Source organism: Dama dama, chromosome 15 (genome assembly GCF_033118175.1).
Source record: "Dama dama isolate Ldn47 chromosome 15, ASM3311817v1, whole genome shotgun sequence".
Classification (NCBI taxonomy): domain Eukaryota; kingdom Metazoa; phylum Chordata; class Mammalia; order Artiodactyla; family Cervidae; genus Dama; species Dama dama.
This window is the reverse complement of record NC_083695.1, coordinates 57892392-57964480: the sequence shown is the minus strand read 5'-3', so window position 1 is coordinate 57964480 and position 72089 is coordinate 57892392. Positions and strand designations below refer to the sequence as shown.

Here is a 72089-nt window from a genome sequence, read left to right as displayed (position 1 = left end):
TTTCTTGAGAAAGTCGTGATTTTAAGGTAAAATTAAAATTTAAATTGGTTTGTCTATAATTTATCAGGTGGTGCATGGTCTGTGTTCACCAAACAATACATGCTTGGTCATACTTGACATAATGTTTCATATAATTAATATTACTTAAAATTTCTTCTGTTGATCATAATAAAATTCTACCCAAAATTGATGATTGGCTCAATCCAATGGAAAAATCACCTGTTAAAACTGTGTTCTCTACTGGAGGCTCAACAAGGGGAAAATCTGCTTCCAAGCTCACTTGGCATGGTGGCAGAATTAATTTCCTTTCTGTTGTAGGACAGAGAGCTTTAGCTTTTTGCTGTCACTTTAGCTTTTGGGGGCTGTCCTCAGATGCCATAGATTGTCTATGGTTCCCTGCCACATGGCCCTCCCCGTGGCAGCATGTAACATGGCAGCTTCCTTTTTTAAGGCCCGTGAAAGAGCAAGAGCGATTCAGCTAGCAAGAGTGAGGCTTCTTAAAAAAACAAAAAGACTATTAGATATAACATGTATTTTAAAAAATATTTATTGATTTCTTTATGACTCTGCTGGGTCTTCGTTGCTGCATGGACTTTTGTCTAGTTGTGGCGAGTGGGGGCTACTCTTTATCTGCATTGTAGTGATCTTTGTTGCAGAACATGGGCTCTATGGCTCAAGGGCTTCAATAGTTGTGGCTCATGGGCTTAGTTGTTCTGTGGCATGTGGAATCTTCCCAGACCATTGACTGAACCTGCATCTTCTGCATTGGCAGGCGGATTCTTTACTACTGAGCCATCAGGAAAGCCCAAGTCTGAGTCTCACTCAGCATGAACTAATCACCCCTGTCCCATCACATGTGCCATGTTCTGGTGAGAAGGGAATCATAGGTCCTGCCGAAATGCAAGGCAAGGGATTACACAAAGAACAGAGCAGCAGGAGCTGAGACCATCGGGATGCCTTAGAAGCTCCCCAAGGAGATGTGTGTGTGTCTTGCTCGCCGCCGAATCTTTGGTGTCCAGAATAATGCCTAACATATATTAGGTACTCCATAAGTGTCACTAGTTGAATTAATGAATTAATGTTGCAGATACTATTTCTTTGAATCATGCATTGCTAATTTCCTCCCCCACCCAAGTCTATGGTTTACCTTTTAATTGTATTTATTACATGTTTTGATGTATATAAATGTTAAATTTTAATTTAGACAAATCAACAAAAGTTTCCCTTAATTTGCTGATATCACTTTACATCTCAGGGAGTCCTTTTCCCACCCAAAGATCAGATAAATGTTTGCCTGTATTTTCACCTAGATTTTAAATTACTTTTTTTCCCATGTAATTCTGATCTATCTAGAAAGTCAAAAATTAAATGGAGAGTTATAACAGGATGTAGCAAATAATCCTTTTTTTCCATCCATCCCTCTTTGCTACCTTATTTAGTTTTATTGAATTATTATGAACTAGTTTCTGGGCTTTCTATTCTGTTTCATTATTTTTCATTCTCGTTTCAGTTTTTTCCATCTAAGAATTATAGCATTCTTGGTCAGAAATGCCAAAGCAGTTACTGTCAGAATCATTCAGTATAATAATTAAGACATAGCTTAAGCTGTTGAAAGACTCCAGCATAGAGAGCCGGCATGGTAACCCACTCAGTATTCTCGCCTGGAGAATCCCGTGGACAGAGGAAGCTGGCGGGCTACAGTCCATGGGGTAGCAGAGAGTCAACACAACGGAAGCCACTTAGGACAGCACAGCACAAATCCAGCTGAGGCATATTTACCTTTGGCATAATAGTGAGTAGGTGAAACCCAGAGCTGGAGAGGCACCTCTTCCCCACAGAGTCGTTTGAGAACCCAGGCTCATCCTGTCCCGAAGCTCTGCCAGCCCCCAGGGCAATGTCCAGACATGTATGGTTGGAGCTGTCTCATCTCCTCATCCATGTTCAAGTCTGTAGGAAAGAAGTGGTGCGTGTCTTGAGACATCCTTTACCTTTGAGTTGAGCAACCAGAAGTGGCATGTATTATTTTGCTCACATCCCTTTAGTCTAACTAAACCATGTTGCCACATCTACCTTCAAGGTATGGAAAATAGTTTAAAGAGCTATCCTAGATTTGACTTGAAAGTTGAGAGGATCTGTTATTAAAAAGAAGATGAGGGATGGGTTCCAAGAACAACTAATGGTCTTTGCTGCAGTCCAGTTTTCATAGTCACAAATACTCATATTTAAGAGGAAGGTAATAATCATTTTCAGCAAGTGAAAAACTATCTTTGGATATGGCAATGAAATGCAGATATGTCCTGATTTTTTATTTTAGATGGCCAGTAACCCATGTGCCAGGTAGCACTCTATGCCAATCTTGAATGCCAACAGGAAGTCACTGGACGGCAAACCTTTCCAAGATCATAACTGGGCTGTTGGAGTAACTTGGAAAAGAAGAAAAAGGAATTGAAAGCATGGCAAAAGTCAATAGAGCTCGGTCTACCTCCCCTCCTGATGGAGGCTGGGGCTGGATGATCGTGGCTGGCTGTTTCCTCGTTACCATCTGCACCCGAGCAGTAACCAGGTAGGTGGGACTTTCTTCTTGATTTATTATTATGATCTGGCTTGTCTTTTTTCCTAACTCAGCTTCATTCTATCTCTGAACCTGTCATTGTGAAAATAAATGTGTATATGTGTGTTATGTGTGTGTATGTTTCCTTTGACTGCTCAGATATCTTCTTCTTTGCAAAGAATGTCATTTTCTGACACTTAGAAGTCCTGGATAGTGATCTCTTTTTATAATATCTGACCTATAAACCTGGGGTTTTAGGACATTTTTGACTAAATATCATGGCTATTGCCAGACATTTATTTTCATAAGCAGTTCATCCCACAAAGGATAAATATATAAGCTCAAAATAGCCACGAGAACCTCTTAGCTCACCAGAATACCAAGCCATGGGAAGCTTAAAGCCTAAAATTGAAATTCTTTTTCTTTTTGCACTTGGCTGTGGTAGTGGAGGCTGAACTCTAGGTTGAAAGAGAGAAACAGCACAAATGCAGGGATTCTCTCATCTCTTTTGGTCATGGGTCCTCTTTTTCTTTTACTCAAGGACATAGTGTTGAATATACTTGCATTAAATGCCCATACATTGAGATGCATTAATCTCATTTACATTTGGAATAAATATACACTTGAAATCTGCATGTGCCAGCTCTTTCCTCTAGAGGTGCCTTTGCTCAGACTGAACTCTCTTCTCTGGCAACTCTCCCTAGGCTGCTCTACATGACTTTATTTGATGGCATCATCCATAAAAGCATCGATGTGTTCCCCATAGCAAACAGATAATGCAGGAAAGAAGCAGTGTTTGTTTTTGCTACAATAAGGTTTTGTTATGTGTCATCATAAACTTTAAATTTATTTAAAATAATGTGATGGTTGAGTCTGATTTTTCTCCCATCTATTTTATGGATCCTGTGTTCTGGGAGTGAGGAGGTCATAGAGTTAAAAGGAATCTTTCATCTTGGTTCTTCCATGTGGAAGCTTTCACCATTCATTTAAGCATTTCGTCAATAGTTTATCTATTTTATATATAATTTGATGAGAGGAAAGTTCTGGAAGTGAGCTTGGTGCTTTATAAGAAGGGCGGCAGGAAATTAAAAAAGAGGCTTGTGGCTGGCAGCAAAGACTTGTCTTCAGAGGTTCCTGGGAGAGGCTGAGAGTAGGGTCCTTGAGCAGAATAAGCTTGGAGGAGAAAAGTATGATGCACCAGGAAGCAGCCAAGAGAGCTGCAGACAGAGGCAAGGAGAACAGCCTACACGGGGGTTTGTCAGTTCAGAGGATCAGTGCCTATTGGGCAGTTAATTCATTTTTCTACCTTTTTCATGTTTTATTAAGAAATAATCAACCATAGTCACGATATAAGTTCAAGGCATACATATTGATGATTTTTTACTGAAGTATGTTTCATTTACAGTGTTGTGTTAGTTTCTGGCGTACAGCAAAGTGAAAGTGTTAGTCACTCAGTTGTGTTCGATTTTGTGACCCCATGAACTGTAGCCCGCCAGTCTCCTCTGTCCATGGGATTCTCCCTGCAAGAATACTGGAGTGGGTTGCCATTTCCTTCTCCAGGGGATCTTCCCCACCCAGGGATCGAACCTGTGTTGCAGGCAGACTCTTTACCAACTGAGCCACCAGGGAAGCCTATTCTTTTCCATTTTGGTTTATTACAAGATATTGAATGTAGTTCCCTGTGCTATACAGTTGGACCTTATTGTTTATCTATTTTATATATAATAGTTTATAAACATGATGATTTGATTTACATATATTATAGGTTCAGCTAACATCCATCTTCTCATATAACTACACTGAAAAGGAAAGAAAGAAGAAAAGAGAAAAAACATTTTTCCTCCTGAAGAGAACACTTAGAATGTATTCTTTTAACATCTTTCCTGTATATCATACCATAGTGTCAGCTGTAGTCATCATATTGTACATGACATCCCTACTACTTATTTATCTCATAACTGGAAGTTTGTATTTTTGACCACCTTCCACCAGTCCCCTTTCCCCCACCCTCTGTCTCTGGTAACCACAAGTCTGATCTCTTTTTATATGAGTTTGGTTATTGTTTTAGATTCCATATATGAGTAAGATCATACAGTATTTGTCTTTCTCTGTTTAACGTATTTCACTTAGCAGAATACCGTCAAAGCCCTTTCATATTGTTGCGAAGTGGTAGGATTTCCTTGTGTTTTTTTCCTGGCTGAATAATGTTCCATTGTGTATACACACCACACCCTCTTTATCCATTTACCCATCTGTGTCTTGGCGATTATAAATCACGCTGCTGTGAGCATGCGGACACAGATATCTTTTCTCGTTAGGGCTCTCATTTTCTTTGATCTATTCCCAGCAGTGGGATTGTTGGATCCCATACTGTTTTCTATGGTGGCTGTACCAATTTACAGTCCCCTCAACAATGCACAAGGGTTACCTCACTGAAAAATAGGTACTTAAGATTTCATATACATGAATCCATAATGTATTTAAAGTGTTTTTATTGATGAACATTTATATTGTCTCCTGGCTTTTGCTTTACAAATAATGCTACCATTATAATCTACCATTTAAAAATCATATTTCACTCTTGCCTTGTAACTGGTGATGCTTTTTTACATATAAAATTTATAAAAAGCTTAAGGTTGTGCAGGCTTTCTTGTTATTTGCTCCCTGTGGTTGTTAATGTGCATTGATTACCTGTTTTTGCTTCAAGATGTCTTATTACCAAACACATTATCTATGCTAATAAATTCATTTCATTGTGGAATTACGTGACATTCTATTAGTAACTTGAAAGATTGAATTGGAGTTGATACTTGAAAAGCAATGTTTGTTTAATGGAAACCCCTAGCTCTGAGACCTATTTTTCTCAAATTCTTCTGGGGCTAAATTAACTTAATTGCAATAGATGTCTAGAGTCCTGTGAAACTGTGAAGTTCTTATAGCAACAGCTCAATTCCTGTAAATAATTGCTCATGTTACCTGAGCACTTACTCTGTGTTTGTTGGCATTATTCCAAACAAATTTTCATTGATTAAGTCATTTAATCCTTATAATAACACACAGAGGTTGAATAATGTGTCCAAATCACATGGTGAGTGAGTGACAGTGAGTCCAGTGACACTGGACTGCACTGCCCAGTAGATTACTTACTGTGCTGACTTAGTGGATAACTTCATCAATCAGGAATAAAAAGTCTTTACCAAATATCGGATGTTGTCAGCTTCCAGTTCTCCAGGAGCCAGAGAAGAATTTTATAGCACAGTGACAAGATAGAGGCAGCAAGTATGTTGACCCTTTGAGAGAAAGTATCTTTGAGAATGATACAGCAAACACCGCTTGGATGCTATCCTGAACAAAACCTACTAAACCCTGGAGGCTGTTCAGGGTTGTTAGCTATGACAGCACAATCTAATCCAGTCCGACTGATACAGTCTTGCTTCTCCAAATGCTTAATTTATAGATGAGGAAATCAAGACCCTGAGAGATTTAGAAGCTTTATTGGAACTCTCAGTTATTCAGCATGGGAATCAGAGATCAGAAACCAGTTCTGCTGACATCTGTTAGATGCCCAAATATTCCAAGGGACAGCAAAAATAATTTGGGGTGAGAAGCACCTGTGCTGCCAATAAAATTTGTTTTCTTTAAGGTCATGCCTGTGTTTGCTTGTGTGTGTGCTCAGTCCTATCTGACTCTTTGTGACCTCACGGGCTGTAGCCCTCCAGGCTCCTCTGTCCATGGGATTTTCTGGGCAAGAATACTGGAGTGGGTTGCCATTTTCGCCTCCAGGGGATCTTCCCCACCCAGGGATTGAACCTGCGTCTCCTGAGTCTTCTGCATTGGCAGGCAGATTCTTTACCTTTGAGCCAGGGAAGCCCCTTTCATGGAGACTTCCTGATTCTCAAGTCACCACTCCCAGAGGAGCAAAAATGAGATTAATTCCTCAACTGAATATCCATTGAGCTTTAGGTTTATTTATATATTTTATATTTCTGCAATATGTGCTTTCATCATTGTGCATCACCCCTCTTGGTGGCCTCTCAATTCTTAAGAGGCAGACACCTCTGGCACCAAAACTTGGGTGAAGCCTGTCAAAAGCCAATATGCATGCCTATGATTCTCAGCTTCTGGAAAAATCTGAGCCTAAGTACCTTTCTTCTTGTCTGCTATTCTTCCTCATTCAAAAAATATTTATAGAGAGAATTCCCTGGTGCTCTAGTGGTTAGGACTCCTAGTTTTCACTGTTTGTGTTTAGAAGGCATAAATCATAAAACTTTACCATCTAAAAAGTTCCATGGTCCATTCCTTTTGGAGAACAAAGGAAAGGACAACAATAATCCCTCTCATATTTCATAAAAGTCACAGTCATTCAGAAGCCTGTGTATGTAGTTATTAAATTTTACCTCTGACAAGCCTACTCACATGTTTAGACAAGAATCTCAAGTGTTACTTTTGAATTTTGCATGCCAACAGTTTGATAGGACTAATTATATCAGTTGGAAAAAAAGCATCAAACAGAAAACAAAATGACAGTAGAACAAGATTTAAAAAAGTCACAAGAGACAAACATAGCCCCACAGATACTAAATTTCCCAAAACTATTTAGTGGAGAGAAGACACTTCCACAAGTGCTGATCCTAATTTATCCTCTGCACATCAAACTCTACCCCAGCACCTTTGGGACTTAGAATTTAGCATGCTATCCCATCCCTTTTCTCTTTCCTATCACCAGGACTGGCAACATAATTGCAGGACCTGGTGCTAGAGGAAAATGCAAGACCTCTTGTCCAAAAGGGAGGAAAGAAAGGCTGGTAAATCTACTAAAAGGGCTTCCCAGGTGGCTCAGTGGTAAAGAATCTGCCTGCCAATGCAAGAGACTTGGGTTTTTGTTCCCTGGGTTGGGAGATCCCCTGGAGTAGGAAGTGGCAACCCACTCCAGTATTCTTGCCTGGGAAATCTCTTGGACGAGGAGCCTGGTGAGTTTGAGTCCATGGGGTTGCAAGGAGTCAGACATGACTTAGCGACTGAGCACAGACTTATGCATACAAAAATGTACTAAAATAGGAAGCTTTTCATTTTTCAGTGGTCCATCTTGATTTTTTCATGATGTTTTAATGATGTTTCATGAGTTTTCTCTTTAGTGTTGTTCTGAGTAAAGAAAAGTGGAAACTAGCACAGATCTACTGATCATCTTAATATTTCCAGTAGCCCTATCTTTTTCTTTCCTTCTGTGTCATCATTTTCGGCATACAGGATCAAATAACACAGAGAAGCAACATGAGTAACAAAGGATCTGATAGGAATCCTTGACCCTTTGTGTTTCTTACAGCATCACTGCCTTCTGCATTTGAAGCAAGTTTTGGTTTGAAAGGAAAGCCTGGTCTCTCTTCCTCCCCTATGTCCATGATCACTCAGTTGTAGGGGTAACACACTTACTTTGTACTCAGTCTGAGCCTTACTGGACTCCCACACAAGAGTCTACTGGAGTTTTGTGCCCTGGAGCATCTCTAAGAACTGCAGACTGAACAATCTGTGGCTCTTCTCTGCTCACATGTATGCTTCGTTGTCCCAATGGACTTCACTTACAAAACGCAACTTCAAAGATAAAACTATAAGGAATTTTAAGACAGTGACAGCTGAGTTAAACCAAGTTTTATGCCTCTACGTGTCAGATTCTGTGCAATTGTATAGGTTGTACACCGTAAAGCCAGACCTGCCTAACGCCGCTGTCCTCATGCTTCCTCATTCTCTTCCCTCCTCTTTAATTTTCCCATCTACTCACCTTCACTCCCAACAGCAACTGAAGAGTCAGGGAGAATAAATAACAGGTTACTAGGGGCTGTTGAAGCATAAGGAGCTGGAATGTAAGGCCTGTCCCAGGAGACAGATACCCTCCTATCTCATCCCCAGCTGCAAGGCCTGATTTCTTTCCCTGCTATCATGGAGCTCTAAAAGCTTCCTGGCCTGCATTAGGACACCCTGCTAATCTGTGTGAGGTTCCTTCTGAGTTGTACAATGGTACAGACTGTTGCTTCTGACTCACTTATGTCTTGTTTTTCCTAAGTAATTCTCTATTTTTCAACATAAAAAATTCTCTGTCTCTTTGTTTCTGTCTCTGTATATATACTCTCATATATATGTATATGCACACACACAAAAGTTTCTGTATAAGAAATATTCACTGTCAAATAATTCAAAGTGCAGAACAAAATAAAAAACATTTACATCACCATGCATGTGTAATGGCTGGATACATTTCGATTTATATGCTTTGAGGCTCTTTTTGTTTACATGAACTGTGTTTTTATAACAATAAGCCCTTTCTACATGAACTGTTTTGTAACTTACTTTGTTTCCTAACATTATATTGTGAATTTATTTCCAAGTCAATAAATACAAATCAAATACCTAATAAATATTTCATTTTATTGATATGCTATAAGTTACTTAAGCAGTCCCTCAGTTCAGTTCAGTTCAGTTCAGTCGCTCAGTCCTGTCTGACTCTTTGCAACCCTATGGACTGCAGCATGCCAGGCTTCCCCATCTATCACCAACTCCTGGAGCTTGCTCAAACTCATGTCCATCGAGTCGGTGATGCCATCCAACCATCTCATCCTCTGTCATCCCCTTCTCCTCCTGCCTTCAATCTTTTCCAGCATCAGGGTCTTTTCCAGTGAGTCAGTTATTCGCATCAGGTGGCTAAAGTATTGGAGCTTCAGCTCCAGCATCAATCCTTCCAATGAATATTCAGGACTGATTTCCTTTAGGATGGACTGGTTTGATCTCCTTGCAGTCCAAGGGACTCTCAAGAGTCTTCTCCAACACCACAGTTCAAAAGCATCAACCCTTCGGTGCTCAGCCTTCTTTATGGTCCAACTCTCAATCCATACATGACTACTGGAAAAACCATACTTTTGACTAGACGGATCTTTCTTGGTAAAGTAATGTCTGCTTTTTAATATGCTATTTAGGTTTGTCATAGCTTTTCTTCCAAGGAGCAAGTATCTTTTAATTTCAGTCCCTTTTCATTTCAGCATGTTTTAATTTTCAACCAGTCCCTACTGGTGGACAAACAGGTTGGTGACAACATTTGGCTATTATAAAAAGTTATCCACAATACATGTGTATCTTTTTTTGTATTATTATTTTGTATTATTATTATCACCATCATCTGTTTATTAACTTTGGTTAAAACCTAGAAGTGAAATTTCTGGGTGATGTATAACAGTTTATTGTCAAATCTTAACTTGTACAGCCGTCTCTTATAGGCTGCAGATGTTAATGAAACACTAAGATGAGTAAGAATCCGTGTGTTTGACCTGCCGTCTTTTCCATAAGAGTGATCTTATGGAAAGATCACCCTATAGCAGTGATCTTCACATCTACTTGGCCTCACAGCCCCTCTAGTGAATGAACGCTTGTTCTTATCCCTTAGAAAGTCCAATGGTTAGCTTCTGATTTCCCACTTATTGTGGAACAGCAATGTATCATTGAAAATCAACCAAAATCAATGAAAACCCTTACAGACTGGAACAGCTGATTGAACCAAAACTTGAAGTTCTAGTTCAAATCTATAGTCATTGTGTTCTTTTTGTATAAAATACTTGCACTTTTTTTCAGATGTATTTCAATTTTTTTTGTGGAGTTCCAGACATACTTCTCTCAGGATTATGCACAGACGGCCTGGATCCATTCCATTGTAGACTGTGTGACCATGCTCTGTGGTAAGTATCTCCTGGGATAGACAATGACTGGCTCCCTTTGAACTGTACATAACAGTGACCTTCCACTGTCTTTGATGGCCTGTTTTTCTGAGTAGAAGGGCTATGGTAAAAATTGGCTAAAACTATGTAAAGAGAAAAATATGATCCTGCCTTTAACCAAACTCAACCAGACATGCTGTTGGAATTAATGTTCTTGGTTGATGCCAGATGGACCAGGTAAGTACAGTCAGTTGGATACTTAACATTTGGTTCTTCCATATAAAGTTAGGGAGCCAGGCATCACAGGACTTGTTCTGATTTTGGATGCAGTTGACTATACACTATACACTGTGTCTTGTTGTCCCCTTATTTTCCAGTCATGTAGACAGCCATTAGAAGGCACTGTGAGTCATTTCAATGCAGTCTCCTTAAATAAGTGCCAATAACATGTGCATCATGCCTCAAGTTTGGTTTTCACTCTCGTTCCTTCCCAGAGGGTTCAAAATTTGGCTCACTGATTCATTTTTCATGCATAAGCCTTCATTCTTAGAGAAGTATTGTGGAAGAATAGAATGTTGCAATCCTAAGATAAGCATATTTACGATGGCTATAATATCCTTCCAGAACCACAAAGGTGCTATATATAATGTGTAGAGTGGTCTCAAGATTCATGGAGTCATCTCATTCCATCCATACAGTAAAGAGAAACTAACCTTGAGATTTTTCTTTTTGAAAATTTCCAACCAATTTTATTAAATGAGTGTCAGAAATTTATGAGATTGGGTCAAATTGAAATGATCTATTTGCAGGCTTGACCGATTTAATCTTTTCATTTATTGACTCTTGAATATTTTTTAAAAACTGTTATCTCTTCAGGTCGTATCTTGGTGGCAGAAGAAAATACTATATGGGTTAGTAACACATAAATAACATCACTATTCCATTCTAGGTACTGATTCATATTTGTACATTCAAAATGTACATAATCAGGAACTGGTTGATTTGTTCTGATGTAGTTCCTTGGTTGGAAGGAATTTGAGTGCAATTCTAGGTTTCACAAGACCACTAAGTTGACGCTACTGATAACACTAGAAGGTCAGAAGGGATCAAAAAATCATAACTTGGGTTTTCTAGCCTATCTTTTTAATTTAAAATGGTAAGATGATCAAACGATTTTCAGGGTCAGATGAGTAGTCATTGTCTTTGTGTGAGCACGCCAGTGCTCATAACAGAGAGAACTGCCATGTTTATCTTTCATGGAGGATGCAGGTGACTCATTTCTCCCACTGTTATCTTTTGGAGAATATTTATAATCCCCCAAAGAAGAATAAATGGCCTTCAGTGGCCACTATGGTCACAATGACCATGTGAACCATTGAGCTAAAGCAGGGTCACGTTAGATGCAGTGTATTTAAATTCTATTCAAGGCCTTGAGTCCTCTTGTACCCAATTACTACATACCCGCTTGCTCATCTGGCGACATTGATTGAGTTCAGAGTATGGACAAGAGGCTGCAGAATCACATCTGGGACATCCCTTGGGGCTGTATCTGCACTATGATGGGCAGAGGAGTGAATATTTTTCATTGAGTTTCATATACATCTTATTACTTTCTAACAGCCATCACAGCATCAGCCTGGAGAATTAGATATATTTTTAGGAGATTTGCTCATTCCTATTATCCAGAGGTTATATATTCATCCAGTTACTATTCTAACCAGATGGGCTATTAGGCTGATGACTGATTCTATCATGTACATTTGAATCAAGCCCCAATTTCAACCTGATCTATATAAAAATTATACTCCTCAGATACCCAGAGAATTGGCTCTTCTGATCTTGTTACCACGAGTACTGGTGTCAGCATGAATTGTTTTTGAGAAAGAAATTCACATGCTTTCTCCACCCATCTCCTCTGCCATCCATCTGAAAGACCCAAGAAGCCAGAATAATAGGGTGAAATAACACTGCACTCAGTGTCAGGTTCCCTGAGCTGTATATTTTTTGGTGATCTTGGGTATGTCATATTCCCCTGAACTTTAGTTTCTTTTTGGCCTCTTCCAGCCTTAATTATTATCCTATAAACCTGGAAGTTGGCATAATTCTGACACGTTGTTAAACCACAAATAGAATGAGGCTAGCTGAAATGTCATCATCGCATTTCCTAGATTTTCTGTGCTTTCATTTCTCATCCACAGGGTTTCCAAAAGCCCAGAAGCAGTGCCAGATTATGAAGTATGTCTATGATCTCCCTCTCTGGCCTTTTCTTGCATAACACTGCTGACCATGCAATGTTGCCCACTTTCTTCTCCACCATTTACCTGTCATGATTATTGTTAATTGTGTATGAGCCATATTATGTGAAACATACAAGGCATATCACTGTGCAACCATTGAGCGAAATCAGGGTCACATTAGGTGCAGTGTATTTAAATTCTATCCAAGGTCTTCGTTTAAAGGAGCTGACTTGCTGTTTAGAAAGCACCCCATTGTCCTGGGATTATGACCATTCTAGAATGGAGAAATGGAATGAGTAGTCAAATGCTAGTCAGGAGACCTGATCCTGATTCTAGCCTTGCCACTTGTTCTCTGTAGGACCATGGACAAGTCATTTCCTCTCGCCTCGGTTTCTAAATCCATAGAATGAGTGGGGTGGGCTCAAGGATTTGAAGATGGAGGGTTATCTGCTCCACTGATGCAGAACCACAGCCTTTACACAGTGCCCTCAAGGCCTCTCTGTTGAACCTATTTATTATTGTTTTTGAAGCTCCACTTGGGAGTGTTGTCAGTAACCATTTTTCCTGTCAAGTGGGAATCATGCTGGGTGGCTTGCTTGCATCTACTGGTCTCATCCTGGGCTCATTTGCCACCAGTCTGAAGCATCTCTACCTCACTCTGGGAGTTCTTACAGGTAAGGGCGCTTTGTACCACCCTTCTCATCCCACCCTATCCGGGGGTTGTTAAGCCTGCCCACAGAGCAGTAATTCATAAAATATTCATATTGTTGGATGCATCATTTAGCTGAATGTCTGCCTACCAAATGATTAAACAAAAGGGCTAGAAATTTAATGGACTGTCATATGTAATGAAACTGTGTCACCACTTTAATTCAGCCACGTGACAACAGCAGTCAGGGACTGCTGACTTTCCTTGGGCAGCCATGTATGGCAGAGAGCCTTCACTCAGAAGCAGAGCAGCATTAGCCAGGGCAACATAAATTCTTAGCAATGATCATTCTCCCAACATCTTTGCCAAGACATTGAAATACTATCTGTGGTTGACCTGAGTTGCCCTTACTTTTTAGTGAGTATCATTGTCCAATAAATAGGGGTTTACAGTTTGACAAAAAAAAGCCTCTTGTGAATGTTCTTTCATCACACATTCTCTTTCAATGTTATGGAAATATACGTTAGAGAATGAAGTCCATAGAAAGAGAAGCAACCGATATGCATTCCATAAATCACACTTACAGGGACTGCGGAGGATCAGGGTTGGTTGGAGGGACTAGCATGATCTGGCCAATAAAAGATACAATCTCAGTGAGGTTACAAATCTTGCTGTGTCAGCTAAAAAGGTGTCTGTCCCCTCTCACCCAAAGGGCCTGACCGCTAGGGTGTCCCATCCTCCCAGTTTACCAGAAACTGTCCTGGGCCTGGTGCTGAAAGCCTCACGTGTGGGAAACCCCTCAGTCCAGGCAAACTGGGATCATTGCTCACCCTGCTCCAAAGATGGAAATAGGAATTACAGGCAGTTCTCCTTTTCCTTCCTTGACATTTAAATTCCAGGTATAAAGCCTTTCTGATTTTCTTGACTTAAAAAGAATAGAACTGGAAAATCTTGAAGAGACTTTCTACTGGGGATATTTTCAGGTTGCTATATGTACATGCTATGTTCATGGATAAAATGAGCACAATGTTTCTTAATATTTGAAATTACTCTGGAACTTTTACAGGATCACATATGCTATTTAAACACAAATTCCAAAGTGGTCCAGATAATCAGGGTTGTGTCTTCATGTTCAGTGAAGAGTTGAAGTAAGTCTCTAGGTAATTTAAGTGTTATTAATAATGTAAGTATTATCAATAATTTAACAATACTTAAATTACCCAGAGATCATTTAATTTACTACAATTAACTCTAATTTATTTAAAAAAGAATAGTTGTGGTGAGTGTACATTTCTCAGGTCAGTGTTATCCTGATTTTCTAGTTAATTCAAATTTAACTTGTATAATAGTTTTTAAAGTCTTCATTTTATTTTGCTTAAATCATAGTCCCTTAAAGCTTTTCGTCCCAAGAAGAAAGTCCTAGATATGCTATACTTTCCAAATTGTGGATGTCTGAGGGGAGATTCATTTTCAGCTTGATGTAGAAAGCAATTTTAAAGGGATTTACTTGAGGTTCAGATTCTTTTAAATCCAAATAGTATGATTCTGAGAGATGTTCTTTCAGTGGCTATTCATGGCATGCCATTAACACTCATAGACTTCTCTTTATCGCCAGGTCTTGGATTTGCACTTTGTTACTCTCCAGCTATTGCCATGGTTGGCAAGTATTTCAGCAGACGGAAAGCCCTTGCTTATGGGATCTCCATGTCAGGAAGTGGCATTGGCATCTTCATCCTGGCTCCTGTGGTCCAGCTCCTTATTGAACAGTTTTCCTGGAGGGGAGCATTACTCATCCTGGGGGGCTTCGTTTTGAACCTCTGTGTCTGTGGTGCCTTGATGCGGCCAATCACTCTTAAAGAGGACCAAACCACTCCAGAGCAGAACCCTGTCTGCAGAACTCAGACACAAGACTTGAAGCAGGCGTCTGCCTGTTCGGCTTGGACTAAAGAATGGGTGCAGACCTGCCTCTGTGGCTCTTTGCAGCAGGAATACAGTTTTTTACTGACATCAGACTTTGCTGTGCTGGCCACCTCTGTTCTGTTCATGGCTTATGGCTGCAGTCCCCTGTTTGTATACTTCGTGCCTTATGCGTTGAGTGTTGGAGTGACTCACCAGCAAGCTGCTTTTCTTATGTCCATTCTTGGGGTGATTGACATTATTGGCAATATCACGTTTGGATGGCTAACTGACAGAAGGTAAAAATCTGTGAAACCGCCACTGGTTCCCCACAAGGAACTTTAAGCTTTGAGTTTCCCTTCATCACCTTGGGCTTCCCTGATGGCTCAGCTGGTAAAGAATCCACCTGCAATGTGGGAGACCTGGGTTCAATTCCTGGGTTGGGAGGATGCCTGGAGAATGGAATGGCTAACCCACTCCAGTATTCTGGCCTGGAGAATTCTAGTCCATGGGGTTGCAAAGAGTCAGACATGACTGAGTGACTTTCACTTCCCTTTCATCACCTTACCCTCTAGAATACCCAGGTCTAAATAATGTTAACAGGTTTTCAATATCTGAAGGCAACTCCCTTGTTGGTTCTTCTAGTCAAGGGTCGGCAAACTTTTTGTAAAGGGACAGACATTAAACAGATAAAGTCTCGTTGACTTTGTGGGTCATATGATCCCAACCATCCAACTCTGCTGTTGAAGTACAAGAGCAGCCGTAGACAATATGACCAAAAGAGAGTGGCCATATTCCAACAAGACTTTATTTAAGGACACTAAAATTTTAGTTTCTCATACAGTTTTTGCATGTCACAACATTTTATTCTTCTTTTGATTTTTTCCAATCGTTCAAAAATGGGAAAACCGTTCTAAGTTCATAGTCCAAAAAACAGGTGGTGGGCCAGATTTGGCCATAGTTTGCTGACACTTGATCTAGATCATTTAGAATGATGGATATGTCTAAATAGCAGAAGCAAAGGATAGTTACAAGTTCTGGAGACAAATTTAATTCCATTCTAAGTCAGGTCAGTCTTCCAGTAAGACAACTTCCAACTGGTCACTGTGGTTTTAGTGTCTTTTGAACCACTCCAGAGACTGGCTGGCAACAGAGAGAGGAATAGACTCCAGTCTAGGCAGGAGGACCAGGTCAGTAATAACACACTATCTGTAGTGCCACATATTTACATTTGACAGTGCAAGTAGCAAATAGTTTCATTATAATTTTAGACTTAGAAAGCAGTGTTTTAAGAAATCTGAGTAGTTTCTTCAGCAAATGCTAATCCAGATTGAAGAGAGCAAACTACTCATATTCTCCTACATGATAGACTCTTCACACTTGAGCTATGACCTGGGAGAGCTATCATCATGTGGCTTCTTACCTGTTATGTCTTTGGGAGGTAATCAGGATTCAACTGCCATTCACCTGTATCAGGAATACAATATTTAGGATTAAATATAAAAGCCACACTTTTAATGGCTAAGGAGTGTGGGGGAGAGCAAAATGTATCTTTCTTTACAATCAAATAACCCAACAAGAAGCACCCTGACATAGATCTGAAAGAGGGATTTCTAGTCTACGATATTTCTAGTCTAAGACCCAAGTTCTTGTCCTGGCTCTGCCCCATATTATCCCTGAGACTTAGAGAAAGTCACCTAACTCTCAGATCCTCAGGGGTATTCATCTGTGAAATGGACCAGGTCAATATTTGCCTAAGGACTTTATAGCATTTTGTGAGGCTCAAATGAGATTACAGGCAGAAAAGCATAAATTGCTTTTATTACATAATTTATAAAGCATAAATTGCTGATGCTGATATAATACAGAGTCTTTGTAATAATTGCTATCATAGATGGGTTTGGATTTACAAAGGGAAAATATTCATGGATGTACTACTGGGGAGATCTTGAAATAAGACTTAGTGCTAATACATGACCATCATAATCTCTGGCAAATCATTTTCATTTCTTCATGTCATGGCTTCCTCTTTGTATAACCCCTTGGGTTATTGAACATATATGAACAGCTGGAGACTAATGAATGACATATCTGAAAGCATCTAATACGGTAGACTTGTAGAAAATATTAGTCTCCTGACACTCTATGTGTTATTTCACAAATTTCCTTGATTAACTCTGAGATAGGCAACCTCTCGTTTTATAGCTGAAGGAATTGAGGTTAGAGTTAGGCAGTTAGTAGATGGGAGAACTGGATTCAAACGTCTGTCTTTCTAATTTTAGTGCATGGGTTGTTTTCTACCATAATGCTTCCTGGGAAGATACATTCTTGCATTGCATATACCAAAAGAAAGATAGGAAGCCACTTCGTCTTGGTTAACATTCTAGCCTTATGTTAGAGTACATTATGTTGACTTTGCATGATTAAACTATTTTTAAAGAGCTGGGAAAAAAGAAAAAAAAAAAAAAAGAAAGATAGGAAGACAACGTAGAAAGCATACAATGGGGAGGCCATTTCTAAGTGCTTACTGCTACATGGCCAGGTTTCTAGAGCTCTTTGATAGAAGCTGTGTATCCTGCACTCATTCTTGGTCTTCAAATCCACAGGTGTCTGAAGAACTACCAGTATGTTTGCTACCTTTTTGCCATTGGACTGGATGGGCTCTGCTATCTCTGCCTCCCAATGCTTCAAAGCCTTCCCCTGCTCGTGCCTTTCGCTTGTACCTTTGGCTACTTCGATGGTGCCTACGTGACTTTGATCCCAGTGGTGACCGCAGAGATTGTGGGGACCACCTTTCTGTCATCAGCTCTCGGCGTGGTGTACTTCTTGCATGCAGTGCCGTACTTGGTGAGCCCACCCATCGCAGGCAAGTTTCCAGAGAAAACCCCCCACCGCAATCACCTCTTCTCTTTGTCATATTGATGTAAAAACAGTGAACTCACACAACATACTATGAGAAGTGGAAGTAAGTTGGGAAGAATGAAAGAGAAAGGAATGGCTGAGCCACCAAAATACCATGGTCTCACCTACATCCTTGCTCTATAATCTTCCAACTAATGGAGGACCTTAGTGTACTTGGGAAAAAAAAAGTCCCAAATTAGGATCTTGATTCCGTTCCACACAAACGATGGGAGCAATGGAATGAAACAGCTGTTCGGACTTAAATATAAGTTGGCACATTCAGAGGGAAGGCTGAGGGGGCATACAGGATTCCAACAGATGTAGAATTGATGAGGCAGGTGGTGAGCTGAAATATTAACGTACAGGTGTCATGATGGAGTGTCTCCAGTGCCTGCTAAAGGAGCTGGGGCCCTATATACTTAAGAGTATATGGGCCTCTAAAGTATTACAGCTTTTGTGCAAAGGAGTAATAAAGAATATGTTTTAGAGAGATGATCTAGTACCTTAGTGGAGAAGCAGTTAGAATTTCATTCTGATAATTCAGGAGCCATCTGATAAAGGCCTGAACTATGGCTCCTGCAGCAGAAATGAGATTGAACTCTGGGGTCAAATGAGAAAATTTGGGGGGGGGAAATCAACTGATTTTAGCATGTGGGGATATGAAGGTAGGGAAAAAGTCCAATATATCATGAGATGATGGAACACTTGAAAGAAATAAGGAAGCTAAAGAGAGTAGCTTTGCCAGAAAATAATAGATGTAATGTTTAGACATACTCAGATATCTGAAATACCCAATAAGGTATTTAAGGATGAAATCCGAGCATTAGAGGGAGGCCAGATTTGGATACACAGATTTGGGACTCAAGATAAATCATCTAGAATGTTTTGTAAACTGTAAAATGATACAGACATTAAAAACATAATTAAATAAGTAATTCCACAAATATTCATTGAGTGCATTAAATAATTCAAGAAATATGTATTGCATGCCTTAAACAAGTAATTCAACAGACATTTATTGCTGTGTACATCGGCACTCTGTCTGGTGCTGTCAGTATAGCAGCAAACAGGTAAGAACCCATTCCTTCTTCTCGGGGTGTGTAGTCTAGACCAGTGTCTCTCAGAATGAGGTCTTGAGATCACTGCAACAGAATCCCCTGGGGCCCTTGTTAGACTGCAGATTCCATGACCCTCCATCTGTGATTTGGATCTTTGGGGGTGAGTTCCAGGAACCTACATTCTCAAGCAGTTTTCTTGTGATGCTCTTGTACACTAAACAATGAGAATAATTGGTCCAGATGATTACCTGCCTAGATTCAAACTGAGAGTGAAGAAGGTCTCTGAAGACAGGCAAAAGAGAAATGAAGTAAACATTTGCCTAGAAGGAAAGAAGGGGATATTTTGAAGAAGGCAGGATTTCTGCTTTAGCAACTGTTGTGAATGGACAACAGTTCAAGTTATTTCCAAACCCAGCAATTGCTAAAGTGTCAAACCAGGGGAAACTGTGACTGCTTGATGGCTACAGATAAAAATTCCTGGTCAGTTTAAGCTCCATGATATAGGATGATATGTTTGGTGCTTCAGTTTTGGAAAATACCCCCATATGATCTCACATCCTCCGTCCATAGCCAGTTTTTGTATTCACCAACCTTTAGGAACACTGTGATTCTGTTAAACAGTCATGGAACATAAATGAGGATTCCTGGATCCTTTTGTCAAACTGTGGCCTTCATTTGGCATCAGTTCAGTTCAGTTCAGTCGCTCAGTCATGTCCAACTCTTTGCGACCCCATGGACTGCAGCACGCCAGGTTTCCCTGTCCATCACCAACTCCTACAGCCTACTCAAACTCATGTCCATTGCGTCAGTGATGCCATCCAACCATCTGGTCCTCTGTTGTCCCCTTCTCCTCCTGCCTTCAATCTTTCCCAGCATCAGGGTCTTTTCCAATGAGTCAGTGCATCAGGTGGCTAAAGTATTGGAGCTTCAGCTTCAGCATCAGTCCTTCCAATGAATATTCAGGACTGATTTCCTTTAGGATTGACTGATTGGATCTTCTTGCAGTCCAAGGGACTCACAAGAGCCTTCTCCAGCATTTGGCATATCAGACATTATACTCATTGCTAGGTATTAGAGGATTAGTGTGTGAGCTCCTGTTGTAATACTTCTCTTACTTAATGACTTTTAAGATGACAGTTCTTTACTCAGTCTCTTGTTTGCTGCTAAAGAAATGCACAAGTAAATCACATAACTAAAATATTTGAGAGTAGTTTGGATTGTAGGCTTCCCTCATAGCTCAGTTGGTAAAGAATCCACCTGCAATGCAGGAGACCCCGGTTCAATTCCTGGGTCAGGAAGGTCCACTGGAGAAGGGATAGGCTACCCACTCCAGTATTCTTGGGCTTCCCTTGTGTCTCAGCTGGTAAAGAATCCGCCTGCAATGTGGGAGACCTGGGTTCAGTCCCTGGGTTGGGAAGATCCCCTGGAGAAGGAAAGGTTACCCACTCCAGTATTCTGGCCTGGAGAATTCCACGAACTATATAGTCCATGGGGTCACAAAGAGTCAGACATGACTGAGCAACCTTCACTTTCACTTTGGATTGTAGGAAACTTTATGGCACTTCTAATAATTTTTGTCTGCCATTTTTGACTAATTATTGAAGTAGATGAGAGCAGAAGGCATATACTTCTGTGGTGGATTTTCTTGGCACATGAGTAAAGTTGGGGGAACTTTAAAAACCTTTTAAATTACAAAATAATTTCCTGCCAATGTCTAATTTTACCCCATTGAGTCCCTGATTATTGGGACTTATATTTTGCATATCATATGCTCTGGTTCTCCTCAAAATTTAGAGTGGGAGTCGATACTGTGGTTAATTTGTTGCAACAACAGATAAATTTTAAAAAGCTGTGATTACAGAATTATGCTTCCTGAAATTTCCATTTGAAACTTTAACGTGGCCCAACGATCTGATTTTCAAACTGGATCGGGTAAAATGTCTGGATCTAATAGGAAATTTGGATTCTGCTTTATCTAGGAGTGTGTCCTGTTACTCAAGATAAACAGTATATGGGTGCTGGGGACATTACTACTAGGGTTCTGTACAATTATATTCTCTTAACACTCTAGATAAAGAGATAATCCTAACCTCTGTAATTTGAATGATGTTTTTTATCTTTTCTACCATATTTCATAGAATTAATAATAACTAATATTCATTATGTATTAAGACTAATATCATTCTTTATATAGAATGTGGTACTTCCAAGCACTTTACATAATAACAACAATCTATTTTAGAAGTTTCTCTAGAAAATAGAATGCATTTTTTAGTTGTTGCAAAATACTTTTAGATCTACTTTTTGTGTCAAAATGATAGTGATGGTGCTAGCAATCTATTGTTATTATCCTCACAAATTATTAGATTTGAGTGAGTAAACAGTCAAATTTCTAACTCAACAGTGTCATCTTGCTGTTGCTTGTTCCAGGATGGCTTGTGGATACGACTGGCAGCTACACTGCGGCATTCCTTCTCTGTGGGTTCTCAATGATATTTAGCTCTTTGTTGCTTGGCTTTGCTAGAGTTGTAAAGAAGATGAAAAAAACCCAGCTGCGGTTCCTTGCCAAAGAATCAGATCCCAAGCTGCAGCTATGGACCAATGGCTCGGTGGCTTATTCTGTAGCAAGAGAATTAGATCAGAAAGATGGGGAATCTGTGACTCTAGCAATGCTTGGTTCCAGCCCCTCATGACCAATGGCCTTGAGCCTAGGAATCTTCAGGACTGAGAGAGGTGGGACACTGGATTGTATATGTTTCTGAAGGACTTTATTTTGGCAAAAGCATTGCCTTCTAAGGAAATTTATTGTTTTATTAATATGTTTGTGGGGGGGGGGGGGGGTGGGAAATAGCAAATAACAAAGCAAACTGGACCGGCTGAGAGTTTCCCCATTTGGGATTTATATTCACAATTGAACTCAAAGAGCATCACACCATGGAGAATGTTAGGACACAACTGATATAATTTCCTGCAAACAGGGGTAATTTCAACATATGACTAAAGCAGATAACACTGGAACAGCTTTGTTTCAAACTCTTTGTCCCTCCACCTTCCTTCTTCAGTTAGAAGGTAAGCTAGAAGCATTGACATGTATGTTTCTTTATGCTGTTTGGAAAAGGGGGCATCCCATTTTATTCCCTTTTGAAGAATCTAACTATTCTTTAAGCATTCAGTTTCACATCCTAATGAGAAGCTCCACTAGGAAGAAGGTTTAGCATCCTCACCTTACACCACCACTGAAAGCTCATTTCCTCCGACCAGGTGCTCGCCTCTGTTGCTATCACATATGATACTTTAAATTGATAGAACACACAAAGTCACGTGGGTGATTCCTATATCTTACCAGAAATGTTAACACTAACATTTCCCTTTTTTTTCTTCAGAAATAAAGCACTTATTTTAACTGTAGACATTCCTGTTAGGAAAAGGAAAATGTTGGCAACATTCCAGCTGGGCAGGAATTGAATTCTTGAATCAGCAGGTCTCTGGTGAGAGTTTTCTTTTTAGATCAGACATTTAACTTCATCATTATCCAAAACAGGGTGAGAGTTTTGCCTGAAAAATATTATTCTAGAGATGTTCTGAAAGTGAGATTCCTTTCTCCCTGTGTCAATTACTGTTCCAGTGTCCACAGCTCTTCATCTCCTTATAAATAATCATTAAAAACTTGGTGGACCTTTTCAGCTGAATGAGAAGGCTTTAGGAGTTAGCCTCAGCACTATGGCCCTCTCTCAAATTGTAGCTTTGATCAGGAGAGAGGAAGGACAAAGTTAAGAAGGCTAGTGGTGTGTTGTTTTATAGTTCATAGAACTCTTTCACACACCTTAAGTCACTGGATTAGAATAGTTATCTCATTTCCAAGTTCCCTAGCTCCCTATGGTTTCGGTCTTCAGATTGAAGAGGGAGGGCATGGGGAGATAAGAGAGAGGTCAGACCCCCAGCCTGTCCCTAACCATTTTAAGTCCTCTGAACTATAATCCTGAATCCCAAATCATGCTGCACTTATAAATAGGGGCAAGTTATACATTTGAAAGGAGATTTTAATTAATTAAAATTTTTAAATCTGGGGACTTCCCTGGAGGTGCAGTTGTTAAGACTCCACACTTCCAATTCAGGGGCCTCAGGTTCAATCCCTGGTTGGGGAACTAAGATCCCACACGTGCTGAGTCCTGTGGCCAAAAAAAAAAAAAAAAAAAATTTTAAGTCTGAACCTCAAGGAAATATTTTTATCCTGAAGGTCATTCAATCCACTGTCCCCAGAGAGGTCTTACAAATGCCTGGACACAGGTACTGAAAGAAAAAACACAGCCATGAAGGGGACCCAGGTTGACTAAGTATATTCAGCATGAGTCTTTGCCTGTAACTGAATTATTTTTAAAATTACATATTAATACAGTGCTTTCAGAATGAAATGCTGGCTTGATTTGATGGCAGAAAGCTAATATCTCATAGGTGTTTTCCAAAGAGAAATTTGAATGTTTCCTGTTATTGTTATACTTAGTTTGAAGATTTTGTTGTGAAACCACTTTCTTTGTCATTTGCCACCTAAAAGCAATGTTTGGAAAATATCTGTAAACGGTCAAAGTTAAAATGAAGTTGTATGTGTTTGAAATAACACTTTATACTAAATGTCATTTCTTAAATCTTCAAACCTAAAGATTGTTTGAATTATGAAGTTATAAATATTCTTATACATGTTTTTTCCTATGATGGTCACAGTAAAATTATGTTTATCTTGTTCTGCAATGTAATTTCTCTAAAGTATTATAAATATTCATGAAAAATGAGCATAGAGATCAGAGCTTTTAAAAATTTGTATAAAATATTTGGGATATTCTGACTTTATACATGCATACATTTGCATTTTATTTTTCTTTTTGGAGAAGCATTTTTAGAAAACCAGTAAGGAAAATGTAGATTTTAGAGGTTACCATTGTCATCTATACAAAATTTTACTGTTATGTTCCATGTGCCTATACTGTTTATTTTAAAATGGAGGGATTCATGAGAATGATGTGTTTGTTTTATGGAATCAAGAACAAAATTGTGGTGGGATGATTTTACATCTTAAATATTTCTTTATATCACTGCAAGTTCTTCTTTGAAATTGAATTTATAAAAGCAAAAGAAATATGTAACTTCTGTAGAAACACTGTACCATTTGACTTTTTTTTTCAGATTGTGACTTCACTAATAGATCAGATATTTATGATAATATTTTCTTATTTCAAAAGCATAATAAAATGAGTTTGTAGTCATGTTTGGAAAACATTTTTCCCCTGCACGAGGGGTTTAAATTGGATTATGAGTGAGTCTGTCTGGGGTCAAGCCAAGATGTCACTGGCATATAAAGATGTGGTAAGTAATCAAATAATTTACAAAGCCAAAACCATTTATTGATTACTTCAATGTGTTAGCTGCTGTGTTAAGCACTTCCTATGCAATGTCTTACTTAATCCCTATAATAATAATAATCCCTTAATAATAATAATAATCCATAATAATCCCTATCTTTTCACCCTTTCATGAACATGGAAACTGAGGCCTCAGGTCCCATGACTTCTGACTCAGTAGTCACTGCACCATTTGGAAATAAGCCCTTCCTTGGGCAGATAAAATCCTTTAGATTATGCTTCAGTCTTCCAGTGAGTATAGATGAGAAGACCCTGGACTGGAAATTTCCAAGACTTCCTAAGAGTCTGGTTCTATTAAGACCACTACTTCCAGTCTTAGTGGTTTAATTTGCTGTCTGTTGATTCAGACTCCTCTTTGGGAGCATTTGCATGTGGGGCACATGGAAAAGGTTGGGGAGCATGCTGTGCGTGACCAAAGTCATGCTTCCTCAGTCAGGAAGTGCGTTCCTTCTGAAATTCCTACACCACTGCCCCGTGATGATGAAGATGGTGATATCTATTTTGCACTCACCTTCCTGGGCCCAATAGATCTAATCCAGAAACTGCTTATTGACGTGAAATAGTGTTAATTCAAGATAGATATCCGAGTTTCTCATCTTATACTTCAAAGTTTTGAGTCTTTTTTAACCCTACCAAACCATGCATTTTTATACCTGTTGCCATAGCAGCTCCCAGTACAAGATAACTGGGGTTTTGTCCCATTAGCACAGAGAAACATTTGGTGGGAGCAGTGAGGAAAATAATAAATAATGACATAAAGAGAAATGTTTAAAACATTTTACTAATAATGAAACTTTCCAAACATAGACAAAACCAGAAAGAAAAGTACAATGTGCTTGAAGTACCCATTGTCCTAGCATCTACAGTTCTTTACTTCTTTGCCTCCACTCCTGATGAAGCCATTTGAGATAGTGTTGACAGGACATGTCTTCCTTCATTTGTCAAGGAATAACTAAATTTGGCAAGAACAATTTGTTCATGCTAGCCGAGGTTACGGGTAGTCAGTGTCATATATTAAAGGGCCACATCATTACCTACAAGGCTGATGGGGACCCGTTTCTTGCTGTGGGCTTCCTTCAGATGTCTGAATTGCAGGCTAAACCTCTTCCTTTCCTAGCCCCCATGTGATCTATCTACCTGAAGCTTGCATGCCTATGTGCAAAGTCGCTTCAGTCCTGTCTGACTCTTTGCGACACTATGGGCTGTAGCCCGCCAGGCTCCTCTGTCCATGGGATCCTCCAGGCAAGAATACTGGAGTGGGTGGCCATGCCCTCCTCCAGGGGATCTTCTTGACCCAGGGACTGAACCTGAATCTCTTACCTCTCCTCAGTTCTTCGCATCAGGTGGCTTCCAAGGTGACGCAGGGGTAAAGAATCTGCCTGCCATTGTAGGAGACACAAGAGACATGGGTTCAATCCCAGGGCCGGAAGATTCCCTGGAGTAGGAAATGGCAACTCACTCCAGTATTCTTGCCTGGAGAATCCCATGGGCAGAGGAGCCTAGTGTTCTACAGTCCATGGAGTCCCAAAAGTGTTGGACATGACTGAGCACACAGGCACACAAATTACTTATCACACTATCACCACCCGCACAACATGTTCTCATAGCACCCTGCTCTTTCTCACCAGAGAACATATTTTAATTATAATTCCATATTGATTTGTGTGTTTAGTTTTAAATGTCATCTAACCACAAGCTTTCTGAGGCTAGAGATCATACTGACTGACTTGCCAGAGTCCAGTGCCTAATCCATAGTCACTCAATAAATACTTGGTGAATGAATGAGTGAAAACAACAAATGAACAAACAAAAAAGAACAAAGGAAACAGCTACTAAAGAGAATTATAATGCAGCAAGTGTGGGGCTAATGAAGGTCAGGTTTGCTTGAAGTTTCGAACTCAGAATGCATAGAATACGATGAAAGTGCAAGTGTTAGTCGCTCAGTGGGGTCCTACTCTTTGCAACCCCATGGACTGTAGCCCACCAGGCTTCTCTGTCTGTGGTATTCTCTGGACAAAAATACTGGAGTGGGTTGCCATTCGCTTCTCCAGGGTATCTTCCTGACCCAGGGATCAGACCCAGATCTCCCACACTGCGGCTAAATTCTTTACCACCTGAGCCACCAGGCGAGCCCAAGGTAGGACACGTTGGGTGTTCCCAATTCAGTGGGTCAAAATAGGACCCCTGATGAGAAGGGTCCTGTATAAGAAGCAGGACCTCCAGGGTATTGAGTATCATGGGGCACATTTGGGAAAGGGAATGAAAGTGGCAAAGAGAAGAGCTGGTAGAAATACACTAAATAAAACTTAGATTGAGGCCTGAATGTAAAAATGATACAACTATGTTGAACTGAGACTAGTTTAATTAGATAACTGTGTTGTGCTCAAATTAAGCCCAGGCCCAGGCCCAGGCATGGGGCACTGCCCATGCAAGGAAACCCTAGAAAGTTGGGAAAACGTGGAGCACATGTGCCTCATGTGTGAAAAGATGGGGTTTCAGTTACAGGGACCAAACCAGCTGCTTTTACTTGACACGAAAACCTTGCACCAGGATTTGGCCAGTAGCAGAAGTCCCCCACTAGAGTCTTAACCTGCTCTAATGGCTGGCTTCTAACTCACCGGTGTGACTGAAAATCAAACGGCATTCTGACAAACTTTTTAAGAGTTGGTGAGAGGAGTTAATCCACCACAACTATTTATTAAGCACCTCCTTGGAATCTGGTACCATGTTATATATAGCGGGGAATTCAAAACACACATACAACCCTGTCCAGTGGTCTCAGGTGTACCGACTAATTGGTAAATTGAAACGAATACAGGTGAAAACAACCACAAGAGGTTTTCAATGCTGACCTGGGGCTAAGGGCACTGCATATGCTGGAGCTTAGGAGAGGAAGAATTCATGAATGGCCAAAGAAATTTGAGGTGATTCTGAGGAACTCCGGTATGGAACTGAGTGGGTTGGAAACAGCCTCTTCTGTTTTCAGGGGAAGAAGCTGGGGAGTAAGGGGAAAGGATGTGGGGAGGCTGCGTTATGCAGCTACAATTCCTAAAAGTGAAAGTAGCTCAGTCGTGTCCTACTCTGTGACCTGGAATTCTCCAGGCCAGAAAGTTGGAGTGGGTAGCCTTTCCTCTCTCCAGGAGATCTTCCCAACCCAGGGCTCAAAAGGGAGGCCAATTCCAGAAGCCAATGCAAAACCATGCATAAGCTGACAGCAATAAATATCTTGATGAGAGGATCCACAGAGGTGTCTGGAACTTTGGGGACCGCTGGGATTTGGGGTTGCATTTTCTGTCTCTAAATTAAAAACTCCCTGGTGACTCAAATAGTAAACAATCTGCCTGCAATGCAGGAGACCCAGGTTCCATCCCTGGGTTCAGGAAGATCCCCTGGAGAAGGGAATGGCTACCTATTCCAGTATTCTTGCCTGGAGAATCCAATGGACAGAGGAGCCTGGCAGGCTACAATCCATGGGCTCACAAAGAGTCTGACAGGACTGAGTGACTAACAGTTTCACGTTCACTTCACAAATTAAAAAGAGATTTTCAGAGCATGGGGCTATACTTTAATAATTACTTCTCAACCCTAAAAAGGGATAATTTGTATGTTTTTTTCTTCTTAAGGGGTCCAGAGGTTCAAGAAGGTTTTTTGGTGGTTTTTATTTTTAAATAACTATAATACCTGTTAGGCAGCACTGCACTGCCATCTGCTGGAATTATTGAGACCACTTCCCTAAAGTTGGTGGTGCCTCCAATTACAGCTTAACTGGACAAGACCAGGCTTAGAACAAACATTAAAATTTGTTATTTCCTTCTCTTCCCTCCCTCATTTCCTACTCGCGACCCACACATTTACCCTCTTCCTCTTTCAAGTATCAAGAGGGATATACAAACATAGGGATAAAGATGCTGTGTTGTATTTTTCTGTATATATTTTTATTTCCTAGATCACTTCTCTATTTAGAATATCAAAGTTAATATAAGTGATGATTTTAATTGGCCTAACGAGGGATTGTTGTTGTTCAGTTGCCCAGTCATGTCCGACTCTTTGCAACCTCATGAACTGCAGCGTGCCATAGGCAAAATTTAATGTGAAAAAGTGTTTTGAGCCCTCTGTGGATTTTTTTGGGAATTCAGATTGCCATCCTGGGTCCCATTTTTGGTCCCCTACTGTTGTGTTAATTGGTTTGATGTAAGTTGATAAAGGATTAAGTTAAAGTATAAGATAAAGTCTCAAACACATACCAGAAGTCGAATTTGAGAAATGGTGAAACCAAATGAATAGAGGGGTGTATTCTGTGTAATTTGGAAGCATAAAGCATCCTTGTTTTAGTGTATAAAAATTATGCTGGATTTAGTGATTGAATTTATTTTTAAATGTGTAATTCCTATGAAACTGTAAGGGGCTGCTATTTATTTATTTATAGCAACAATTGCCTTCAAAGGAGAATGTATCATACAAGCATTAAGGACTTTTTGTTGAACTAAGCAACTTGAATTTGGTTATGCATAAGTGGGTCTGTATATGAGGAAAAGAGAAAACTGAATTGTTCTTTTTAAAGAAATCAGTTCTTATGTCAGAACAGTAGAGATAGGGAAGGAGGTAAGGCCCAGAATCAGGGCAAGAGGCAGAACTATCAAAAAATGGTTGAGAGTGTTTCCTTCTTTTCTTCTTTCTTGTTTCCCTTCAATCCATCTCTCTCTTTTCTTTCTTTCTTTTTTCTCATCTCCGTCTTTCCTTCTATGCTTTCTTCCTTTCTCTTCCTTGAAAAAAGTAATTATCTAATATTAAATTATAAAGTTATAGATTCTCTCCTAAACTTTGTCAATTTTAGAACTATCTAGAAAATATTGTATAGTATATTGTATTCTAGAACCAGACGCCCAGGGTTTGAATCCTTTTCCTACCTCTTATTAGCAACGTGACCTTGGGCTTACTTAATACCTCTTAAATTTCAGTGTCTTCATATGCAAAAGGAAATAACAAAAATGTTTTATCTATAGGGATTTTGTGAACATTGTATAAGTTTAATACATGCAATGCACTTAGAACAGCATATAGTACACATTATATTCTATGTAGCTATGAGTCAGCTATGGCTATTCACATGTCATTAGAGTCTAATATGTGGCTGAACTAGCATTCTCTCCTTCCCAGGGCTTTGCTCCAGTCTGGTGGTGAGTTAGGGACATGTTTGGAGGAAACTGACCTATAGGCTCACTTCTGAACTCTGAAGTCCTCATCTCTCTCTTTACCCTCAGTCCATTTTACCCTTTGACATTGGAAGAAGCTCAGATAGGCACCGCTTTTCCTGAAGGACAGGAAAGGCCAGTGTTCTCACTGTCTTCGGTGTCCAGTCCAAGAGACATCAATCCGTGCTTGTCCTTCAGAGTTTACCCATGAGGCTCTTGTGTGCTCCTGTGAGATATGACTTTCCCAAAACTTACACGTCTCACCTTCATTATTCTGTTGCTTACTTGTTGGCTTAGGCCAGCATGATAGGAGATATTAAGAAGATTCTAGTTAATCACTTATAGAGGACCCCTAAGTTCAGAGCAAATAGAGGAATATATACATGGCACTTCTGTGCATGTTTCTAGTAATTAGATCTGTTTTTTAATTCACTTGAAGTACAACAAAATGCTTTATCAACGCATTTATCTTAGGAAATAAGACACTGCTAGAGAGGGTGGGAGTTGTTTGGGGGTGGGGTAGGTATGTGTGGCTTGATCACAGGACTAGAGGAAACTAAGGCGGAAAAGAAACCACATCTCAATGATCCAGAGAACTTTGGCTAAGAAGACTATTGCAGTGTCTCTTTTTCTGTTTTGCATATAGGGTTATTGTTACCATCTTTTTAAATTCCGTATATATGCGTTAGTATACTGTATTGGTCTTTATCTTTCTGGCTTACTTCACCCTGTATAATGGGCTCCAGTTTCATCCATCTCATTAGAACTGATTCAAATGAATTATTTTTAATGGCTGAGTAATATTCCATTGTGTATATGTACCATAGCTTCCTTATCCATTCATCTCCTGATGGCTATCGAGGTTGCTTCCATGTCCTGGCATGGGATGGGGAGGGAGGCGGGAAGGGGGATCGGGATGGGGAACACATGTAAATCCATGGCTGATTCATGTCAATGTATGGCAAAAACCACTACAATATTGTAAAGTAATTAGCCTCCAACTAATAAAAATAAATGGAAAAAAAAAAAAAAAAAGACAATTGCAGAGGAACAAGAGGTCCTGGGAGAGAAGTGGGAGAGAGGAGTGGAGAGGTAAGATCCCCGCCCCCCCCAGTGTGATTCTGATTGTTACTTAACTTCTGAGGAGTTGCTTGCTCTATTCATTTGCAGTATTGATATAGGTAAATAAGGTAACATATTAAAGTACCTTTTAATGAATGCAAAGCAGTTATTTTTATATGGGCCTCTACCATTACAGACATATATATTTGTACAAGCTGGCCACATGGGTAATCTGTCTTTTGATATCTAAGTCATCCCATACTCACTTTTATCATCTCCCTTTGTCACTTTGAATTTGGACTTGTCTGGTTCAAGGCTTGTAGACCTCATGGCAGTTGTGAATAAGCTGGCGATGACTTCTGCTGGGGATGCTCAGCTCTGTTTTGGTCATTATTTTGGTCATCACAGTCATCTCTGGTATGTCAGGTACATTCACAAGCTGTAATGCCTCTGGTTATTCTACCTATTTCTTGAAGTTGTTTGAATCACAGTTGGTAGCTGTTACTACAATGTGACTATAACTTCTTCCCTTGGTTCACCTTCCACACACCATTGCCCCTTACCAGGCTGCCTTCAATGATGCTGAACACAGATCTGAAGGGATAAAGAGGAATAAGAGGACCAGACTAAAACCCCAACAGAAAAAGTTTACTGGGGCCTTCATTATTGACTACAGTTTGAATGACTGGTCCTTTTTGAAATACTCTACTTGCTACAGAGAAATGTATGGAGTGGGGAAGAAGGCACAACTTCAATCTATGTAGTTTTGGTATTTTTGGCTGTTAGTGTTCCAATCCTGATTTTCTTGATAATCCCACCCCTACCACTTGCAGTCCATATGCTTCCAGGGAAGTCAACTTTCTCTTCATTCCTGGTTTTCTGGGTCAGCTGTGTCTCATGCCTAACTAATGAACGTGGTCTCTTCCTCTTTGGCCAGGATGACTTATTTGAAAATGGTTATGTAACCCAAGATGGCCCTATCAGAGCAAACCTGGCATTCTCAGATGGTTGTGGGAGGAGATGCGCACTTTTCCACTGCATAGAGACAAGAGTGTATGTGGCCCCCATATGAGGATCACAGAGGTATTTTTCTCAGAATGGAGCCAAATTTGATAACTCAGTACTGAGAAGGGAGACTGTGACTTTGTCTTGATCACACTGTTTTGAGATCAAGCCTTATTTGAAAACATGATGTACTGGTTTTTTATTAAAGACAGCTTAACCTGGGTTTTCTATTATCTGTTCTGTTAGTTGCAATGGATAGCATATTATACACAAACATTTCCTCAACAATTTCTTGAAGAGATATGGATCATCTGAATTGAAGTGCTGAATCCTACCAAGTAACGTAAAACATTTTCAAAAGCAAATGCTCAGGGATAGGATATGAAAGGCATGCCTTAAAAAGGCGTGTGTGGAAAAAAACTACACATAAGTAGATAGTAAGTGAATATTATTTTGCCTAAATTAATATACATATAATCCCTAGAAAAGAAAGACAAGGGATCATTCTACCAGAGTCCTAAAGCCTCATTTTAGGTATGAAGTTAAACCCAGGCAAAGAATAAGGACAATTTGGAGAGAATTCAAAATAACCATGAGGAAGAGATTTCAATATGTCTTATGAGTGTGGGTGGAAGAAAACTGCATGTTTAACTTAAAGAAGTTTCAGGGGACATATGGCAATAGTCTTCAATTACTTTAAGATATATGTAGTATACATTTGTTTTTGGCTATTCAGCATTACTTGACTTCCAACAATAGCCATATGTATTTGATTTATTTGTCCCTTCAAATTTATCTGAAATTAGTGCAGTCCCTGGGCTATTAAATTACATCAGCCACTATATTCTCATTTTTGCTTAGGTCATTTTAGCTGAATTTTCTGATTTGCAATCGAGTTTTTTGGTTTTTTTTGTGTTTTTTTTGCAATCAAGAGTTTTAACTAATGCAGAATGTCACCTCTAGGAAGGCTTAGATCTTTGAGGTCCCTATAGACCACAATGTGTAGACTACAGGCTAGATGTCTTCCGTTAAATGGAAGAAACAAATTTCAAAGAATAAGGACTATCTGAAGATGAAATTATCATTTAGGAAGATAATTCAGTATTCAAATTTTGATAGTTAATTAATAAAGGTGAGGTTTGAGGTCTTTTTTTTTTAAATAAGTCTATGAAAGTATCTCTAAATACTTATAAATTTTAAGTAGGCAAGCACAATTATTGACAAAATTTAAAGCTAATTAATTTTAGATTAAGAGTATTTTTCATATGATTTTATACTGATTTTACACTTTCTTAGTATGTTATGCTTCTTATATATTTCAAAATTTTTGTATCTAGTGGATTTTAAAGTCACTTAATAGACCTAAAAGTCTAATGTTTAAATATAGAGGTTTATAGTTGTATCTCTGTTTTGATATCACAACTGTAATTTTATTGACTGTGAAGCCTCTACTTGGGAACACAGCCTTAAGCATAGTATTATTCTCAATGGGAAAACTGACTTACTGCAAAATAAAACATTTGCTACAAAACAGGCCAAATACTTCTATTGATAGGTTAGGACTTCAGTCCTAAATTATTGAAATACATAAAATCATTCCTTGCCTATTCTTCCTTCCTGAATAAACAGATGAAAACAGCAAAATAAACAGGAACAATCGGGACATAAGTAAAACAAACATTAAAAACTTTAATGAGATACACTGAAGTATTTAGGTATGTCTGAATATGCATAGAAAAAATATCTGGAAGGATACATATCAGATTATTAACAGTTTACCTTGGGCATGTGGAATTGGGGTAGGGTGAAGGCAGTGCTCTTACTTTTAAATTCTGTATTTTGTGAAATTTTACAATGAGCATTTATTACTTTTATAATAATGAAAACCATAATAGAAATTTAAAAAATAAACATAGTAAGAAAAAGTAAAAAACACACATATATATACAGTAGTTTTAAGAGCTTCATTGGAGGTACAGAGAATTAAATCATATGGCACATTTTCCCACTAATACTGTGGTGGTAAATATAATTGCATACTTTTAGCAACATCTCGATTTAAAAAGTCCTCTGGGATAAGAGCCCTTAAGCAGTGACTCTTCAAGGTGAAAACTAAAGCTGAAAACAGGGTTTAACTGTTTCTAGAGGATCTACAGGAAAACATGTCAATCTGAAAACTTCAGACAAAAGGAAAAGCTTCACAGAAGTAACTCTGAAACACTAAAACAGCTAACCAAAGGCCAGAAATGGTGTGTATGAGAACTCTACCCAGTTCAGACCCAAAACTAAATCACTGAAACCTTGGTAATCTAGGGAAACAGGTTAGGGGCATCTATTTTACCCATTTATTATTTCTCCCAAATTTTCAATTGGTCTGCTTTTTAATCTCAATGATTTTACCCTAAAAATACTGCAATTTTAATGGGAAGGAATTAAATTAATTCCATCTAATTAGCTTTAGGTTTATTCTTCCAGTTAAAACAACTAGAAAAAACTGAGACTAATGATTTTCCCATCCTTGTTTTTTTCTCATCACTATTTCTAGCTACTTGATGAACACTCTGGGAGTTAATACTTTGGATTTCTCATGAGTCCCTGAAGTTCTGTATTTGGGAAGATCTTTTCTCTCATGTTCTAATTTTTCCTCCTTTTATTGAAGTCATCAGGGATGACAAACTTTTATTATTATAAACTTTTTTCTTTCAACAAAGAGGATTCTTTAGATAACAATTAGGCTCGTGGTTAAATATCCTCATCAAAGTCAGAACATCTGTAACTTGAAGTTTCCATCTTTGCAAGCTACAAGTTAAGTGCTTAACTGATATAATTTTGCACTCCTGAAAGAGTGCTCATGACTTAGGTGTCAAAAGTTTGTGTAGGATTAAACTTAGGCATAAATAATACGGAAAATTTGACAAAACTTAATCAGAAAATTATTATAAATAGCAGAGATAAAGGATATAAAGTCATAATGACCACATGATTTTTAAAAGCTACAACAGCTGAAATTCTGCTGTTTCTCAATGGAAAATTTTTAAAAAAACAACAAAAGATTCATCATAATGCCAGGTACACAGTAACCATTCAATAAAAGTTAGGTCTAAATGAACAATGGATTAAAGCAATATACAAAAATATAAGAACCCAAAAAGGAAAGAAAAGCTTAGAACTAATTTCCTAGAGTGTGTACTTAAATGGAAAGTCGAAGCTCACAGAGAGCAGTAAGAAATTCTTCATTTTCTGGATCTATCTTTTGGGCCCTTTCATAGTACTCAGCTGCTTGCCTCTTTTCTCCCTCTAGCTTGTAAACAAACCCTAGGGCACTTAAACTCTGCAGATCTGAAGCATTGTACCCAAGTCTCTTAGTAGCCAATTTCTTCACAGCACTTGTCAGTTTAGGACGCAGAGATGACCTGTCTTTGACCTTTAAGGCTTCTAAATAATGGTGGATGGCAGTATTTTCTGATTTACGGTGAAATTCCTGAAAGCGGCCATAGTGGTAGTGGATCTGATGTTTGTGATCATCAGTTATGTTCTCCAGACGAAGAGCTTTCTGAAAAATGTCTTCCGCATTGCTATACTGGCCTCCCTCAGCATACATGTTGGCCAGGTCTGTGTAGGCAAATGCAAACATAGAGTCTCGCTCCACAGCTGCTTTGAAATGAGATATAGCCGAGGTAATCAGCTCATCAACTTTCAGTTTATCCTTTCCTTTAGGTCTGTTGCGAGTGGCCTTCTTGATTTGGATCATTTGTGCCCTATAGCAAAGTCCCATTTGGTGATGCAAGAAAGAAGAGGTTGGTGTCACCTCCAAGGCCTTTTTCAAAAGTTCTAGAGCTTTGTCCCAGGAATTTTTTCTCCTATAGAATTTGGCTGCATAACGAAGGACATAAGGTTGGGCTGATATCTGGTCCAGGATTTCTTCAATATACTTTTCCCCCTCAGCTTCTGCATGCACATCTTGAAGCTTCAGTGCGAGAAAAACCTTAATGTAGGAATTATCTGGGTTCAGGGTGACAGCTTTCCTCAGGGGGCCCAGAGAAAAGCTCTTTATAGACCCTTCTCTGTCAGAATCATCCAGCCGATACACTGTGATGGCATAGCCGATGTTAAATTCTGGATTGTCTGGTTCTGCTTCCAGAGCCTTCTCAAAAGCGGCTTTAGCCTTTTGGTAATACTTTCCTCCAAATTTCAAGAGTGCCCACCCTTTCTCACAGTCAATCTCTGGACGCTCCAACTTGTAGTTAGAAGGACTGGACAATTTCTTGCAGACGTTCCCTATCTTGTCTATGTACTTCTGAGCTTCTTTAAGCTGATCCATGCAATAATAAACCCAAGCATAGTTTCCCCAAGTGACCAGACTTCGTACTTCTTCTTTGTCTGAGTGTTCTCGCTGTATAATTTCTTCTGCTTGTTTCAAGCACTCTAGAGCATCTTCATTTTGGCCCTTTAGGTGTTTCACATACGCCAATAGGTTATAAAGAGTGAGTCTGGATTTTGTGGTAAGAAATTCAAGCTGTTGCCCAATAGTATCTTCTACATCAAACAGATCAATGTCTTCCTTAAGTAAATTCCATGTGAAGTGACATTCTAACTCCAAAAGAATGGTCTTCAAGCAGTCCTTAGGAATTTCACTGTTAAAGATAAAAATACTTTTTAATTTCTGAAGAAATAGAGAAAATAATTAATTTTTAAATCTTAAATACAGTTCTTTGCTTAACAACCAATTTTATCTACTTGATTTCACAGTTAAAGCACTAGGCTTCTGTAAGTTTATACTAGTTTCCTCTGTGTGTAGTTATGTTCTAGAAATATTCCATTAAATTCACAATATTTATTGGAAAACCAATTCTGGAGAGAACAGCGTTTTTTATCTTACAAGGCACCTATTTCCTTTAGGCAGCCACTAACCCACAAGGAACACTTGTTTTTAGAAAGGGGAATTTAAATTATTTTATTTACTAGCTTTGAAAATTAAGAATAATAGATACACAGTTAATAAATAACATAAAAATTTCATTTCTGTATTATGAGTAGTGAAGGAAAAGAGAAGAAAGTGAGAAATAAGAAAAAGAAATACACTGAAGGAGACAGAGAAGCCACATGAATACATAATTTCTGCAGAGAAAGAAAAGGAACTCCACACAGAAAATAGCAGAGTCAGACAGGAACAGGTACACCAAGAGATGGGAAGAAGTATACGTTTGAGAAGTAACAAAGATTTGGAGAAAATGGGGTAAAGGCAAAAGGAGGCTTAGTAAGTTTTGATGTTAAATGCCACATCCTTCTGACCTTTAGGGTTGTGGGCAACAATAAAGGCTGTCACCTATTACTCCCCTTAATGTTCATGTCACAAATATTTGCTCAACTCCCTTTGTGAAGCACAGTGTAATTTCTTCAGGGCCTAGTTTCATCTCTGAAACCAGGAAGATGAAGAGGAAGGAGGGGTTAGGAAATATTTACTCATTACTGATAGGCTTTTATGTGCAAGATCTTCTGAGTAACCCTGGAGGTGTAACTGTGAGTAAGACACAGGCCTACTTATACAGAGCTTATAAGTACACAGCCAATTACAAAGCATCATTCCAATACAGTGCCATGGAAGTGACTCGGGAAAGGCACACAGTCCAGTGTTGCAGACATCTGTGGCTCTCATTTGGCGGAGCAACATCTCCCCCTCGTCCCAATCCATGTGATTTGAGACAGGCTGCCTACACTTCCTCCAGCATGTGTGAAGGCACACTATATTCCAGCCATTCCCTGGTCTCAGTGATTTATTCAGATTTATGCAATTAAAACATGATTTTGCTGAAATGGGGCTTTGCTGGAACTCTGTCTCTTCCAAAATTTTTAAGCTGGTAGAATGTAAGCTGGAGTTGTTGGTGGCCTCTTTCCAAACCCTTGGGGACAGCCTGCCTAAGAGAGACTCAAACACAGAGGAAAGCAGAGCTTAGGACTGCCTGTGATGCTGACTAAATTCCTGAAACCAGGTATTGCCTGGATCACCCTGTCAATCCCTGTACTTCTACCTTTTTAAGGAAATAATCTCTCTTTTCTTAAGCCAGTTTGAACTGGATTTCTCCTATCTGAAGCTGACAAATTCCTGATTAATATACCTAATTTTGTTTGTTTTGCTTATGGTAGTGGTGAGGCAGGAAAGACTTTCTAAATCCAGTATTGGGCATAATTAAGGGTCACAAGAAATTTACAGAACAAAGCTGCTTAAGGCTTCTCTCGAAGAAGGAAATGTTCTAATTATTGGACGAACAGTGTGTGTGTATTTATTTCCCTTTCTGCTGCACACAGGACCATTTTCCTTATATGTATGTATGAATGCATATTTGTATAAGTATTTATGAGAACTATAGTAATATTTCTATCAAGAAATATTTATTGATCACCTCATGTCATACATGCCAGGCAATATGCTAGTTGTAGTGGATATAGTAAGGAGAAAGATAGAATAAGGCCTTTTCTTCATGGTAATTCCAGTATAGGAGAGGAAGGAACAATAGGGGTTGACAGAAAATAAACATGTAAACAAATCAATGGACAACATAATTCCAGGTATTAAGAAGTGTTAAGAAAAAAACTCAAGAGTCATGGGATTACGTGGTGGTGTACTTTAGTACACTTTTCATTCTCTCACTCTGAGAACTCTTCTAGGAGAGTACTGTGCTTACTGCTCAGAGGTGTCCGCCTCTTTGTGACTCTGTGGACTTGTAGCCTGCCAGGCTCCTCTGTCATGGGGATTCTCCAGCTAAGAATACTGGAGTGGGTTGCCATGCCCTCCTCCAAGGGATCTTTTCAACCCAGGGATCGAACTCAGGTCTCCTGCACTGCAGGCAGATTCCTTACCATCTGAGCCCTAGGAGAGTAGAGGGCTTACTTATTCTCATAATTCTGGTCTTGGCTCAAATCTCCGCTCTTCAAAGTTGACTCCTGACCACCATAGCTTAAACTGCATCTCCACTTTGCCTGCCATCCTAAAGTCTAGTCTATCACATTTTCCTATTCTTCATGGCACTTTTATCAATATTTTCTGGGAGCTGGGGAGGAGGGGGAGCAGGCTTTGAATCAAAATGAGATTGAGGTTTTAAAATGAATTGGGCTGAGTTTTAGGAACTGGAAAGAGGCTGCCCTAATAGCCAAAAGTGGCAGAAGAGTTAGAGAACTGGATTAATTAAGAGAATTAGTAGTAGTGATCAGAAAAATAAAACCACTTCATATTTATAATCTAATAGTATACTTCATGAAATGTTTGCCAATTTTTATAAATACTAAATTTAAACATTAATAGCTTAATAATATATTTAGATATTTAGTAGAAATGTTCACTTATAATATTAATTTTATATATTTTTTTCTTATTTATTCTCTTTCTTTTATCATCTGTGTATACATATAAACACATATATACAGGTCCCACATTTTAGCAATTGCAGGTTCTAGACCAGAGCTTTCCAACAGAACTTCCTGCCAAGATGGAAATGTTCTTATCTATGCTTACAGTATGGTAGCCACTAGCCACACATGACCACTGATCACTTGAAATGGTGGCTAGTACAACTATGCAACTGAATTTTATATTTTATTTACTTTTAATTAATTTAAATATTACATGACTAGTGGTTATTGTATGTGACAGGACAGTTGAAGACCCTGGGCCTATAGAGCTTAATCTACAAGAAAACTTTAAGCTTAACAGGTTAGACCTCTCCTTTAACTTGAAATTTTCCCCATTTTCTTCAAGGTGAAGAGCTAGATTAAACGGCAAACAGGGATATACTTGAGAAGAAAACCTTATGCATATGACCTAGGTTCACTACAGATTCAACTCAATAGTACAAATGTTACACATGTAACATATACTTCCAGAATCAGATGAGAGCGCAAAAACAAAACAAAACAAAACAAAAAACCCAAAACATCCCCCAAAAGCATTCACTTTCCACACTACCCAAGCCAGGCAGAGTGCCAAGCAATTTACACAAATTACGTTTACTTTTATTTTATTTTTTTTACATTTACTTTTATAACATCTTATTATTTTTACAATTTTATGGATGAGGACTGGGAAATAGAGTTTAAATTACATATCCAAGGTTATATAGCTATAAAGTGGTCAAGCACAAATTCAAAGTCATTACTGACTAATTCAAACAAAAGCTTATACCTTTTAACCAAAATGCTATATGACATCTTTCATATAAAAATTGGAGTTCTTTTTAAAGAATAATTTGCTTTAAAATACAGGCTATGTCTAATGTATGTAAAATTCACGTTGCCTGGAAAGGACTTAAAAGAAAAACATAGAGATTTTAGAGCAGCTTAAAGAGCAGGTAGAAGTTGTATAACTGCTCATTGAAAAAGACATGCCAGACAGTTAAAGTCTCGGGATAAGAAAACAATGATTTCAGATATAAGCCCTCAATCTGAAGTCACAGTATTCTTCATTGTTGGAGTTATTTTGAGATGGAGCTCATTAGAATATGCTATGGACTGACAGAGAGGATTGGTTATTTCAAATAATAAAGGATCTGGGTAGAAATGTGTTAAAACTGATCTGAAGGAAGAATAAAAATCTCAGTTATTAAAGATATAATTATCATCATTATTAAAGTAAGGAAATTAAAATATTTTTCCCCATAAACCAGTTAAAGATATAGTATATGCTGATGATCTCCCAAGGTATGTCCACCATCTCTGCTTCCTCCTGAATTCCAGACTTCTAGTTTTTAGTTTACATCTTCAATTAGAAGTTCAGTTGGGATCTCAAGTAAATATATTCATTACAGAAATCTGGGTTCCTTGAGTCTGTCCATACCTTTAGTTTTCCTCCACCTTTTTTTGGTACCTCTTAGCCCCACAGGCCAAATAACCTAGAAGTATGTGAACCATGAACTTCCAGATGTTCAAGCTGGTTTTAGAAAAGGCAGAGGAACCAGACATCAAATTGCCAACATCCACTGGATCATCAAAAAACAGAGTTTCAGAAAAACATCTATTTCTGCTTTATTGACTATGCCAAAGCCTTTGACTGTGTGGATCACAATAAACTGTGGAAAATTCTGAAAGAGATGGGAATACCAGACCACCTGACCAGCCTCTTGAGAAACCTGTGTGCAGGTCAGGAAGCAACAGACAGTTAGAACTGGACATGGAACAACACACTGGTTCCAAATAGGAAAAGGAGTATGTCAAGGCTGTAAACTGTCACCCTGGTGATTTAACTTATACGCAGAGTACATCATGTGAAATGCTGGGCTGGATGAAGCACAAGCTGGAATCAAGATTGCCGGGAGAAATATCAATAACCTCAGATATGCAGATAACACCACCCTTATGGCAAAAAGTGAAGAAGAACTAAAGAGCTTCTTAATGAAAGTGAAAGAGGAGAGTAAAAAAATTGGCTTAAAGCTCAACATTCAGAAAACTAAGATCATGGCATCTGGTCCCATCACTTCATGGCAAATAGATGGGGAAACAGTGGAAACAGTGTCAGACTTTATTTTTTTAGGCTCCAAAATCACTGCAGATGGTGATTACAGCCATGAAATTAAAAGACACTTACTCCTTGGAAGGAAAGTTATGACCAACCTAGACAGCATATTAAAAACAAGAGACATTACTTTGCCAACAAAAGTCCGTCTAGTCAAAGCTATGGTTTTTCCAGTGGTCATATATGGATGTGAGAGCTGGACTGTGAAGAAAGCTGAGCGCAGAAAAATTGATGCTTTTGAACTGTGGTGTTGGAGAATACTCTTGCAAGTTCCTTGGACTGCAAGGAGATTCAACCAGTCCATCCTAAAGGAGATCAGTCCTGGGTGTTCACTGGAAGGACTGATGCTGAAGCTGAAACTCCAGTACTTTGGCCACCTCATGCGAAGAGTTGACTCATTGGAAGAGACCCTGATGCTGGGAGGGGTTGGGGGCAGGAGGAGAAGGGGACGACAGAGGATGAGATGGCTGGATGGCATCACTGACTCGATGGGCATGAGTTTGAGTAAATTCCGGGAGTTGGTGATGGACAGGGAGGCCTGGCATGCTGCAATTCATGGGGTCCCAGAGTCGGACACGACTGAGCGACTGAACTGAACTGAATCTCTTGATTCCTCTTCTCTCAACCCCTCATTTAATCCAATGGGAAATTCTGTTAATTCTACCACCCAAATATATCAAATCCATCCACTCCCCCCTCCCCCCATTTCCACTGCAATTTTTCTAGTCTAAAAGACTATTACCTTTCCTTTGAACAGGGGTAACAATCTGGTCTCCCTGTTTCCACTCTTGGTCCCCATATAATATTAGTAAACTACTGAAAATGTAAACCAGGTTATGTCAGTCTTTTGGTTCAAAATCTCCCAGTAGCTTTGAAACACCCTTAATCTAGCCTTTGCCACGTCTTACAAGTCCCTAAAGATGCTGGACCTGTGTACCCATCCAACCTTCTCTCCTCCTTCCTCCTCATTATCATGTTTTAGACATACTAACCTTCTTCCTATCTTGAACATATTAAGTTCAAAGACTTTCACACTTGTTTTTACTCTACTTGAGAAGCTCTGCTTCCAAATCCTTGTATGATTAGCTCCTTCCTTTAACTTGGCTCAAAAATCCCCTATCCAAGTGGCCATCTGTGGCAAAAGTATCTAAAATAACCCCCTCCATTCCGGGTCACTCTCTTAGCCCACTACACTATTTTATTTTCCTTATAGCTCTTACCACCTTCTGAATTATGTTATTTATTCATTCATTTTTGGTTATTTATGTTGATTATTTACCCATTTATTTTTGGTTGTCTATTTCCCCCATTTAAATGAGAATAGGGACTTTATTCTGGTTTGATTTTTTTCACCCATGTGTCCCCAGAATCTATGATTTCAGAGGAGCTCAATAATAAATACTTGCAGAGTGAATGAATGAATGCAATTATATACTGATAGCTTCTGGCATTTTCAACCCAGAGGCATGAGCCTAGAATTTAAAAAAAAAAGCACCTGAATTTCAGATGAGGGAATTCCTGCTAGTTCTTTCCATCCTGCTACTGGTTCCAAACTTTCTGCCACTTCAGTCTTCCCTATCCTATTTGTTTTTCCATCCTGGCATACTGTCTGGCTCTCTGTTTAGATTTTGAAACTAGGTTCTGGACTAACGTCCTAAGGTCCTGACTGGGAAACACGGTATCTATCCCTTGGTAGTTGTTCCTTTCTCTGGTGTAAACGCACCAAAATCATAGGCAAGACATGCCACGCCCTTAACAGCCTGCTCAGATCCACAATATGGGCTTACCAGCCTCTGCCCATCCACAGAGTGAAATGAACATCTGCCTCTACCCAAGGCGCATGAGGAGGGAGGGCTGCCCAGGGATTGTCACGTGGCTGTGAGATCTCCAGGGGACATTCAGTCAGCCATGTAAGTGCCTTGCCTACACTCTATGGGATTTATGCACAACCCGGCACTATGACAAATTTTACTTTTTCAACTCTACTTACTTTTTTAACTTTGTTTCTGGGAAACTGGCAGAGAGAGGCTATTGTGTCTGAAGAGGCAACATTTATCTTTAGGCAATTTTGTGTGTGTGGTGGGGAGTTGTTTTATTGTGTTTGTTTTTTTGCCAGGAAGGAGCAGTCTTTCATTTTCCTTGGTAGACAGTGCCCAGTGGGGTTCACCCCTCTTCATCCCATCCACCAGACACTCGCAGGGCACCACCCGCCTTTTCCTCTCTATACCTCCCACGTCCCTCCTTTCTTACAAAGGGTAGAAGTAAGGCATTTATTAAACATTTTTAAACATAACAAAAGTCACCATCTGCAAATATATGAGCTGGGCATTAAGCAACAACCGTTTCCACAGTCCTAAGAGATGGATGCCATTACTTTTTACAGACAAGAAACAGCTTCACCGAGTTGAAGAAACTTTGCTTTGGGTCACCCAACTAGTAGGTGGTCCGAGTCAGGATTTAGAACAAAAGACTGTAAGGCCTGCAGGAGCTCACTATCTGAACCTCCTCAGGCCTCAGCTTCCTAAATGCAGACCGCTCACCATCCACGTGCGAAGTAGGGGACCAGATGAAAAGGGGTCAGCCAAGGACCCCCACCACAGGCCAGTCTCGGAAATGGAGAAAGAAAGCTCCACAAAAAGGGGGATGGGGTGGAGCCGGAACAATCTGTCCACCGTACAAAGGAGGGGGAGAAGTCAGACCCAAGTATCAAAAAGGCAAAATGGCAGAAGCGGAAGCGTGTGTCGCGGGGGCTGCGGCCTGCGGGGACCTGTACGCAGAAGCTCCCGCACCGGCCCGGGGGCGGCGGCGACCGGAGCCGCAGGGAAATGACAAGTCCCCGGGGCGCGTCGCCCTTCCCCCCGCCCCTCCGTCCCCCGACTCGGCCCGAGAGTCCGACTGCGGATGCCTGGGACTTGCCGGAAGGGTCCACTCGGCCACCCTCCCCGGCAGGCCCACCTTCAGCCGCCCCGGACCCTGACCGGGCTCCCAGGAGGGGAGCGTCCCCAAAGCCGACGCCCGGCGGCCGGGCTCTCGGGCTAGGCCCTTTCAAGGGCCGCAGCACTGCCCTGCAAACGGAACCCGAGAGAAAGGCGTGTAAAACAAAGGCCACAGGGAATTGGGGAGGAGAGGCGGGGAGAGGCCCTTACCTCATGGTGGCTGGGCTCTGCTGCAGTTCCGGGAGGTGCAGGTCCCTTCGGGCTTTCTCCTCAGCCCTCCGCTCCTTTGCGGCTGAGCGGCGGCGCGCGTGCGTGTGCGTGGGCGCGCGGGCGAGGTGACCGCAGCGCTAAGGTCCGCGCGCGAGGGCGGACGTCTTTGTTAAAGGGCGGACAGGGGCGGGAAAGGCCAACGGGAAAGTGAATCTGATCCCCGACTAGGCGGAGTCCAGCTCCGGGAAACAGAAACTTCTGGAAGAGCTGAGTCGGGGCGCCCCCCCCGGCCGGGCTGAGGAACCGCTGTGAGAGGTTTGCGCAGCGCGGGGACGTTCCCGGTGGAATTTGCAGCTGGGCCTTGAGACTTTGGTCTTGACTGCTCAGCTGCCTTTTTGAGTCCACGTGCCTTAGCTCTTTGCGGGGTGGTTGTTATTTGTTGGATTTTTTTTTTTTTTTCTTCCCCTTAGCTAAGGTGATTGGAGACATTTCAGCGTTATTTTTGTTGGGTGGCACCGACGCTGTTTATAGCTTTGTGCATCCTAGGCTAAAACTCAAGTTTTTTGTTTTTTTTTTAAATGAAATTAATTTATTATTTTACTTTACAATATTGTATTGGTTTTTCCATACACTGACTTGAATCCTCCATGGGTGTACATGTGTTCCCCATCCTGAGCCCCCCTCTCACTTCACTCCCCATCCCATCCCTCTGGGTCTTCCCAGTGCACCAGCCCTGAGCACCCTGTCTCATGCATCGAACCTGGACTGGCGATTCGTTTCACATAGGATAATTTACATATAAAACTCAAGTCTTGAGTCAACAAACACAGGTGCAATGCCATGCACTTGTACCGTGATTTTCACTGGGTAAACCTAGAGAAATTTGGGGGCCAAAACGTATATATATTCAAAATTTTGGTAGCTATTCCAGGTTCGCTTTGCAAAGAGAGTTTTACATCCCACCCACAATTCTATGAAAATTCCCTTCCCTTCCGTGCCCATGACAACTGAGCTTCCTTTAATAAGGTCCCATAATAATATAATAATAATCCTATAATAAGGTCTCATCTTTATGATGGGGTTGGCTTCCCCTGGTAGCTTAGATGGTAAAGAATCTGCCTTCAATACAGGAGACCTGGGTTCGATTCCTGGGTAGGGAGGATCCCCAGGTGAAGGGAATGGCAACTCAGTCCAGTATTCTTGCCTGGAGAATCCCCATGGACAGAGGACCCTGGCGGGCTATAGTCCATGGGCTCACCAAGAGTCGGTCATGACTGAGCCACTAACACACACACACGCAAAGATGGGGTGGTTTGGAACCTAAGCAGAAAATATGGAACTCCATACACTGCCCCCTTCAAATTCAGTCATTTGCTCTTTCAACACGTTTTATTAAACAACTGCTAAGAGCTAGACATTGTTCAAGGCCCTGTTAATATAGCAAGGAATAAAATAGACAAGGGACAAGCCCTCCTCCCTCCTCCCCCCACACACTGTCTTCTGCATTTTGTTCCTGATTATGCACAGGGTGGAGATAATTCTCAAACTTTGAGAAAAAGTATTCATCATCACAGAGTTTAAAAGGCACAAGCTCATCACTTTTATGCCTTGGCAAAATGCCATGCTAGTCACTTTGTTTTTCAAATGAATGGACAACAATGTACAGTTTTTTCTATGTGTCCATTAGTTTAAATAATGCTGACTTTGGCTTTGCAAGAAAAGGGGGCTTATACCTAAAGCCAGTTCTTGCTCCCTCAGAATTACGTTAAGCATGGCTAACTAACAGTGTTGGTCCTGAACTGTAGTTAGTTGTGCATTTGTGATTTTGTTAGACTTGTTTGGAGTTAATTTCTAGTGTGGGAGGTGAAGGTAAAGAACAAATATAATATTTTATGTCAGATTGTGCTATGGAGAAAAAGCAGAGAGAGGGTTGGTGTTTTGCTGTTATAAATATATTGGGGAGGAAAGGTTTGGGGTGGGGGAAGAAGTGAGCACTGTGGATATGGGGTCAGGGAAGAGCCTTCCAGCCTGGGGGAACAGTAACTGCAAAGGCCTAGAGATGGAAGCATACTTGGCATGCACAGATGGTGTGGTTGGAGTGGAGAAGGCAGGGAAGAAGTCCTAAGAAATGAGGTTGGGGAGGTAATGTGGATGTGGTGGGTCTGTAGGCTATGGTAACCTTTAAGTGAGAAACCACATTTTAGAAAAAGTACTGAATGGCTTATTTGGAGGTACAAAGGTATGCCCAGAATTTCCTCCTTCCTGAGGATTTAGAATATTTAATAGAGCTCTGTTTGAAAAAATTTCCAGTGTGTTGATTATGTTTTTTCTTCCTTATTCCTACTTCTTTCCTTTCTTTCAGCTGTAGCTGGGCCAATAGACAGTCTTTGGGTTATCAAGTTTTGAATGAACAGCAACTAAACAGCAAATGATAAAAATCAAAAGGGGAAAAAATTCCTGATTATCCTTATATTGTTTAGGATTTCAGATTCAGAAAGACTAAAACTAATCTGTAAAATTTTTAAAGGAATAAGCATTTTCAGGATTGAGAAGAGGCAAAGACCCAGCTGTTGAGTAGGTGTTGAACATCCTGAATTTATTAGATGGAACTTGAATATCAGTATTTTTTGCATAACTTGTCAGATTGGGTGAATTCTTGGGAAAATTGTAGTGTATTGTCTTCTGAATTTATTCTTATCAACTTGTAAAACATAGCAACGGGGGAAAAAGAAATAGAACATGAAAAAATGGCAACTAATAGAAAATCTGCTTGGGAAACTGAAAACTTAATAACTCTTCCAAGGTACAGATCTAAGCCGGAGTTTCTCAACCTTGGTGCTATTGACATTTGGGTTGTGGGAATCTGTGTAGTGCATTTTAGGATGTTTAAGCAGCAATCTTGCATCTATCCTCTAGATGTCAGTAGCACCCTGCAGTTATGACAAACGAACTTAACTCCAGAGATTGCCAAACCGAACTTTTTTTTTTTTTTTTTTTGCCTTCAGGGGCAAAAGCCTCCTCTTCTCTCTTCCCCACAATTAAGAATCATGTAACACCCTCTTGTATATACCTACTTTATTTGGATTAGTCTTCACAGCCCAGGCTGCAAGAGATAGAAGATGGACTTTAGGTAGGAGAGGAAAAGTTTAAATCAGATCACAGAAAGTCAAGGGTGGTCCTGGAGTCCAGGAGGTGGCCCAGGTGAAAGAGTTGATGTCCAGGACAGTGTCAGAGAAGGCTTACTCCCTTAAGCACCGGCTCCAAAGTAGAGGTGGCTGGGTCTGACTGAGGACAAGATGCAGAGCTATGGACACAGACTGAGGGTGGGGAGTTCAAGCTGGGCATGCTGTCAGGTGGAGGCTCTTAGTTCCTGTGCAGTTCCAGTTCTAGCAGCCTCCGGAGAATGGAGACATTGAAGGCCAGGATGGTCCCCAAGTAGGTGGATCCTCTGGTGGTGTGTAGACCTAGGCTGGGGCACCTGTAATAGTAGTGAATGGCCTGAGCTAAGGTTTGGTCTGATTTAGGGGACATGAGAGACATTCCCTGGGCACTTGGGGAATTCTAAACAAGGACAATGAATGATTGAGGTTCTGTCAGTCATTCACATGGGAGTAACAAGCTCCTGAAATTCAGCTGTCAATTTAAAGACTTCTTGGTAATGCCTGGAGATACTCATTTGTAAATTCGGCAATAGTATTTATCAATACCAGAGAGCATCTCTTTTCCGGGATTCACTGTTTGTTTTTCTGTGCAGACATCCAGGTTGTCCCACATTTTAGTTTTACTGAACTCTCCAAAGGGCAGAGATGTCTTCCAGAGTTGGGAAAGATGGGAGAGAGAGATGGTTGTTTGGTTGTTAAACACAATAAGTAAAGGTGATCTTTGAAGCTTGTCAAACACACATCACACAAACACATTGCATAATCCAGAGATTTATTTTGCCTTAGTGAGCTCTGCTTTCTGGGTACAGATGATGTATAACAGTATTGGGGAAGAGTTACCTAATCAAGAATTGACACTTATCCAATAACTATTTGATTTTCATATTTCTGACCTGGGGGAGTTGGCAGTGGGTAGACTTATTTTAGTACCTTACAGACTCCTTCCTCAAACACAAGCTCTTTAAGTCGTGTTTTTGTTAATCTAATAAACCTCTTGTTTTAGTGATGTGGAAATTGTGAAGACTGCTTCTGTGTAGCTCTCATGCATGCTCCTGATACAAACCTTACTCACTTCAGTTCGTATAGAATTTCAGTAGAAATCCAAAGCCTTGTCCAGTATTTTTGTGAATTCCCTGGGCACTTGGCATTTCTGTGGATTTAGGTTTCCCCACCAGGAAACACAGGCATCCTCTAGAATGTGGAAAAGGTACCAAAAGAATTGTCCCCTAGGGCCTCAGAAGGGATTTGGATGTGCCAACACCTTGACTTCAGGCCAGTGAAACCCATTTCAGGCTTCTAACCTCTAGAACTATAAGATAATAAATGAGTGTGATTTTTTTTCCATTTATTTTTATTAGTTGGAGGCTAATTACTTACAATATTGTAGTGGTTTTTGCCATACATTGACATGAATCAGCCATGGATTTACGTGTGTTCCCCATCCCGATCTCCCCTCCCACCTCCCTCTCCATCCCATCCCTCTGGTCTTCCCAGTGCACCAGCCCCGAGCACTTGTCTCATGCATCCAACCTGGGCTGGTGATCTGTTTCACCCTTGATAATATACATGTTTTGATGCTGTTCTCTCTGAACATCCCACCCTCGCCTTCTCCCACAGAGTCCAAAAGTCTGCTCTGTACATTTGTGTCTCTTTTTCTGTTTTGCGTATAGGGTTATCGTTACAAAAATATGGAACGCTTCACGAATTTGCGTGTCATCTTTGTGCAGGGGCCATGCTAATCTTCTCTTTATCGTTCCAATTTTAGTATATGTGCTGCCAAAGCGAGCACATGAGTGTGATTTTAAGCCACCCAGTTCATGGTAATTTATTAGAGAGCCACAATAGGAAATGCATATATCTCCCCCGCAAAGATGTACAAGAATGAAAAAAACAATGGCATTGTTTCCTTAACTTTCCTTTTAAAAATGTTATTTGTTGGGCATTGTCTTCTAATAAAATGTTATAATCAAAGGTGATTGTTACAGATGGTCTCTCAGACTCTTTAGCATCATTTTCCTATTTATTCATCTGACTAAATCAGTGCTAGCAAATGACTGAATCAATAGTGCTTCAAACAAAATGGCATAAAGCAATAGAAATTGCTTCGAACAATTTGACAATTAATTAAATTTCAAACATCTTCATGGAGAAAACTGACCTTTAATTGACTATTTACTTGTTTTCCTGTCTGTCTCTCTCACTAGATGGTAAGCTGCTTGAGGTTTGGGGGAAATGTCTGCTTTGTTAACTGAGGGGTAGCAGAATATGCCATCCCCAAATATGCCACCTTGTCATAAGGATTATTTTGAGCTGAAGGCAATTGAAAAGAAGCAGATATAAGAAAAACTCTCTGTTCTCCCCCATCTGCCTGAAGAAATAATGTCTCTTCTCTCTCTACCAGAAAGGACAGAAGTTAATCACCTGAGACAGCTCTAGTCCTAATCAGCCCAGAGACACTGACAGAAAGATATATGCAACAAATCTTATAAACAAACTCTTACCTTCCATTAGTTTCCCCCAGATATTTGCCTTCATACAATTTGCTACTTAGAAATTTGAAGTTCTTTGCTTTTGCCTTATCATTTTTCTAAAAATGTATCATTTGGTTGTTAGGGTGCTATATAAGCCCACATTCTAGTCACCCGTTTGAGTTACTCATCACTGGGTACTCATGTATATGCCTGATGCATGTGTTAATAAGCTTGTTTTTCTCTTGTTAATTTGTCTTTTGTCAGTTTTTTTCTTTATTTTTTTTCATTTATTTTTATTAGTTGGAGGCTAATTTACCATATTGTAGTGGTTTTTGCCATACATTGACATGAATCAGCCATGGATTCACATGTGTTCCCCATCCTGAACTCCTCTCCCATCTCCCTCCCCATCCCATCCCTCTGGGTCTTCCCAGGGCACCAGCCCTGAGCACTTGTCTCATGCATCCAACCTGGACTGGCGATCTGTTTAATAATATACATGTTTCGATGCTATTTTCTCAGATCATCCCATCCTCGCCTTCTCCCATAGAGTTCAAAAGTCTGTTCTATACATCTGTGTCTCTTTTTCTGTCTTGCATATAGGGTTATCATTACCATCTTTCTAAATTCCATATATATGTGTTAGTATACTGTATTGGTGTTTTATCTTTCTGGCTTACTTCACTCTGTATAATGGGCTCCAGTTTCATCCATCTTATTAGAACTGATTCAAATGTATTCTTTTTAATGGCTGAGTAATATTCCATTGTGTATATGTACCACAGCTTTCTTATCCATTCGTTTTTGTCAGTTTAATTTAAGGCTCTAGCCAATGAACCTAAGATGGGTAGAGGTAAAAGAACCTTCCCTTCTCTCCTTCACCCTAGTACTTTTGGTATCTAGCACTGAATGGAACATTGTATTTTATGTAAGTACAGTGTTTTTTGGGTTTTTTTTTGCTATAAATCTACTCAACAAACTTTCTTTTCCTATTATATAACATTCACAGAGAAATGGTTCTTTCTCTTCTCTCTCTCTCTCACATATAGAGGCATGTATATTCTGTTTCACTATTTTATTTTATTTTTTAAAGACAATTCACTGTACACATTTTATTTACAGTTTTGTACACTGTCTTAATAGGAGTGGGACCACTTTTCTACTTGAGCCAATTTTTTAACCAAAGTAAAATAACCTAAGTAATACAAAGTGTTAAAATATAGCATAAAGATACAAAAACAGACATACTAATTCTAATTAGGAATGTAATTATGATACTACATTTTTTATAATACACAATTAAGTTTAGGAAACCACACAAACATAGATCAGTGATTTGAATGAAAAGCATAAATTTGTAGCAAAGCATTGTAGTTAAGTTACCAAAAAAATATTACCAAAGAATGCACAAAATTAATGTTTATTCTACCTTTATGTCATATTCCTAGATTCTTCACCAATGTTACATGAGAAAGAAAAACTAAAGCAAAACAAATGAAAAACTGAAATCAGAGTCACTAATGTTATCAAATAGGGAAACAAAATCTAGCAGCCATCAGCAAGAGTACTGCATAGATAATGCTGTAAAAGGAAACAAAAAAATTGCCAGAAAACTATGCATCATACTCTTTCAAACCAGTAAAATATGCTCCCTCATACAATGGAACGTAAACAAAATCATTCTCTTGTATAGAAATGCAAGTTCTTTTATTTTAATATTGTAGATGGGTCAAATGTTTTTGTAATGGTTAATTCTATTAAGCTATTACAGAGTGGGCCAGGAACACATGTATGGATTCTGGGGATGATATGATTTGTACTGTAATACTTTGATTGGGATAATGGACACTCTAGCCAAAAAAAAAGAAAATATGAATACAGAAGTACAAGACAAAGGCTAATGAGACTTCCTTATATCTTAGCAACATTTAGATGGAACTCAAATTTAAATGCAGCCCATTCTGCTTTTGAAGAGGCTTTCGTTCAGCCTCCAAATCTCGATTGCTTGAGGCAGTCGCCTATGAGAATACTCAGAGAGTGTCTTCTTAAACAACAAACCAATTTTTAGTGGTGGAGCTGCTCTTAGTAGTTGTGTCTGCATGGGACTGATAACCCAATCACTATCTTTGGAGGAAGTCATAACCTTTCCTTGTATACCCTCCCTATATGTGTAGCAGTTTCTCTGTTTTCACATTCAGTAGTCCATATTGCTATTTTATCACTTTTCAGTTCAGTTCAGTCGCTTAGTTGTGTCCGACTCTTCGCGACGCCATGGACTGCAGCCCGCCAGGCCTCCCTGTCCATCACCAACTTGCAGAGTTTACTCAAACTCGTGTCCATGTCTTATCACCTTTAGCTCTAACATTAACAGCAGCTCCACATACATCATCACTATAGTCATCAAAAGATTCTCCAATAAGGCACAGCAGTGTCTCTAGCCAAAAAATATCGAGGTCACTTCGTCTCTGCTGTTTGTTCAGTGTAATTAGCCATCGTCCTTATCGTTTTTTTTTCTCATCTTCCCACATAGGCTCAATACCATCCTTAAAAAGTGAGTAGTCACAGCCAGGCATTAAATTACTAGATAACTGGATATGGTTGTACAGAGCCCAAAAGTCTTCAACAGTATCAAACTTAGAGATCAATCAAAGGTTTGCTTGCCAAGTTTTGCTTTTATCATTTTTAAAAAACCAGAGTGCCCATCTGTTCTGTAAAGGGTGTTTATTTAATACAGTGTTCTGGGTTAGCAACCTCACTACATTCTGTTTTCTCTTCTTCTGTAGGTGGGGGGTTGGGAGTAGGGGTGGTTTCCGGTTCCACAGTCACCATCTTGGATAGATCTGATCGCGCAACTGCTCCTGAAGGCTGTTTCACTATTTTCTGAATACAACTAATGTTTTATCAGGTTTGAGTAATTGGTCAAAGATTACATCATTGTGGTGAGTTACATAATGTGTTTCTGAAAGTCACAAGCAGAAAAGATGATTAGTATCTATTGTGGCAGTAGTCCATATTTCAGTGCCTAGGGGTCACAGGCACAGACATCTCCAAGTCAGGAGCCAGCCTCAGGGCCCGCTCATAATACTCCAGGGCTTCATTCATTTGTCCTTTTACTTTGTGGATGAACCCAAGGATACTCAAGCTTTCTATATCTGATGCATTTCTCCGGAGTTTCTTTGAAGCCAATTTTGTCAAAGAATTGATGCTTTTATCCTTATCTATTGATGCGTTTTCTATTTTTATTGCTTTTAAATAATGGCTAATTGCATCAACTTCAGATTTTTTGTGAAATTCCAGAAATCGGCCATAGTGGAAATGTATGTGTTGCAGCATTTCGTTGTCGAGTGATTTCATGCAGAGCACTTTTTGAAAAGTATCTTCAGCTTTTCTGTGGTGACCTGCTTCTGCGTACATTTCTGCCAGGCTTGTATAAGCCAACTCAAATGTGGGCTTTAGTTGCACAGCAAGTTCGAAATGTTGTATGGCTAATGGTACTATTCTGTTGATGTTTTCTTTATCCTCTCCTTTAGGCTGACAGTTTGTAACTTTCTTTATTTCGATTATTTGTGACTTGTAGCAAAGCCCTGTCTGGTGATGCAGGAAAGCAGAGGAGGGGGTTTCCTTCAAGGCCAATTTTGAGAGCCGAAGAGCTTCATCCAGAACGCCTTTTCTTCGGTAAAACTTGGCAGCATACCGATAGACATAGGTCTTTGAGGATGCATTGGTCAGTGCTTCTTTGATGTACTTTTCTCCTTCAGCTTCTTGATCTACATCTTGAAGCTTCAGGCCAAGAAGAGCCTTAATGTATGCATCATTTGGATTTAGCCTGACAGCCTGTTTTAGGGTGTCCAGACAAAATTTGCCACTACTCTCTGGTGCTTTGTTAAAGCCATCCAGGCGATAGACAACGATTGCATACCCAGTGCTGAATTCAGGGTTTTCAGGGTCCACTTCCAGAGCCTTTTCAAAGCAGACTTTGGCCCGTTCATAATTCTTTCCTCCACATTTCAGCAAGGCCCATCCTTCCTCACAGTCCATCTGAGGACACTCCATTCTATAGCTGGAGGAATTTGTAAGTTTCCTGCAAGTGTTCTTCACCTTGTCCAGGTAAATCTGGGCTTCTGCCGGTTGGCCCATATGGTAATGCAACCAGGCGTAGTTGCCCCAGGTAACCAGACTTCTCACTTCTGATTGGTTGGCATGTTCTGGCTGGGTTAAGTCTTCAGCTTCTTGTAAACTCTTCAGGGCTTCCTCATTCTGGCCTTTCAGGTGTTTCACATAGGCCAGTAAGTTGTGTATTCCCACCTTGTATTTGGTGTCCAGGAATGTAATCTCCTCCAAGACCCTGTTTTCTAAATCCGGTATTTCTGTCTCTTCAATGATAAACTCCCATGTAAAGTGACATCTCAACTGTTGCAGCTTATCCTTGATCTGATCCTCATCAGCATTATAACTGTAAAAACAAAAGCAGATTTTCTTTGTTAGGTGACAAACAGCCGATGGAAATAAGCCAGGTAAAACACCTCATGTTTAGAGCCTAGCCTTGCAAAGGGCATGCCTGCTTTGATCTTCCATGAGTTCCTGTGTTTCTAAGATCCATGTGGCCTCTGAATGCAGTTTGCTTGGCTTCATACACTGACTCCAGCACTTTCTAGGCCATGAAACTTCTCTGTGCTTCAGAGTGAAGTGAAGTGAAGTCGCTCAGTCGTGTCCGACTCTTTGCGACCCCATGGACTGTAGCCGAACAGGCTCCTCCGTCCATGGGATTTTCCAGGCAAGAGTACTGGAGTGGGTTGCCATTTCCTTCTCCAGAGGATCTTCCCGACCCAGGGATTGAACCCAGGTCTCCTGCATTGTAGGCGGATGCTTTAACCTCTGAGCCACCAGGGAAGTCTGTGCTTCAGAACCTCCTTTGTAAAGCACAGAAGATAAACTTATCACACTGGATTTGGTGAGAGTTAATAGGCCTATCTATGTAAAATACTTAGAGCATGCATATTTCATGCTATATAAGAGTTTTCTGTTTTCCTATTGCTGTAATAGGAAAGAGGTAGAGACAAGTAAGAAACTCAGAGCCTTAGGAAATATTATTGACCTTAGTCAGGACCTTAGTATGCAGATTATGTAACAAATTAAGACTACCTAAATGTGATCATATTTTACCCATTTATTTTATTTGGATTTATTTGTGGGAGATATTTATTTATTTATATATATATTCACAGAAATTTGCGAAGATAGAACATAAGTCCAGTGTATCCTTCACCCAGTTTCTCCCAAAGATTATATTTTATCCAACTGTAGTACAACGCAAAAGTAGGAAACTGGCAGTGGTACAATATGCACACAGTTCATTTTTCATTCCTACTAGTAATGTATGCTTCCCCGGTGGCTCAAATGGTAAAGAATTTGCTTGCAGTGCTGGGGACCCAGGTTCAGTCCCTTGATTGGGAAGATCCCCTGGAGACGGGAATGGCAATCCACTCCAGTATTCTTGCCTGGAAAATTCCATCAACAGTGGAGCCTGGTAGGCTACAGTCAGTGGGGTCGCAAAGAGTCAGAAACAACTGAGTAACTAACACACATACAGAGTAATGGGTGAATGATCTAGCTCTTTGTATTCTTATCAGAATTTGATATTTCCACTTTTTAAAAGAAATGTTATTAGCTGTTTTAATAGACATAGCGGTAGCTCTTTGTGGTCTTAATTTGCATTTCCCTAATGGCTAGTGATGTTGAACATCTTTTTGTGTGTTTATTTGCCATCTATATATCCTCTTTGGTGAAATATCTCTTGATATCCTTTTCCTGTTTTCTAATGAGATTGTTTTTTATTGTTGGATTGCAAGAATTCTTTATAGATTCTAGATATGAATCATTGGTGAGGCAGGCATATGGTTTTCAAAGATTTTCTCGCAACATGTGACTTGTCTTTTTTTCCTTTAATAAGGTCTCTTGAAGAGCAAAAGTTTTTACTTTAAAAAATTTTTTTTTTTTTATCCTGCCAAACGGCATGTGGGCTCTTGGTTTCCTGACCAGGGATCAAACCTGCACCTATTTCATTGGAAGCACAGAATCTTTTTCTTTCCATTTAAAAAAAAAAAAAATTATTTACTTTTAATTGGATGATAATTGCTTTGCAGTATTGTGTTGGTTTCTGCCATACATCAACATGAATCAGCCATGGGTCTACATATGTCCCCTCCCTCTTGAGCCTCCTTCCCACCTCCCACCCCACCCTCTAGGTTGTTACAGAGTACCAGATTTGAGCTCCTTGCATCATACAGCAAATTCCCACTGGCTACCTAGTTTTTTTTTTTATTCTTTTTTTTTTTTTTTTTTTAATTATTTTTGAGATTTCCCTGGTGGTCCAGTGTCTAAGACTCTGAACTCCCAATGCAGGGGGCCTGGGTTTGATCACTGGTCAGGGAACTAGATCCCATATGTGGTTTGCATTCCACATCTAAAGCTCTCTCATGATACAACCAAGACCAGGTGCAGCCAACTAAATAAATTAATTAAAAATTATTTTTAATTAAAGGAAAAATTGTTTTACAATATTGTATTGGTTTCCGCTATATGTCAGCATGAATCAGCCATAGGTGTATATGTATGTCCCCTCTCTCCTGAATCTCGCATCTCCCACAGCATCCCACCCCTCTGTGTTGTCTGGGTCTGAGCTCCCTAGTGACACAGCAAATTCCCACTATCTGTTTTACATATGGTAATGTGTATGTTTCAGTGCTACTCTCTCAATTGTAAGTGCAGAGTCTTAGCCACTGGACCACCAGGGAAGTTCCCAAAGTTTCTACTTTTGATGAGGTATAATTTGTTGATTTTTTTTTTTTTCTCTTAATGGATCATGTGTTTGGTATCACGTCTAGGAACTCTTCACCAGGCCCTAAGTCCTGAAAGTTTTCTCCTGTGTTTTCTTCTACAAGTTCTATCATTTTACATTTATATCTGTGATCCATTTTGAGTTTCTTTTGCATAATGTATGGAGATTAGGTCAGTGGCTCATTTTTCAGCCTATGGATACCCAGTTGGTCCAGCAAGATTTGTTGAAGCCTGTTCATCCTCCATTGAATTGCATTTGCAACTTTGTCAAAAATCAGTTGGCTGTGCTTGTGTGGAATTATTTCTGGGCTTCTTATTCTGTTCCACTGATCTCTGTGTTTATTCTTCCACCAATACCATACCATCTTGTTTACTGTATATAAACAGTCTGAAAATTGGGTAGGGTGATTCCTCTCTATTCTTTTTTTCAAAATTGTTTTTATAGTTCCTTTGCATTTCCATGTAAATTTTATATTAATATTTCCTATGTCTATAAAAGTCTTGCTGGAGTTTGATAGGAATGTTTTTGTCAGTTGTGGAAAATAGACATTTTTACTATGTTGAATCTTCTGATCCATGAATATACTGTATCTGTTTATGTAGATATTCTTTGATTTCTTTCATTAGCATTTGTAGTTTTAGGCATTCAAGTCCTATGCATGTTATGTTAGGTTTACACTTAAGTGTACTTAAGTACACTTAAGTACACTTAAGTATGTGTGAAGTGAGTTGGGGAGAGTGGCCTTATTACCTCTTTATGGTGGTGAAAATCCTTAACTCCACTACCCCTCTCTGTTGCCATCTCAGTGGGGAGTGGGAAGGCACCTCATAACCCCCAGGTGGGGGCTGATATCCACATTGCTTTTATGGTCTTCCCTCCCCCACTGCAAAGAGAGGGGCCCTCGTTAACACCCAAGTGGGGATGAAAGTCTTTGTATTCCACTTGGCCTTCTTTGGCATCATCCATCGGGGAAGGGAGCGGGAGGGAGTCCCGATGCCCAGCTCATAGCCTGGTGAGAGTAGAAGCCTTGGCTACCCACTCAGCCTTTACTAACAGAGTTTGGAACGGGGCCTTAGTTTCTGTTTGACTTTTCCTGTGGTATTTGGCTGGAGTAGCGGTTGTTTATAAATTTTTTGTTTTGCTAGGCTGTCTCCTTTTTGGGTCCTTTGGCTAGAGAGAGCAGGTTTTTCGTGGGACTTTTCTATTTATGCCTACTGGCATTTCTAGGTTTCTGGCTTCTCCAGCACTCCGTCTGGGATATATGCAGAAAAGAGGAATGTCCATATACAAAAAATTGAAGTTGGACCTGTTCCTATACTGTATACAAAAGACGAATTCAAAATGTGTCAAAGATCTAGATGTAACACCTAAAACTATAAAAATCTAGAAAGGAAAGAGGGGAAAAAAAGCTCCATAACATTGAATTTAGCAACAGTTTCTTGGATATGCTAAAAACAAAGGTAACAAAAGTAAAAATAAACAAGTTGAGCTTTAGCAAAACTAAAAAGTTTTATGCATCAAAGGGCACTATCAATAGAATGAAAAGACATCCCACAGAATGGGAGAAAATGTTTCTAAATCATGTACCTGATAAGGGATTAATATTTAGACTAATAAGCAGCTCCTACAACTCAACAACAGAAAAACAAATAACTGATTAAAAGAATGGGCAAAGGACTTGAATAGACACTTCCCTAACGAAAATATACAGATGGCCAGTAAGTACATGAAAAGATGTTCAACATCACCAATCATTAATGAAATGCAAATCAAAACCATAATAAAATACCTCTACACATTCATTAGGATGGCTATTATCAAAAACACAGAAAATACCAAATGTCAAGGATGTGGAGAAATTAGAACCCTTGTGCATTGCTAGGGAGAATGTAAAATGGGGCAGCTGCTGTGGAAAATGATGATTCCTCAAAAAATTAAATATAGAATTACCATATAATTCAGCAGTTCCACTTCTGGTAGATACCCAAAATAAATGAAAGCAAAGACTTGAATAGATATTTGTATACTTACAGCAGCATTATTCACAGTAGTCAAAAGGTGGGGAAAAAAAGGTGGGAGAAACCCAAGTGTCCTCCAGTGGATGAATGGATAAACAAAATGTAGTTAGTACATACAATGGAATATTATTCGGTTTTAAAATGGAAATATATTCTGACACATGCTTCATTATGGATGAACCTTGAAGGTTTTATATTAAGTTAAATAAGTCAGTCACAAAAGGCCATGTGTTGTATGCTTCCATATATATGAAATATCCACAATAGACAAATCTATAGAGACAGAAAGCAGATTAATGGTTACCAGGTCCTGGAATGAAGGATGAGAGGTGAGTGACTGCTCAGAGTGACAAAATTTTCTTAAACTAGATAGTGGTGAGGGTTGCACTACATTGTTGTACTAAATACTACAAAATTGTATACTTAAAATAGTTAAAGCTATAGTTCTTCCAGTAGTCATGCATGGATGTGACAGTTGGACTATAAAGAAAGCTGAGCAGTGAAAAATTGATGCTTTTGAACTGTGGTGTTGGAGAAGACTCTTGAGAGTTCCTTGGACTGCAAGGAGATCAAACCAGTCAATTGTAAAGAAAATCAGCCCTGAATATTTGTTGGAAGGACTGATGCTGAAGCTGAAACTCCAATACTTTGGCCACCTGATGCGGAGAACTGACTCATTGGAAAAGACCCTGATGCTGGGAAAGATTGAAGGCAGGAGGAGAAAGGGATAACAGAGGATGAGATGGTTGGATGGCATCACTGACTTGATGGCCATGAGTTTGAACAAGCTCCAGGAGTTGGTGATGGACAGGGAAGCCTGGCATGCTGCAGTCCTTGGGGTCGCAAAGAGTCGGACACGACTGAGCGACTGAACTGAACAGAACTAAAAATAGTTAAAGTGGTAAATTTTATCATACATGTATTTTATCACTATAAAAGTTCATATTACTAGCCTGAGTAGAAATTCTGAAAATTATATATTTATATATGCATGCGTGCATGCTAAGTTGCTTCAGTTGTGTCTGACTCTTTGCAACCCCATGGACTATAGCCCACCAGGCCTCTCTATCCATGGGATTCTCCAGGCAAAAATACTGGAGTGCGTTGCCATATCCTCCTCCAGGGGATCTTCGTTTAAAATATAAAAGCTAATTACTATGCCATCTGAAATGATCTCGTGAACCTCCATTGGTACCTTTTAAGAAACATTGGTTTAAAGATTAAATAAGGTATCATTGAATAGAGACTCTGGTTCATGTCTAGCTCTATCACTTATTATCTATGTAGTCTTAACATTTCTTAATTTAAAAATTCATTATTGGTAAAAAGTATAATATGAGTACTGGCCTCATAAGTTTCTTTTGTAAATGTAATAATTTACATAATAGTTTGGAAGCCCGGCTGGCACTTGATAAGCAACCAGGACATGATATCTACTTTTCTATTATCATGATGATGATTTTTGTTGCTGTTGTCATTATTTTCATATCAGTGATAATCCACTCTTATTTGTCTCTGAACCAAAGGAAGGAGAAAGGGTTGACAATAGGTCTGTAATTATGCGTTTTCTGAAACTGTTCCTCCTTCAAAGTTTCGTACACTGAAACTCTGAGGGCGAATTTACAGGCCAATATTAATGTTTTTTTGATCTGATAAGATCCAGGGTTCTTTGAATCAAGATTCAGTTTAGATAATACAGTTTACATTAGGCCCTTTAGCTAAGAAAGATGTGGGAGTTCCCAAGCACAGAACTCTAGCCAAGCCCAGAACTCTAGCCAAGCCCTGTGGACAGGAGGCTGTCAAAGATTTGCAGACCACCTGGCTTCCCCAGAGGACAGTTGACCTGCTAATCTTAGAGCCAGTCGGATTGATAAGGCCTGACATAGGAACCCAGCAGTGCAGATGGTGAGACCAGATGCCAGCAGACAAAGGTCTTGTTCTCTAAGCAGTGAGCATCTCTCCCTCATCCACCACAGTACTTCTCTCAAGACAGCTGAGAGACCCCACTGCTGTAGCTCACACAGCTGTGTGCATTCTGCTTTTTTCCTCCTGCCGAGGAGCCAGAAAGCAACGTCTGTATCCAGATTAACTGTCCATTCCCTCCCTAGGTCAGACAGAAGTGAGGTTGGTGGAAAATTGTTTCAGAGACTGGGATTGTTTTCTCCCTGCCTCCCTTCCCATTTCCCTCCCTTTCTTTGGGTTTCAACATCTTCCTCAGGGAGATGCTAACAAAAAAGAAAAATGAATTGATAAAATAGTTTATGGGTATATATGAATGTGCATGTGTCTGAGTGCACACTCACATCCACATTCATTCCAAAGCAGATGGTCAAATAGAGAAATAAGGAAATGGCATCACTGAGACTGAGTCTGTTGATATAAAATGGTTAACGTTTTTTCCAGAAACTCTATACAGAAAGGCAGAGAAATCCTTACCTCATGGTTGCTGTGAATTAGGCAGCAGTTGTACAGAGTTTTGTTTAGCTGGATGGTCTCCTCGGAGGTCGGTTCTGTCTGTCTTATGGATTTTCAGATAAATTTATACCCCAGGGCAGGGCTATATAAGGGAGATGAACAGCAGCTAATGATGTAACTTGTGGGTGTGTTTTTGCTACGGTAAGTTGGAAACCGAAAGTAGAAAGTGAAATTAAAGTAGGCAGAATTGCAGAAAATGAAACTTAAACAGTTGCTTTGTTTTCTTTGTTCTGTTTTGAAAATGGATTGAGAAAAGGCTGGGGGAAAGCAGTTTTTTTGACATGCTGATTCCTCTCTTTGGGAAATTAGCAAGCTCTGGGAGGAAGCCCCCTCCAGATGGTGAAGGACAGGGAAGCCTGGGGTGCTACAGTCGATGGGCTCCCAAGGAGTCGGACATGACTGAGCAACTGAACGACAACAAATTCCTCTCTCAGACTTTGTAAGGCCTTTTAGAAATCCAGGAACTAAGAGATGCCAGTAATGTGGAGTCCACTGAACCTATAGCCAGAGAGTCCTGTGAGAATTGGCTCTGTGAACTTGCCAAAGTCATGCCCTCAATCTGTGCCTTTGCTCATCTGGAAACAGACATTGTTCTTTATATGGTAAAAATTCTGCAAGTCAGTAAACCAGAGCCTTAACTCAAATTCATTCCTATTCTCTGAGAGGATCAGTCTTAATATTTATTTTGTGCCTTTGCATACCCTTCTTTCTGGAGAATGATCAGTGATAAAAGAGTCCTAAAACTCCTTCTTTATTCATGGGAACCAAGAAAACCTAACTGCTAGAATCTTGAGACTTCAAATAAAACATGTTGGGCCTGAATGAAAATATTTCCTTCTTTGTAATGCTCTCTATTGCAGCCATCTAAAGTGTTCATATTCACTAAACATGATTATCATATCTATGTAAGAGTATTATCCTCTTGGTGCCCATGGCATCCACGTTTGGCCTACCTCAACCTGGCCTGTGTAATCTTACTTAGTCATGGTGCTTGTGGTAAGAGGTTGAGAAGAGTAAGTGCTGATATAATGGAAAAACCCGAATGAATTTTTGGCTAGCCCAGTACTTAGCAACTACTTGGCACATAAAAGCTTGCAAATAAAAAGTGACTATTGATGATGATGGTAATAATAGTAGTAATAGTCGTGGTATTTTCTGTCATCAAGTTTAAATAGTGCTTTCTTTAAAAAAAAACAAAAAACAAAACCTATATTCTTTCTTTTAAATAAGAATCAGAAAAGGAGGAGCTGTAAGAAAGTGTTCCTCTTAGGAACACTTAAACACACTGCCAAATCTAAACTGTTCTGCTTAATCCCTCCTACCTAGCTCATCTGCCATGCCATCCTGAACTAGTTAGAAAGTTCTACACAAATAAAAATTTCTGAATAAATTGTCTTCTAATAAATGTTCAGGCGATAAGCAGATGCCAAGATAAATTAATTAAGAGAGCCAACCTCTCTTTGCAGGGGAGTGAGGTACCTTTGGAATTCTTGTGAAGAAAAGCAGTTGGGTTTGTAATTTTCCAGTGCACTAGATAGAGCACAGAGAAGCACACGAAACGTTTATCGTGTCCTTGCCATGAATTTGGCAGCAGTCCTGGGTCTATGGGACTGTGGCTTGGACTCATTAGATATTTGGAATCTTGCCCAGTGTGTCTGTGGAATAAACAGACCTTGGAGCAACACAAGATAGAGCCGTAGAGAAGAAAACAGCCCCCCAAAAAGTCTGTGTATGTGTGTGTCCAAAAGTGCACTTACAGCTAGGAAGAGAAAACAAGAACTGGAGAAAATGAGACTTATAGAAATGAAATTTCAGCACTGTGCTGTAAGTCCATTCCCAGGAGTATAGGGTCAGCTGGCTCCCTGAGTGACTGGCCAGCTGTGGTAAACTACTTCATCTCTGTGAGCCTCAGTTTCCTCAACTGATGCGAAAGTGATTGGGAATAGATTATTGAATTTCGATCACCATAGCACACTAGAATCATCTAGGGAGGCTTCAGAATAATGCTAATTCGGCCCCACCTGGGACCAATTGAAAACATCCCTGGGAATGCCCCCTCCCCATCTCAGTATTAAAAGGAAATGCCCAGGTGATTTTGATGTACACCTGGGCTGGAACAAGGTCCTGTTGTCCACTGTATGACAGAAATTCTCTGAGTGAGGTGGGACTCGGTCCCTGAACCTCCTTCCCTTTCTGTGAGGCCCAGTTTCTGTCTCTTAGCGCTCTGTGCCTTTGTTTCCCCTGCACAGTGGGCAATGAAGGCCTCCGTTTCCTCCTGAGTCACAGGATGGCATGGAAGAAGAGTGGAATTCTGAATGTTTTGACGTCTATTAGAGGGAAACGGGGAAAAGGCAGTGGCACCCCACTCCAGTACTCTTGCCTGGAAAATCCCACGGACAGAGGAGCCTGGTGGGCTGCAGTCCATGGGGTCGCTGAGTCAGACACGACTGAGCAACTTCCCTTCCACTTTTCACTTTCATGTATTGGAGAAGGAAATGGCAACCCACTCCAGCGTTCTTGCCTGGAGAATCCCAGGGACGGGGGAGCCTGGTGGGCTGCCGTCTGTGGGGTCGCACAGAGTCGGACATGACTGAAGCGACTTAGCAGCAGCAGCATCAGAGGGAAACGGGGATGGGAGAGGGCAAAATGGTTAAGGGGGTCAACTCTGTGGTGACAGGTGGAAACTAAACATTTGGTGGTTAGTGCACTGTAGTGTGTACAGAAGTTGAAATATAGTGTTGTATATATAAAACTTATATAATGTGATAAACCAACAAAAAGTATGTTCCTGGCTTTTGAGATTATTTCTAAATACTTCCCCTCACATCCATGGTGAAGAACTCAGAGACATCAGAAGTCTTTTGTTGTGAATGTTCTGATGATTTTCACATACTTCTTATGGGTTTTCAAGGGTCCACTCAGCCCACCTTGACTCAGTTTGGCTTGTTGCAACACAGTCAAGTACAAACTGAACTTGTACCATTTCCTCCTTTACATTTCAGGCTTCTCTTGAAATAGACTCACAGGAAGTTATAGAAAGAATCTTGAGTCACGAGCCCCTGACCCCTCCCCCCCCCCCCAATAGCAGCATCTGGTGTAACTGTAGTACAGTATCAAAACCAGGAAAATGATATTGGTACTGTGTGTATATTTTAAAGAGGGAGGTACCATCATGGGCGATGCTCCTGAAAGTTACTTCGGGAAGTCTCAGAAAACTACATGGGGGTCTGTTAGAAGCCTAGCTCAGTATCCTTTGTTAAGTTTGAAAGTTAGTCCGTCAGTCATGTCCGACTCTTTGTGACCCCACGGACTGTAGCCTGCCAGGCTCCTCTGTCCGTAGAATTCTCCAGGCAAGATACTGGAGTGGGTTGTCATTCCCTTCTCCGGGTGATCTTCCCGACCCAGGGATCAAACCCAGGTCTCCCACAGATTCTTCACCAGTTGAATTACCCGGAAAGCCCCGTGTATATTTTAAAGATAAAATATATTGTGATTTCATCTTGCAAATTCAGATTTACCAAAATTTTATCTAACCTAATTGATCCTACATCTCTGTTTCTTTTCTCCTGAATTGACTATCTCGTTTCTAAGTGATCCCAGTGTACATACGTTCTATTCCACAATACACTAAGAAGTCTCAGAATAACAAAACAGTTCGAAATGACTGCTTATTTGCTGTTCTTTTGTCCACAATATGTATCCTTTTAAAAAGTTGAATTGCAATGTGTTAAAAAAAAATCACTTGGAATACTTTTCTATGTGGTTTTAGCCTTTATCCCATATATGTATACACACACACACACACACACACACATAGGTTCATTTTCCTTGTTTTGATTTACTTTCTTCTTTTTTTAAATTTTTTATCCTAACATTTTATTATGAACATCATTAAACATAGAGTTCAGAGAATTTTCCAACAAATGCTAATGTACTCACCACCTAGATTCTACAGTTAACATTTTACTATGTTTGCTTTGTCACATTTTAGCCATCAACTTCTGGATCTACCCATCAGTTTATCTTATTTTGTTGTTGTTGTTGTGTAAGAAGATAATCAGTATGATTAATCGATAAAACATTTCAACATATGTATTGTTTTAACTTAGACCTTGTTTACAAAGAAAAGATGGTATGCCTGCTCCAGTAGTTTTCTTCTGTCTAGATCTAATAAATCTGCTCTGTTTAGTATCCACAAAGTTGAAATGATGTTACTTGTGTGTTCTCTAGGTGTCATCTGAATGACCCACCCAGACTCCTTCACCCTCTGCCAATGAACAATTCCAGCTCTCAGGAATCAAGATAGCATGACAACCTTTTAATTCCATGGGCCTATAGAAGTAAACCCCGCCCTGCCCCACAATATTTTTAAAAAATTCTTGGTAAGGTTTATATTCCCTTGGCTTCCTTGCCTAACACTTTCTACTACTGTATAAGTTACCGCTGTGTTTTTCTGAAATGAAAAAAAAATGTTAGTTGCCCGTCGTGTCCAACTCTTTGTGACCCCATGGACTGTTGCCTGCCAGGCTTCTCTACCCATGGGATTCTCCAGGCAAGAATACTAGAGTGGGTAGCCATTCCCTTCTCCAGGGGATCTTCCTGACCCAGGGATTGAGCCCTGGTCTCCTGTATTGCAGTCTGATTCTTTACCATCTGAGCCACAAGGGAAGCCTGAAATTTTTTTACCTCCACTCAAACATAGACTATACAAAAAACATAGAATCTGAATTTCAGCCTTCAGTGGCCCTACAGAACTTCAAATGCACACCTGCCTTACAGGGCTGCCCTGCCAACCTGCCAGAAGAGAATCCTTGCTCTTATACATAGTGATTCATCAACATGTGTCATCTTTCACCTGTTCTTGCCTCATGCTTGGGGAAGACTATGGAATAGAGTGTCATCACAGAGGTATCCTCACTGTCTGAGATAGGAATGCAGGGAATTTAAAGCCTTCCTGTTCTTAGTGAGTGCACGCATACTATTAATAGTCACGTAAGTATTATTACATAGAGGAGAACAATAGTATGTGAAAGACTAGAGATCTCTTCAAGAAAATTAGAGATACCAAGGAAACATTTCATGCAAAGATGGGCTCAATAAAGGACAGAAATGGTATGGCCCTAACAAAAGCAGAAGATATTCAGAAAGGTGGCAAGAATACACAGAAGAACTGTACAGAAAAGACCTTCAAGACCCAGATAATCACGATGGTGTGATCACTCACCTAGACATCCTGTTAAAGTCAAGTGGGCCTTAGGAAGCATCACTATGAACAAAGCTAGTAGAGATGATGGAATTCCAGTTGAGCTGTTTTAAATCCTATAAGAGAATTCTGTGAAATTGCTGCACTCGATATGTCAGCAAATTTGGAAAACTCAACAGTGGCCCCAGGACTGGAAAAGGTCAGTTTTCATTCCAATACCAAAGAAAGGCAATGCCAAAGAATGCTCAAACTACCGCACAATTGCACTCATCTCACATGCTAGTAAAGTAATGCTCAAAATTCTCCAAGCCAGGCTTCAGCAATACGTGAACCGTGAACTTCCAGATGTTCAAGCTGGTTTTAGAAAACGCAGAGGAACCAGACATCAAATAGCCAACATCCGCTGGATCATCAAAAAGCAAGAGAGTTCCAGAAAAACATCCATTTCTGCTTTATTGACTATACCAAAGCCTTTCACTGTGTGGATCACAATAAACTGTGGAAAATTCTGAAAGAGATGGGAATACCAGACCACCTGACCAGGCTCTTGAGAAGCCTGTATGCAGGTCAGGAAGCAACAGTTAGAACTGGACATGGAACAACAGACTGGTTCCAAATAGGAAAAGGAATACGTCAAGGCTGTAGATTGTCACCCTGCTTGTTTAACTTACATGCAGAGTACATCATGAGAAACACTGGACTGGATGAAGCACGAGCTAGAATCAAGATTTCCAGGAGAAATATCAATAACCTCAGATAGGCAGATGACACCACCCTTATGGCAGAAAGTGAAGAAGAACTAAAGAGCCTCTTGATGAAAGTGAAAGAGGAGAGTGAAAAAGTTGGCTTATAGCTCGACATTCAGAAAACTAAGATCATGGCATCCAATCCTATCACTTCATGGGAAATAGATGGGGAAACAGTGGAAACAGTGTCAGACTTTATTTTGGAGGCTCCAAAATCACTGTAGATGGTGACTGCAGCCATGAAATTAAAAGATGCTTAGTCCTTGGAAGGAAAGTTATGACCAACCTAGACAGCATATTAAAGAGCAGACATTACTTTGTCAACAAAAGTCTGTGTACTCAAGACTGTGGTTTTTCCAGTAGTCATGTATGGACGTGAGAGTTGTATTATAAGGAAAGCTGAGTGCTGAAGAATTGATGCTTTTGAAGTGTGGTGTTGGAGAATACTCTTGCGAGTCCCTTGGACTGCAAGGAGATCCAACCAGTTCATCCTAAAGGAGATCTGTCCTGGGTGTTCATTGGAAGGACTGATGTTGAAGCTGAAACTTTAATACTTTGGCCACCTGGTGCGAAGAGCTGACTCATTTGAAAAGACCCTGATGCTGGGAAAGATTGAAGGCAGGATGAGAAGGGGACGACAGAGGATGAGAGGGTTGGATGGCATCACCGACTCAATGGACATGAGTTTGCATGAACTCCGGGAATTGGTGATGGACAGGGAGGCCTGGTGTGCTGTGGTTCATGGGGTTGCAAAGAGTCAGAAATGACTGAGTGACTGAACTGAACTGAAAGTATTATTATGAAGTTGTAAGTGTGTACATGTGTGTGGTGACCTGACCCTCCTGTGTATGTGACAGAAATATGTTATTGATAGTTGTCAGGCATTTTCCCTTTTTCCTGGATCCTTTTCCCTTAAGCTGTTTTGATCAGTGAGCGTGAGTGGAAGGAGGAGCTCAGTCTGCTTCTCCATCCCTGTCCCACTGGGATCACGTGTGTCTTCATGTGGGTTTTATTCATTCCAGGATGGTCCAGAGCCCCTTCAGTCTGCCTAAGATTAGGAAGGTTGCAAGCATAATTATGGCCCACTGCAAAGTCTCTCGGGGGCCTTGTTAGGGGCTGGGGGAGCGGGAGGGCTTGCTTCCTGTTAGCCCTCTATGCAGACATCCCTAACATCATTTCATGACCAGCAATCTGTCTTATTTCAAAGAGAGACCTGGACACTTTTGTGCTGAATTCCGTTGCAGACCCTCCTTGCAGCCTCCTCACGAGACAAGGTAGAGATGTGCGCTACAAGAGGAGTCCTGATGCAGGTGCTCTTTTACTGTAAGCCCTGCCTCTCCCACGGACTGCCATGTCAGATGGGAGGACTCTAGTAGACAGGAACACTTATGAGCAGAAGATATTTTCTGCAGTTTCCCAGTTCTAACCAAACCAAGAAAGAGAGGGTCATATCAAAGGCACCACAACTCGAATAAGGTTTTGTATTTTCTAACATCTAGTAGACTGGCTTCTCGTGATCACCAGGAAGACCTGTAACACAGATTGATGGACCCCACCCCAGATTTTGAGTCAGTAGGTCTAGCGTGGGGCCTGAGAATCTCTGCTTTTAATAAGTTCCTTGGTGATGCTGATGCTCCTGGTCAGGGGACCACACTTTGAGAACAGTTGATTTAGTGAAAAGCAAATTTCATAGTAATGACAATTTCATAGTGAAAAAATAACCCCTAGACTGAATCAATAGCAGAAAAATGACCATTTTTGAATAGCTGCTGCTTCTTCCCGTTTGGATTTAATTAATATAGCCTAAAAGGATCTAAGACTAGCCTGATGCCTATTTCCCCTCCTGACCCAGGTCTTTGTTCTCTGGTGAACAGTCTGTAAGTGTCCCCTGGGAAATTGTCACTGCATTAGAAAGTGCTACACAAGTTTTATCTCCTTTGGAATTAAGATAGCTTTCCCATTCATTGTTTTAAGAGCGCTGCAGCTCTTACTAAGAAAGCTTTGTAATAGGACATTTAAGAAATGTGCTTCTTATGAAAGATGCTCAATATCACTAATAGAGAAGTGCAAATCAAAACTACGAGGTACCACCTCACACCAGTCAGGATGGCCATCATTAAAATGTCTGCAAATGACAAATGCTGGAGAGGATGTGAGGAAAAGGGAACCCTCCTACACTGTTGGTGGGAATGTAAGTTGGTACCGCCACTGTGGAAAACAGTATGGAGGTTCCCTAGGAAACTTAAAAATAGAATTACCGTATGATTCAGCAATCCCCTCCTGGGAATACACCTGGATAAAACTATAATCCAAAAAAATACTTACACCCCTGTGGTCATAGCAGAAGTATTCACAATAGCCAAAACATGGAAACAACCTAAATGTCCATCAAAAGATGAATGGGTAAGGATGTGGTACATGTACATATACAACAGAATACTACTCAGTCGTTAAAAAAAGAATGAAATAATGCCATTTATAGCAACACGAATGCAACTAGGGATTATCATACTAAGTGAAGTAAGTCAGAAAGAGACATGCAGATATCATATGATATCAGTTATATGTGGAATCTAAAATCCAAGTGAACCTATCTACAAAACAGAAACGGACACACAGACAGGGAGAACAGATTTGTGGTTGCCAAGGGTAGGGGAGCAGAGGAAGAGGGATGGACTGGTATTTTGGGGTTGGCAGATGCAAAATATTACATTCAGAATGGATAAACAACTAAGTCCTACTGCATAGAATAGGGAACTATGTTGAATATCCCATGATAAACCATAATGGAAAAGAATATTAAAAAAGAGTGTATATTTATCTATATGTATAACTGAGTCACTTTGCTGTGTTGAAGAGATTGGCACAACATTGTAGATCAACTACAATTAAAAAAATAAAAAAGAAATGTGCCCCTGCATATTCTGTTTTTTTAAATGAAGTATAATTGATTTACAATTTGTGTTAATTTCAGGTATATAGCAAATTGATTCAATTATATATATGTATAGTTCCATGTAAATAGCTATATTCTTTTTCAGATTCTTTTCCATTATAGTTTGTTACAAGGTATTGAATTATAGTTCCCTGAGCTGCACAGTAAATTCTTGTTGTTTATCTATTTTACATGATAGTGTGTGTCTGTTAATCCCATATTCCCAATTTATCCCACCCTCCTGCCCCTTTGGTACCGTAAGTTTGTTTTCTATGTCTGTTAGTGTTTTGGTTTTGTAAATAATGTTCATTTGTACTATTTTGTAGGTTCCACATATAAGTGATACCATATAATCAATCATGCCTGCATAATGTAAATGTTCATAAAAATCCCTGCACAATGGGGTTCAGAGAGGTTTCAGCTTAGGCAATATAGGAAGATGGTATACCAGGAGAGAGTGTGCAATCTCCATGCCACTCTCCCCTACACATCGTCCTGTGCATCTTTTCCATTTGGCTTTTCCTGAGCTGCATCCTTTAGAACAACCTGGCAGTAATAAGTAAAACACTTCCCTGGGTTCTGTGAGTGGTTCTAGTGAATTATCAAAACTGAGGAAGGGTTTATGGGAACTCCTGAATAGGTAGCTAAGTCAGACAGAAGTAAAAATAACTTGGGGACCGACTACTTGTAAGTGGTGACTAAAGAGAGGATAATCTAATTGGATTGCACCCTAGACTTGTGGGGACTGATGCTAACTCTAGGTAGTTAGCATTAGAACAGAGTAGAATTGTTGGACAACCAGTTGGTATTCAGAGAATCTGAGAGATGTAGAGTTGCTGTCAGGTTTGATTGATCTGATGGGGGAAAAGACCTATAATAACTGCAGGAATGTTGTAACCAAAAAAGGAAACAAATATGGCAGGGAGATGCCAGTTTGAAGGAAATGAAACCGAAACTTTAAACTGTCTGAGAGGGAAGTTGTGAGTTGCAGCTTTTTCATGCTACCTCTCTGTGGGGTCAGCGTGGCTTATTGGAACTGCACTGGAACTTAGAATATGCTGCATTGTGGAATGAGGACCGGACCTAGAGCTAGGTGGCCTGTGGAAATAGGCTATGTGGTGACCCACTTGCTCTCATCCTCTGGGCCTCAGTTTCTTATCACTATAACAAAAGAGGTTATTAGGGGAAATTTCATGATCCTTTAGAGCTTACAATTCCTGAAAATATAACCTGGAACCGTATTTGTAGCCCTGATTCTGAAAGGCCTTGCTTTGGAAACTTCATTTTCTTTGGCCTTTTTTGCCCCCATCAAGAGAATAGAAAATACCTCTGTCCTCTTCCTAAAGCACAGAAGAGACAGTGGATACAGCAGTGCCTATGTTCTTCTACAAATATGAACCTGCCTTCATGTGCTTTTTTCTTATTTCCTAGTGTTTTTTACTCAAGAAGAGCTAAAATTTCCTTGTTCATCAGAAAAGTTTCAGTTGCCTAATGACCCACTGATTCTCATCTCTGCTTGAGAAAACGGGCTAAGCCTCAGCCCTTTAACCTGTTGGCTTAACCTGTTGGATAACATACAAGAGTTCCTGCCAGACTCATGAGCCCCTTCTTTTATTAAAGATCACACATATGATTCTAAACTCTTTGTCTTCAGTGTCAACTTAAAAGATAATCACAACCTAAAAGTTGAGAGTCATGTTTCATTTGGTAGGAATTTTAGGATGTCAAGACTGGGAGACAGCATCTCAAGTAACCGTGAGAGAACTGCTCCAAGGAACTGGGGGTGGGGATTCAGGTTATATAGAAGTTTGCAACAAAGGGGCAAGTAATCTGAACATCAAAAGATTATTGTTAAGGAAAATCAGATAGATCAGGCTCCCAGGTGACTCAGTTGGTAAAGAGTCTCCCTGCAGTGTGCAAGACCCAGGTTTG

The 72089-nt window shown here is 40.0% G+C and overlaps 3 protein-coding genes, 1 non-coding gene and 1 pseudogene across 4 annotated transcripts; 1 reads left to right on the top strand and 4 right to left on the bottom strand.

Moving 5' to 3' along the window:
• The first annotated feature begins 2360 nt into the window (after positions 1–2360).
• SLC16A12 (solute carrier family 16 member 12) lies at positions 2361–21744 on the top strand. The gene is given in 6 exon segments (XM_061162143.1): positions 2361–2563; positions 10166–10269; positions 13016–13159; positions 14750–15329; positions 17637–17896; positions 21420–21744. Coding segments are annotated over 6 exon segments (1554 nt in total). The 3' UTR covers positions 21683–21744.
• Positions 21745–33331: 11587 nt separating this feature from the next.
• On the bottom strand, positions 33332–44549 carry IFIT5 (interferon induced protein with tetratricopeptide repeats 5). The gene is made up of 2 exons (XM_061162140.1): positions 44311–44549; positions 33332–36296 (listed from the first exon to the last, which is right to left on the bottom strand). The coding sequence occupies exons 1-2, from the start codon at positions 44313–44315 to the stop codon at positions 34853–34855; spliced, it is 1449 nt and encodes a 482-aa protein (XP_061018123.1). The 5' UTR covers positions 44316–44549; the 3' UTR covers positions 33332–34852.
• Positions 44550–49153: 4604 nt separating this feature from the next.
• LOC133070839 (U6 spliceosomal RNA) lies at positions 49154–49260 on the bottom strand. The gene has a single exon (XR_009696243.1). It is a non-coding gene; the product is annotated as a U6 spliceosomal RNA (small nuclear RNA).
• Positions 49261–51002: 1742 nt separating this feature from the next.
• Positions 51003–52771, bottom strand: LOC133070232 (eukaryotic translation initiation factor 4E-like; annotated as a pseudogene).
• On the bottom strand, positions 51003–61393 carry LOC133070231 (interferon-induced protein with tetratricopeptide repeats 1-like). The gene is made up of 2 exons (XM_061162139.1): positions 61235–61393; positions 51003–54395 (listed from the first exon to the last, which is right to left on the bottom strand). Exons 1-2 carry the CDS (start codon positions 61237–61239, stop codon positions 52958–52960), a joined length of 1443 nt encoding a protein of 480 aa, XP_061018122.1. The 5' UTR covers positions 61240–61393; the 3' UTR covers positions 51003–52957.
• Between the last annotated feature and the right edge of the window lie 10696 nt (positions 61394–72089).